Raw genomic sequence first — 72,089 nt, 5'->3', positions numbered from 1 at the left:
AGTCTAAACCTTTTAATTAGTAGTAGTAAAGAACAATGTTTCCCTATGGATTCGATCCTGACTTTGTTGTATACTTAGTTAGTGGACCTTAGGTTTATCTTTGATTAGGTGATACGACTTTAGCCTATCAACATAATATACCAAATTGTCTAGAATGTCTTATTAGGCTTGATAGAACAAATTAATTATGTGAACCGTTTATAAAGGGAGCTCAAAGGGGTAAATAATATAATTTCACATTGCAATATAATGTTAGAATTATATCGTGTTCTCAGAATCTTACCACTTGTCTATGCTAGATCTCCTTTTAGCCTTCGATGACCCAGTTGTTGACTGATAGATCCTAATTCTTGATACGATACCACCATAGTAACTTTACCAAATTCCTAAACGCCCCACACCAGATTTCAACCAAAGTAACGTCGTGGAGTTGTGTTTAAGGCCATGGGATAGGATAAGAACGAAATAATAAGTACAAATATCGAGACATGATTTAGACTAACGGAATCACATAATTGAATTAAAGAAAGGAATTCATCCCGAATAAAAGGGGTGCTAAGTATATGTATTGGTGATACTGGATGAATAAATGATTTTGAAGGTTTCGAAGGTTGTATTTATAGTGTAAACTGTTCTAGAAAATGTACTTAGAATAAGATTGGAAAATCGACTAAAACTGCATACATGAGCTAGTAATAATCTGGCGTGCGTAGGAAAAGTTGCAATAGAAAAAACTAGGGCATGACTACATGAAAACTTAACTCGTGAAAAGTTCAGGTTAGGAGGTCGAGTCAGATTTGGCAAAGGACATTTTCAAAGTTGCGCTAGAAAAGTTCTAACTCATGAAAACCTACGCTAGAATATTTCTAGCGCATGAAAACGTACGTTGGAATATTTCTAGGCATAAATGTGTCACTGGAAAATTGTTGCTCAATGGGGTTTATTTTCGCGGCCAACACAATTTTATCTTTTTTTTCGATTTTCTGTCTTTCTTCATTATTTACTTCGTATCAAAGACATATTGGAGTGTGATTTCGACTATTTACATGCTCTAGTTCATTTTGGATAATTTTCTATTTTTATTAATTACTATATTTAGCAGTTTCTGCTCCGGGTGATCAGTCTAGTCAATTAAGGGCAAATGTGTTACGTTGTTGACAAGTGGGTTATCATTTCATCATCGAACTTTCCAAAATGGGACAAAGATCAAACATAGGCGTCTACACAAACATATTACATATAGATAGTTGATCCACCCGATCATATCACATACAATTCAAAGGGCATGTCGAAACTTGCCTTATTTTACAATGATGACATAGAAAACAAAGCATACGAATATACGATGGATCATAGACTCATAGTACATATACTTTAAATATGGATTAATTTACTTGTCCTTGCTATGGTGATGGTCATCAACAATTGTGGCAAGTTTGAGCAATTCGTCCATCAAAGAAGAAGGCTCGGGAATCCCGAGATGTTTCTTCTCGTACACAAATGTCCATGTAACTAAGCAAACTTCCTCACCTTTAGGTATCACTTGATATGTGATAACAAAGTCGTTATAATCCTCCATCAAATTTCCTTCTAGCATTTTGAATCTGATCACTTTGTTTTCCTCGTCTACCACTTCAAGTACTTGTTTTGCAGATTGTTTCTTTCCATCTACGACATATATTATAAATATTATTATCGAGGCTTGGAGCGACTACGGTGTGTATTAAAGCAAATTAAACCACCCATTGAGAAAACATTGCGGCGTTGCGAAGTGTGCATGATGCGAATTACGGAGGTTGTCTAGGCAGCCGGTCATCAACGACAAAATCATCCATACCCAAGGGTAAAATGGTATTTTCACTCAATGCGTTGAAAAGTCAAACAAATTACAAAGTATGGATAAAAATGACAGTAATTAATACAACAATGACAGTATTTATGCAAACGATGATACTACTTATATAACACTCCGTAAACATATTTTTACCCATTCATTTAACATGTAACACTTTTACCCATTCATTTAAGTGGTCCCTTTACTTTTTCTATTTCATTTCATTTCATTTCCTTTTTGTTTGGTGATTGTGACAATATTTGAATAGAACAATGATAGTATATATACAACACTGACAATACTTATATTACCGTTGATAGTATCGGAGTAACAAGTTAGCAACACTACACATTTATTTGAGGGGCGACTATCTTTTCCTTTTTTTTTTTTTTTTTTTTTTTTTGGAGTGGGTATGGATGATTTTGTCGCTGATGACCAGCAGCCTAGACAACCTCGCGAATTAAGAACATGAACCGTACCATCTAGTGGCAACTTTACCGTATTCCATTATGTATATATTTTTTAAAATGTTTTTTTTTGGTAGAATTACTATCTCCGTTTTATAGCTAAGGCTATGTTTTTAAATTTCATTTGAAAAATTGATATATGGATGACGATTTATTTTGTAGTGTGCCAAATATCAATTCTAAGTCTATAATTGAACAAGATTTAATTCAATCTCAAAACTTTTCAATACATTGAAATTAAGACCTTCTCATGAAAGGTTGTATGAAATAGCGGTGTGAAAGAGAATATTCATTTTTGTCAGATCTAATCAACAACAAAAAGTAGTTTTATCGAATTAGAATTTAATGTGTTTGATCCATTTCGTATTTGCTAGTATTGATTTCTATTGTAAATGTCATATGACAGTTTTATTTATAAATTAATTTTAACTTAAGAAAAAGAAAGAGGGTGGAAAAAGTGGATGTACGGGTGTAAAAAATGGATCAAACAAGAGAAAATGAGTGAAAGTAGACCTGATCAAAATGCGGGTCGGGCCAGGTTCGAGCTGGGCCGAGGACAAAAAATTCAACCCCCTATGTCGGGACGGGCCAAGCTTCGGGCCAATTTTTTTTGCCCAAAACCCGCTACTTCGGGCTAAAAGTAGCGGGCTTTTCGGGCTAATTTCGGATCGGGTCAAATTTATAACTAAATTTGTCGTTTTATGTTGCCCAAAGCTTGCATTTTTAAAAAATTCGGGTCATGCCCAAAACCCGGTATTTTTCGGGTCGGGCCCATGTTGATCGGCTCTAAGTGAAAGTGTGTAAATATTGTTGCTCATCTTCTCATGCAATGAATAGGATGCAACTATTAATTAAGAAACAGATTACAACGTAAAATTATTAAGAACATTATAAAACAAATGTAGTATATGACCAAATATTTCAAATGAAGACTATTAAAAAAATAAAGCGGGGTTACGTTGTATAAAAAATTACCTAGAGTATAATCCCAGCAGATTTTAGATCCAGGTTTACCAAAAGCACCATCATGCAAATCACAACCGTGCACGAATTCAGGATGTATATTAGCGAAGTGATGAGGCGTGTCTTGGAATATTTCATGGAAAACATCACCTCCAGCAACTCTTATCTCTATCTCACCTTCTAGTGTTCGTTTCAGACCAGCCATATTACTATATTAGTATAGCACTATATTATAGTAATACTGCCCACTGATTTATAATTCAGCCAAGTTACTATTTTAGATAAGTCTATTTGGTTATGAAATGTATGAGACCAAGTGACCCTTTTTATAGGAGATTCTAAAGTCTTCATATCATTTTTTATGAGGTTTGCCGAAAATAATACATCATTACTTACATCATGCATATCTCTCTCAATCATTTTTGTAAAAAATAAAATCTTATATTGAGATCTGGAAGATAAATATATTACGTATTCAGTGTCCTTATAAAAAAGGAAGATAATCATAATCTATATATAGAAAATGTAAATTATTTTTCCTAATTTGTACAATATTCTTTATATATAAGCAACTTGTACTATCTTTTAATTACTTAATCAAAGCTGATAAGGAAACTATTATTATTTTACGTACTGCACATCGATAGCTAGGTCCCATATATAATAAAGATTTATATTGTTCATGAATCGTGATGAAAAATAAAAACAAATAAAAGACTTTTGAACCAGATTTTACTAAATTACAATACAAAACTACAAAAGGTGTTGCGCGCACAAGGTGTACAATAAATTTATTGTACACCAAGATAACTTTTAACCAGTTTTTTATAACTTTAACATAGTTTTAATTAACTTATATTTTTTTATAAAAAAGTTGATAGATAAACCTTTTAAAGGGTTAAATTGTTAATTCTATACATTATTAGTGATTTTGACGAAATAAAATGAAAAATTTTATCATTAAAAAATACATAACTTTTACATACATAAGGGTAACTTTTAAGCATTTTGAGTTAACTTTTACTTAGATGTACAATATTTATTGTACACCACTTGTAAATAAGAATTTGTGATTACAATAAATAAATAACATATCATTATCAAGGTAAATTTGCCAAAAAAACATTTAATAGCCAAATTTTGCGAGAAATTATCTTATACTACGTATAATTTTTTTTTTGTAAAAACACACCATTTTTTTTATTTTTTTGCGAAAGACAACCAAGGGAAAGTTTCCGACATTGACTGCGCTTTTCCGGCCGATGACTTACACGTGAGCAACACGTGTGGCTTCATTTTACATGTTAACTTATGAAAACGAGAATGTTTAGTGGAAACGAAACAACTTCCCTTAAACACGGCACAATATATCAAAATTGAGCACAACCAAAATAAACATCACTTTAACGTACAATGCGTTTTGTTGAAAATGTAGCAAAATGAAGCCACACGTGCTTCTCATATGCAAGTTAATTGACGGAAAAACTCAGTCAATGTCGGAAGCTTCCCTTGGATTGTCTTACCCAAAAAAGATTTACATTATGGTGTGATTTCACAAAAAAAATTCATATAAGGTTATTTCTCGTAAAATTTGGGTTATAAAAAGTCTTTTCGACAAATTTGTCTATTATCCATACAATTATCAACTGAATGAGCTGTATAAAAGTTAATAAGGAAACTTTTAATTTTTGACTTCACATCGACAGCTAGTTCCCATAAATAATAAAGATTTATATTGTTCATGAATCATGATGAAAACTAAAACCAAATAAAAGACTTTTCGAACCAGATTGTACTAAATTACAATAAATAAAAACATATACTACAAGAAATTGTTCTATTAACGACGGGAAATCCCGTCGCAAAATTGTTGATTAACGACGGGATTTTCTGTCGGGGATCCGTCATAAAAGAGGGTCGTCGTTAATAGAAAATTCCGTCGTTAACCCGTCTTAAAAGACATTTACGACGGTTATTCCCGTCTTTGTTTGGTTGTTACCCCCGTCGCAAAAGGCTTTTACGATGGGGTTTTTGACCCGTTGTAATTAGGTTGTCGTTAAAGATACAAATTTTTGTAGTTGTACGGAGGAAACAAGGATTATCAATACAATTATCGACTGAATGAGCTATATAAGTTCTTTAATCAACCACCCGATAAATTGACCTTATGATAATTATGAGGAAGGGAAGACTAACGAAACAGCCATGAGCTTGTTATTGGAACAATCTTTGATTAATACTCGAATTTTCATTTGGGGTTAGACATGGTTTGCTTCTTTGTTATCGATAGGTCTTATGCATTCGGTGTACAATAAATTAATGGATTTTAAGTATATCTTGTGTATAATAAATTTATTGTACATCAGAATAAATTAAATCTATTTTTTGATCATTTTTAACATATTTTTTATATACTTTAATTTTGTATTGTGGAGTAATTTTTGATGGATAAACTTTTGAATGGGTTACAGGCTTACCTTTACACATTATTATGAGTGCTTTTGAAAAGATATTCTTTTATTAAAATGAATATATTTACTACTAATAAATATATAATTTTTATATTATATCGGCTAACTTTTAATCTTTTTTTTTATATATAATTTTATATCAACCCTACCATATTTATTATACACCAAATGTAATTAAGAATTTATGGTTTTCTATAAGAGTGGTCGTGGATTTCTAGAATCTTATGAGGGGTAATATTTTTTTTTTTTTTTGGTGTTAGCACCCGGTTCACCCTTAGGGCTAATCCGGATTCGGGGCGAGTGATCTGGGTGGATAGGTTCCAGTCCCCTCCCAATTGTTGTTGCGGGGGATCGAACACGAGTTCTCCCTACCAATTCAGCCCCAATCACCACTGAACCAACAGACAATTGGTTATGGGAGGTAATATTGGCAAATAAAAACTTCTCCTTGAACGAGCAAATGTTTAGAGTTTCTACTTCTGCACCCTTTACAAGTTATTTTTGGGTCATATGGGTTTCTGATCGAGAAAGTTGATTCTATTTGAGTTTGGCCAAACACTACCTAATTATCAAAAGCTAAACAAAAGGTAATGAATTGAACCCGATTATAACATAATATAATATGTTATTGACCCGACCTATGACTATCCGTCAGCCGATTTACCCCAACTTCTTGATAAGTGATAATTTAACTTGTCATTGACCAGGATAAATAGTAACTCCAAATTATATGGATTTGACCCGGTCCTTTTTTTTAACCAACTCAAAACAACTGAACGTGTATATATTTGTTGACTTGACTTGAAATTCATATTAACTTTATATATGTATTGATTTGAAATGAACACATGATCAATCGATAACCTAAACAATTTGAATAAAATTCATTTTGAAATAATTGAACATTAATTTTTATAATAGGTCAAGAACTTGACTTGACATTAGAGTTACCAGACCTGATCTTATTGACCCGTGTCCGGGAGTGAAGTCAACATAACTTTTAATCGCCCGATAATGATCATCCGATCCAAACTTGACACTAGCTCAAAATTACCTGTCACAAAACCGGCTTAAATCGAACTCGATAAAACATGAACTCGACCCAAACCCATGATTGAATCAGACCCGGATATTACTCAACCCATACCCATTCTGTAAATGGAAAAATAATCCGACCTAACTCGACCCGAACCCAGGTGATAATGTGACCAACACGACCTAACCGGATCATGACTACCCAAACCCAAGATGATCCGTTCCTAACCCAACTCGAGTAACCATTTTGACAACTCTAATCCAAGATATAATTAGTTTTATCTTACAGTGTTAACAATTTTTCCCTTACGCGTACGAGGTAAAATATCAAGTTGTGTTCAAGAGTCGATCAATAAAAAGATTTAACAACTATGGTGGGTCATTTTATTCCATTATTGTTGTATTGATATTATGGTTGTGGTTACATTTTCATCCTAAGTTATGTCGGGTCTTTGTGCATTAGTCTAGTTTTTCATCCTTATCAAAAAATTAATACTGTCTCATTGCACTTGACCTATTTGATATAAAAAAAACTTCCATAAAAATTGGTTAAATGGAGTAAGTAAAATGAAACTATACGTTAGAATTAGAATACAAAGTAATTAGAATGATACTAGTATAGTACCCGTGCGATGCACGGTTTATAATCTAAAAATAAATTTATATGAAATCTGGTAAATTATGGATGTTCCCCAAATTAAAATTGATGGTGGATAATTTGTTATTGCTCATGCCACGTCAAGAATAAAGTTATCGCTTTCACCTTTCACTTCGATAGTAAAACCCACTTAATACATACACGTTCCCCCATCAACCTCATTACCAGATCATTTAACACGTACCTACACCATTTACTTTATTCATTTAGAGATGACTTTAAGGCAGGGTGAGACCTGCACACCGTATCCGCCTTTAATTCTCATCCCCATCCACGCCGTTCACGATAGGTATGATACCCACCCCTCCCAATCCTTATTTTGATAGATACAAGATAAAATTCATCCTCACTTCTCATCCTCCATGTATCCACATCCGCCTCAAACTTAGCTCTAGACTCAACATTTTTTTTTGGCAAAGGAGCTTTGAATTTTAAAACTTTGATCTAGAGCCTTTGACAATTCGTTTGTTTAATTAGAATAATTAAGTAAACAAAACATTATAATATGCACTATTAAGTTAGTACCGAGTAGTATTTTTTTTCTATATATTCATAATGAATTATATGTATGATTAGCGGCACAGGCGAGTCCAATCTAAAATCCATCATCGCCCTATCACCCCACAACATATACATTTTTAAACCCCATCACCCACCAAACTTTCCTATATCCCCGTCCCTTAGGAAGGATGCACATGGGGATCCACAAAAAAACATGATCCACAGGCAATCTGACACCCCTATATTTGATAAATAATCCATTTTTGGCCTGCACATCCATACTCCTCTTACAATTCTCATCCCTATCCCCTCCATCCACGATAGTAATAATACTCACCCCTCCCAATCCCCGTTTCGAGAGGTACAAAATAAAGTGTATCCCCTATTCATGACCCCTCCCCATGTATTCACACCCGCCTCAAACCCACCTCTAGACTCAATTCTTTTGTTGGTAAGACAATTTTGAAATTTAAAACTCTATTATAGAGTGTTTGGCAATTTGTTTTTATGATTAGAATAACTAAGTAAATGGACAAAACATTATAATTATATGTAAGTTATTAGTAACACTTTTTTTTTATATTCATAATTAACGTGTTAGCACTTTTAGTAAGTGTCAGTTATGCATATTATATTTGGTAGAAATTAGTGAACCGTTTGATATTACGTTTATCAACCCTATATTTAGGAATTTGCATACTATTTGCTTCAGATCGATTATAGGACTATACTGTTGTAGTTTCTTTTTTAAGTTTAATTATTTATATTAAAAGAGAGATAGACAATCATAGAGTGACATTTGTCATCACCACGTTGTAAATCTTTTAGTATATTATATAGATAGATAGATAGATTACGATAGATTAGCCAAAATTTCAATCAACATGCCCTTAAGACTTCAATAATATAAGTGAATAAACTATTATCCGTGTTCTATATAAAAATATTACGATAATGAGATTGTGGAAAAAAATTATTTTTGACATTTAAGATTAAGTCTATGCTAAGACCCGTCATAAAAAAGTAGTATTTTTTTTTATATTCATAATCAACGTAGTAACATTTTTAGTAAGTGTCAGTACGTTATGCATATTATATTTCGTAAAAAGCAATTAACCTTTGATATTACGATTCTCAGCTCCTATATTTGAGAATCTTTATACTATTTGCGTGAAATTATAGAGTTGTACAATATTTGACGTTGTAATTTTTTATTTATTTTAATCAACATATTATACTAAAAGAGAGGAAATCAGTGTGGTGATGACAAATGTCACTCATTGACGAATCAATGAGTGACCTTTTTCATCACAACATTGATTTCCTCTCTGTTAGTACGTAGAATATATAGATAGATTACGATATATTAGTCAAAATTCCAATCAAAATGCTCTTAAGACTTCAATAATATGAGTGAATAATTATTATTCGTCATAAAAAGTAGTTTTTAGAATGTCGGTGGCTGTGGATGATATTGTAAATCTTGCATCGCACAGGTGGGTGATGAAGTGTGGATGAATTTTATTTTGTAGCCGACTTCTCAAGACGGGGATTGAGAGGGGTGGTTAGGCGTTAAGTGATCAAATAATGAGGTAAATGAGTACTAAGTGGTATGACTACCGAAGGAAGGGTGAATGAGATAACTTAATGCTTGACATGGGGTAAAAATAATTTTTCTATGTATCATTATTTGTTTACTTTTTTAATAAATAAGACACTGATAGGGGCAATAACAATTTATCCGTCATTGTTTCAATTAAGAGAATATCTATAAGTACTATTTTAATGATAATTATCTACCAGATTTTCATAAAAATTTATTTAGATTATAAGTCATGAATTGCACAGGTACTATACTACACAGTACGAATCACGAATAATAATTACCGTTAGACGTAATGTTAGGATCTTCCACCGTGATGGAAGAGGAGTTTGGGAGAGAGTAGAGATACAATATATGATTGTGCTTGATAATGATTATAAACGATTAACAGTTTTTCATTTTTGTATGGAAATTTACATAGATTTCATGGTGGTGAGCAGTGGAAGTTTGCAGAATTGCAATAACTCAATAAGGGATTAGGGAGGAGAGGAAAGAGACGGTAAAAATTTACCCAGTTAAACAAAAAAGTGCATGAATAAATTGAGTACTTTCATGATGTGGACTAATGCATGGTATTAAGTTGTACATAGTGGGATAAAAGAGTGGGATAGAGAATTGAACGCGTAAAGTATATGATGTTTTCATTTTTTTTAAGTTAAATTATTTATATTAAAGGAGAGACCAATCAGTGAATGACATTTATCATCACCACATTGATTTACTCTCCTTTCGTATAATACTCCCTCCGTCCCGAAATACTTGAAACTGTTTGACCGGCACGGAGTTTAATTCATTATAATTGACTTCTTATATAATTGAAAGGTAGTTAGTAGTGTTGTATTTTTTTTAATATAGATAGTGGGATGTGGTGGGGGATCATGAATTTTTTAATGTTTATTTGGGGTAGTAGGGTTGTTGGTGGGCCTTTAGGTAAGGTGAGAAAATAATAAAATATTATGTGAAGTTTCCATTTTTAGAAGCGTTTCAAGTAATTCGGGACGGCCCGATAAGGAAAGCGTTTCAAGTATTCCGGGACGGAGGGAGTATATAGATTATAAGATAATCAAATAAAATAACGACCCTTGTCATCACTATGTAATAAGATTTGTACGTAGTTTGAGGAAAAAATAACATATAAGAATATTAATTTAAAAATGTAAATCTTGGTAAGTTACATTTTTACGGTATATTTTTAGGATGTTATATTATCAACAGAATTTAAAGATTTATAATGACAATCAATAATATTTTCTTTGTGCATATTTTTCCTTAAATAAAACAAATAAATTTTGACTAATATTTTTAATTATTATTTTTATATATTAAAAGAAAGGCCAATCAATGAGTGACATTTGTCATCACCACATTGATTTCCCACCAAACTTTCCTCTATCCCCGTCCCTTAGGAAGGATGCACATGGGGATCCACAAAAAAACTTGATCCACAGGCAATCTGACACCCCTATATTTGATAAATAATCCATTTTTGGCCTGCACATCCATACTCCTCTTACAATTCTCATCCCTATCCCCTCCATCCACGATAGTAATATATGTATCCCCTCACCCCTCCCAATCCCCGTTTCGAGAGGTACAAAATAAAATGTATCCCCTATTCATGACCCCTCCCCATGTATTCACTCCCGCCTCAAACCCACCTCTAGACTCAATTCATTTGTTGGTAAGACAATTTTGAAATTTAAAACTCTATTATAGAGTGTTTGGCAATTTGTTTTTATGATTAGAATAACTAAGTAAATGGACAAAACATTATAATTATATGTAAGTTATTAGTAACATTTTTTTTATATTCATAATTAACGTGTTAGCACTTTTAGTAAGTGTCAGTTATGCATATTATATTTGGTGGAAATTAGTGAACCGTTTGATATTACGTTTCTCAACCCTATATTTAGGAATTTGCATACTATTTGCTTCAGATCGATTATAGGACTGTATTGTTGTACTTTCTTTTTTAAGTTTAATTATTTATATTAAAAGAGAGATAGACAATCATAGAGTGACATTTGTCATCACCACGTTGTAAATCTTTTAGTATATTATATAGATAGATAGATTACGATAGATTAGTCAAAATTTCAATCAACATGCCCTTAAGACTTCAATCATATAAGTGAATAAACTATTATCCGTGTTCTATATAAAAATATTACGATAATGAGATTGTGGAAAAAATTATTTTTGACATTTAAGATTAAGTCTAGGCTAAGACCCGTCATAAAAAAGTAGTATTTTTTTTATATTCATAATCAACGTAGTAACATTTTTAGTAAGTGTCAGTACGTTATGCATATTATATTTTGTAAAAAGCAATTAACCTTTGATATTACGATTCTCAGCCCCTATATTTGAGAATCTTTATACTATTTGCGTGAAATTATAGAGTTGTACAATATTTGACGTTGTAATTTTTTTATTTAGGTTAATCAACATAATATACTAAAAGAGAGGAAATCAGTGTGGTGATGACAAATGTCACTCATTGACGAATCAATGAGTGACCTTTTTCATCACAACATTGATTTCCTCTCTATTAGTACGTAGAATATATAGATAGATTACGATATATTAGTCAAAATTCCAATCAAAATGCTCTTAAGACTTCAATAATATGAGTGAATAATTATTATTCGTCATAAAAAAGTAGTTTTTAGAATGTAGGTGGCTGTGGATGATATTGTAAATCTTGCATCGCACAGGTGGGTGATGAAGTGTGGATGAATTTTATTTTGTAGCCGACTTCTCAAGACGGGGATTGAGAGGGGTGGGTAGGCGTTAAGTGATCAAATAATGAGGTAAATGAGTACTAAGTGGTATGACTACCGAAGGAAGGGTGAATGAGATAACTTAATGCTTGACATGGGGTAAAAATAATTTTTCTATGTATCATTATTTGTTTACTTTTTTAATAAATAAGACATTGATAGGGGCAATAACAATTTATCCGTCATTGTTTCAATTAAGAGAATATCTATAAGTACTATTTTAATGATAATTGTCTACCAGATTTTCATAAAAATTTATATTTAGATTATAAGTCATGAATTGCACCGGTACTATACTACACAGTACAAATCACGAATAATAATTACCTTAGACGTAGTGTTAGGATCTTCCACCGTGATGGCAGAGGAGTTTGGGAGAGAGTAGAGATACAATATATGATTGTGCTTGATAATGATTATAAACGATTAACAGTTTTTCATTTTTGTATGGAAATTTACATAGATTTCATGGTGGTGAGCAGTGGAAGTTTGCAGAATTGCAATAACTCAATAAGGGATTAGGGAGGAGAGGAAAGAGACGATAAAAATTTACCCAGTTAAACAAAAAAGTGCATGAATAAATTTAGTACTTTCATGATGTGGACTAATGCATGGTATTAAGTTGTACATAGTGGGATAAAAGAGTGGGATAGAGAATTGAACACGTAAAGTATATGATGTTTTCATTTTTTTAAGTTAAATTATTTATATTAAAGGAGAGACCAATCGGTGAATGACATTTGTCATCACCACATTGATTTACTCTCCTTTCGTATAATACTCCCTCCGTCCCGAAATACTTGAAACCGTTTGACCGGCACGGAGTTTAATTCATTATAATTGACTTCTTATTTAATTGAAAGGTACTTCCTCCGTTTCAAAAAGATCTTTACACTTACTATTTGCACGGACTCCGGTGCAATGTTTGACCGTTAATATATCCAATTTTGTATGGAAAAAAATTATAAAAAGTTAATATTCTCAAAATGAATAACGAGACCAATCTAACATGATCTTACATGTAACATTTTGATGTATATAATAGTGGGAATTTACGATCAAAGTTTTCATACTTTGGACACATTTACCAAAGCGTAAATAACTTTCTGAAACGGAGGTAGTAGTTAGTAGTGTGGTATTTTTTTAATATAGATAGTGGGATGTGGTGGGGGATCATGAATTTTTTAATGTTTATTTGGGGTAGTAGGGTTGTTGGTGGGCCCTTAGGTAAGGTGAGAAAATAATAAAATATTATGTGAAGTTTCCATTTTTAGAAGCGTTTCAAGTAATCCGGGACGACCCGATAAGGAAAGCGTTTCAAGTATTCCGGGACGGAGGGAGTATATAGATTATAAGATAATCAAATAAAATAACGACCCTTGTCATCACTATGTAATCAGATTTGTACGTAGTTTGAGGAAAAAATAACATATAAGAATATTAATTTAAAAATGTAAATCTTGGTAAGTTACATTTTTACGGTATATTTTTAGGATGTTATATTATCAACAGAATTTAAAGATTTATAATGACAATCAATAATATTTTCTTTGTGCATATTTTTCCTTAAATAAAACAAATAAATTTTGACTAATATTTTTAATTATTATTTTTATATATTAAAAGAAAGGCCAATCAATGAGTGATATTTGTCATCACCACATTGATTTCCTCTCTTTTAGTATATTATATAGATAGATTCTAATTCTAATTCCCTTAACAAAAACAAAGGACAAAATGAGCATTAAAAGGGGGGGGGGGGGGGGGAGAATGTACATCCAACCCTAATGATATACTACGTATATAAGAAACTAAAATTAGAACTAATAAACCTTAACTTTACAAATGTGTAATATAGCTAAATATGAAACAACAACTTATGGGGAGCATTCTTTTCAACTTATTGCGGTTGTTCTGCTGGACTTATTTTGACTCATTTCAGACAAAATAAGTTCAGATAAATTTAGATATATAAGTTCAGAAAAAATAAGTTTTTTTAAACATTTTCATACACAAATATGTTTATTTCAAATAAAATAAGTTCAGATAATAATATAAGTTCAAACGATATAAGTTGAATAGAACGAAGCTGTACAAATGAATTGAACTTATTGTACATGGTTAGACCTGATTGATCTAATAGGGCATGATTGAAAGTTACCTGACCAAACTCAATAGAGTAAACTTGATATACTAAACTTATAGGATATGATTGGAAGTAGTGTGGAACTCATAAGACCTGATTTGAACTTATAGACTTGATTCCAACTTATCTGAACTTATACAAATTTTTAGACCAGAAATTTATTTTTCAAGGTGAAGGAAGCGCACAAAATAATAACAGTATAACACTGATGATTGACGCGTGATTTTGTTAATCTTCCCTTCTTCGTAATCACATGGAATTCATGAACGAACCAGAAAATCACATGAATTATGTTAATGGAGACTTGTAGCATTCACTCATTCAGTGATCACGCACATGAAATATAATGCATCGCCAGATAATAAATTGGCATTAATTTCTATTAAGGCATTGATTAGCGAGTTTGCTGGATCTGCACACAACAATAATCGATCCCCATAAACTCCGTATACAATTATATATACAAATGTCGGAGTACCACATTTACAATTTTATTATCATCTTGCAGGCTTGCAGCAGACTTTATATTTATCTAAGCGTAACACAATCTTTTGGACCTATTTTCTTTTAAAAGTCTTCCCTCTACAATAACTTGCTAAAATAGGTAAGATGCTATAACATTTTTTAATCTTCTTATTAATTATATAAAGAAAAAATGTTTAATTTGTGAGGTTGGTTTTCATATTACCTATTGTAACAAGTCATTACGAGGCTAGCCCTTTAGAATAAGACAGGTATAAAAAGTTGTGTTTGTAATACCTCATATTTTCTGAATTTATAAACATATTTTAATGTATTTATAAAGTATTTTTACGAATTTTAGAATTTTAATTGCATTTAATAAAGATTTAAATGTATTTTTATTTAAATAAAATAATTATTATTTTTATTCAACCCGAAACGAATTAAATGAATTTAATATTTAATTCGGGAATTTATTGGGCCGTATTTTAAATAGTTTGAATTAATTCAATTCAAAGCCCGATTCATTCAGTTGGTGTACCCAACAAAGATTTTAAACATTAAATTCCAATGCAAACCCAATGGTGCAAAGCCCAATGTCAAATCCTTAAACCTAAGCCCATTAGGAACCTATAAATACAACTCAACTCATTAATGATCCCCACTTATTTCAGAATTTTCTCTCTCCTCACTTCCTTGCCCTCTCTTTGTTTCGGCTCTCTCTCTTTGTGCCCGTTCCTCTTGCCGCACAGCGATCGAGCACTTGCTCGCTCGTTGCTTCGTACCTCGCTGTTGCACCGTCCCTCGAGCACTCGCCCACACTCCCTCCCTCTCGTGTCGTTGTTGCCTCTCGCACAACACACTCCCTCTCTCGCTCCCTCGTTCTCTCGCACAGCAACGCACCCGCGTGTTGTTGTTGTTGTTGTCGTTGGATGCTCGTCGCCCAGCCACACACACTCACACTCACCTCTCCTCTCTCGTTCTCGTGCGAGCATCGTGCCCTGCTTCCCCTGCTCGCCTTGGGTCGCACACCACACACAACACCCGCACATCAATCTTGTGTTGTGTGTGTATTGTTCGTGTTCCGATTAATTCCTTTTGCGCCCAATCACATTCAATTCGTGATTGTACCGTGCAATAGGTCGGTTTGGTATAATTCTCTTCTTCCTTGACTAATCTATTTCAATTCCGTATTTTAAAATTATATTATTATTACTGATTTTGGATTATTAAACTGCTGGGAACGGTTATGAACACCGTATTGTGATGTTTTATGTGTCTGGATTCATGAGAAATGTTTTAATTTAAAGAATCATAATTTTCAGATTTAATAAATTAACAAAGTGTTGATTTTTAATGTTTTAAAGTGATTTTTATGATTAATTAGGGTTAGGGTCACTTCAGGAGGTCACTTCAGGAAGTTGTATCTTTAATGACAACCTAATTACGACGGGTAAAAATTCCTTCGTAAAAAAGCCTTTTGTGACGGGGCTAACAACAAAAAAATGACGGGAACAACCGTCGTAAATGTCTTTTATGACGGGTTAACGACGGGAATTTCCATTTACGATGGCCCCCTTTTATGACGGGTTCACGACAGGAAATCCCGTCATTAATCAACGGTTACTGACCTTTCGCGACGGGATTTCATGTCGTTAATGGTACAATTTCTTGTAGTGGGTTTTATTCCCAATTTAACAGTCAATTGATTTACATAATTTAACGTTAGTTTCAATTATGCAAATCAAGTATAATTTTCAGATTTAACTCAAAGCATAAAGGTGTTGTTTTCTTTTTATGATTTTAAAGGCGAAATATTAATATTTTCGTACTAGGACTTTAATTTTTCAAGTTATACTACTATTTTAATTATGGGCAATCAATTTCTAACTAAATCAAAGGTTTTAGAATTTATAAAAGTTGCTGGAAATTTAGTAAGCATGAATAATAACTAAGTTTTATTATTTTAATCATAGGAGGTGATTTCTAGCCTTGAGTCGTGATTCGCAAAGTGGCACCCGTACTTAGATATTCGAGTTACGTACATGCCTAGGGTGACCACTAGTTACATGAGGACTATGTGATGTTATTATTTGTGAATCATGTGACTTGTATTATTATTAGAATCAGGTTTGATGTTATGAACAAGCATGTTATTGGATATTCACTAGAGGAAAAATTCTTATAAGTGGCTCATTAAAAGTTGCCCTTATACAACAAGAGCCACTTTTAAGAGAAAAAAAATTAATTATTATTTTTTTTAAAAACAAAAAATTTCCTAAAGTTTAACCAGCGCAGCCTTTAACGTAAATTAAACCCAAACTCTCATTTTGTCAGCTTCTGTGTTCAGCTCGGGCACGGGGCACCCCATTCTCATCGAGTCATCGCCCTCCTCCGTCTCCACCGGCGAGCACTCCCTCCTCCTTCTCCACCGGCGAGCACGCCACTTTCGGGATATGTCCCTCCTCCCCATAAATACCCCCTAAATCCTCCATAGATTTTCCAATAAACCAGAATTTAATCGAAGTTCGTTGCTGAATTCGTAAGCTTGGAAGTTTGTTCGGAAATTGCTCGATTTTTGTTGAAATCAGGTCAAATTCTAACTTACTGGTTCATTTTTGCTCTATTTCTCTCTTCTAAATTTTCGATTTCACATTCAAATTTCTTGAAATTTGGTCATAAACCCTAATTTAATGAAATTAGATCAAATTGATTTGCTTCTTTGTTTCGTTAGCTATATGTTTCATCAAAACCTACTGGTATCAATCATTAATTTCTCGAGAATTTCTCCAATCGCAATTACTGGTATCATTTATTTTGTTTGATTATTTCTAGTTCATCATTATTTGCTCGAATTCAATTTTATTTTTATTTTTTTGCGTTTCTTGCCTGATATTTGTTCGTATGTTTGATTCCTTCAAGATTTCTTCCATTGTCGTATGTTTGATTCCTTCAGAATATGATTCTTAATCCCTTCAGAATGTGATTCTTAATCCCTTCAATTTCTTCCACAGTCGTTGATTTGTATTTATCTAATGATTATTTGGTGGCAGAGGATTCTAGGTGCTTGAGACATATGGCTTATTTATTTGATGTAATGGTGTTACTATACGATACTTTCATGTCGACACTATATCTTGAAGTTAGATATGTCTTTATATTATATCTTTGCCTGGCTGGATGCAGATTTATTGCTATAATCTTGTTTGAGGCTGTGGTCTTTGCAATTCTTGTCTGTCATGAGTCAGTTAATGGCTCTGATTATGTGCATAACTACATATTTGTTAGTGACCTTTATAGACCAGAAAGTTGCTCGATTCCATATTGCAGATTTGCATAATTGAATCAAACCAGAAAGTTTTGAGGAATTGGACTGAGAGAACCATTTTGAAGTTTTGACTGATGGTGAATGGATTTTAGGCCTAGGTGAAAACATTTTAATGCATTAAATGCATATTTTGCACATGTTTAGTTTATCAGCTTCATTGCATCCTGTCTATGCTCCATTAGTTTAATGACTTATTAAAACAATTGAATTTCAGGCTATAATTTACCAGCAAAAAGCTTTGGACATCAATAAGAGGGAACTGGGACTCAATCACCCTGACACAATGAAAAGTTATGGAGATTTAGAGGGTTTCTATTACCGCCTTCAGCATACAGAGCTGGCTCTTAAGTATGTTTTTCTTATAATGTATAGATTTCTTTGGTTAAACTTTATAGTAATACTCATTATGTTTAGAGTCTGTGAGAAGACTTGCATTTTGTCATTGGAAATCATCATCATCATCTACTCAATAATGGACACGCTAAAAGATTGTCTTGGTGATTTGGTGAATTATTAATTTTAACAGTAAAACCAACAATCATGTTTTTGCATTAGTTTGATTTTCTCGGACGCAAAGACCTTATGAAAAGGTAATTCTTGTTTTGATACACAATGACTTTGTCACAACAATGCTAATTCCAATTTCAACTCCAATATGAAGCTCACGATGTTGTACAGGAAGTCTTGAGCATATTCTCTCACCTTATAATTTATTCTAAATAATACTATGTACAACATGAAACTATAAATCTCTTGATGTCACAAGTATTTTTCTACTTGCAGGTCTTCCACAACTTCTACTCATGATCGGCTTTTTTATGTTCGAGGAGAGAGAATAACTCCAACTTAGTTACTAGAGTCCCAGGTGTCTCCACGTATTATGGAGCATGATCTTGGGCCTGCAGTATCCTTGATCTGGATATTTTGGACCATCTAGGTACTAGATATTAGTAATCTCACTCTTGGACAACAGCAACATAAGGTACCCCATCTGCCATAGCCCCATAACAAGCACCTTCGAGGTTCTGCTGGTTCTGTTCTAGTCATATAGTTTGTGCAAATTGGTTAATAATTGTTTGTTTTATGTGCTTGATAATAAAATGGTAATTAAACTGTTGTATGGATGCCTTAGATTTTAGTGACACTAATATATCTTAATTACCTTTCTACAGATCTCGTTTCCTCTTGTTTACTTTGGAAGAGTGGATTAACTATAGTTTCTATGGCTTTTGATGCGGACTGGTACTATCTCTTACCTCTAATTTGGATGGTAACATGTTTCATGTTGGTCTGTGGGGTGCAAAAAAGCATTCCTAAATTCTTAAGGAATTAAGGATACATTGGTACTTTTGATCTTATGACTTTTGAGTCTAAGGATACATTGGTACGTATGTTTCAATCTGTGTACCTGACCTATTAAAAGGTTTTTACATCAGCATAAATGACAGTCCGTACTATTTGCATGAATCCTGGAGCTCATTTTTTATAAGTGACATGTTTATTTTGATATTCTTCTTAAAGTTGTTGGATTGGTTGCTGAAACCTTCCCGGTGGTATGATTTATTTAGTTTTATTTTTATTAGTCTTACTACTGCCTTGTTTTGCTGCTTTTAACTCATCTTGCATCTATGGAAAAGCTAAGCCTAGGTCATCCAATATTTCTTGTTTTGATATCGTTACCATATGAACCAACTTTACTATAAGTTTTTTTTTCAAAACTTGAACAGAATTATGATTTAAGAGTATACAGAACTTGTAAGTTTAAATATGCACCAAATTTTATTGGCTTTACGATACTTGCAATTTTGGACACTTACCCCCTTTGCATATAACCCGTGACTCCTAATTTCGAACTTACATGTATACACCATGAGTTTCAAAAGTAGACATCCTTGTACACGTGTGAGGATAAGGAATTATGTATTCTGTATTATAGTATCTAGAATATTTATATAACTAAGTGATATTGATTATATTAGGAAGTAAAAGGTGTAAAGCCAATTACTTGTCTTATAAGCAGACATTATCCACATAGCCTTATCTAGCCCAAAACCATATTCCTAAATCTGAGCTGCCTGAAATAAGTTTGATATGTGTAAGTAAATCGACCTCTCGAATGCTCTCTTCTCTGCCCCCTATTCTGTCTTATGGTTTATGCGGACATGAATAGCCTTTTTCGCTCCAAACTCTCAACTAATGAACCAAAATAGGAATTCTAAACCCTTTCCATGTTTAATACGCTTAGTATTAGGTTGTCAATCCTTATTCTCATCCACGTTGGTCAATTTATTCACATTTAAGGCTAGTTTGATCGTATATGTCATATTTTGACTAAAATAGTCGTTTTCGCTCCCAACTCTCAACTAATGAACCAAAATAAGAATTCTAAACCCTTTTCATGTTTAATACACTTAGTATTAGGTTGCCAATCCTCATTCTAATCTACTTTGGTCAATTTATGCACATCTAAGGCTCATTTTGGGCGTTATGGGACATATGTACCTATATGAGCCAAATGAGCTTTAGATGTGCATAAATAACTTGGAATGAATCTTAGTAACCTCCAACTAAGCATATGAAGCATAAAAAAGGTTTAGAAAGTGTCCTTAGGTTCATTTGTTGATATTTGGGATCGAAAATGCCATTTTTGGCTAAATATGACCTATATCGGGCCAAATGAGCCTTAGATGTGCATAAAGAACTTGAAATAAATCTTAGTATACTCAGAAAGTTCTAACTTATCATATCAAACATAAAAAAGATTTAGAAAGTGTCCTTAGGTTCATTTGTTGATATTTGGGATCGAAAATGCCATTTTTGACCATAAATGGCCTATATCGACCCAAATGAACCATAGGCGTGCATAACGAACTTGAAATGAGTCTTATAATCATATAACTAATCATATGAATCATGAAAAACGTTTAGAATATGAAAATAGGTTCGTTTGTTGGTAGTTGGGATCGAAAATGCCATTTTTGGCCATAAATGACCTATATCGACCCAAGTGACCCTTAGGCGTGCATAACGAACTTGAAATGAGTTTCATAAACATTTAACTAATCATATTAATCATTAAAAAGGTTTATAATTTGAATATAAGTTCGTTTGTTGGTAGTTGGGATCGAAAATGCCATTTTTGGCCATAAATTACCTATATCGACCCAAATGACCCTTAGGCGTGCATAACGAACTTGAAATTAGTCTTATAATCATATAACTAATCATATGAATCATGAAAAACGTATAGAATATGAAAATAGGTTCGTTTGTTGGTAGTTGGGATCGAAAATGCCATTTTTGGCCATAAATGACCTATATCGACCCAAATGACTCTTAGGCGTGCATAACGAACTTGAAATGAGTTTCATAAACATATAACTAATCATATTAATCATTAAAAAGGTTTATAATTTGAATATAAGTTCGTTTGTTGGTAGTTGGGATCGAAAATGCCATTTTTGACCATAAATGACCTATATCGACCCAAATGAAACATAGGCGTGCATAACGAACTTGAAACGAGTCTTATAATCATATAACTAATCATCTAAATCATGAAAAAGGTTTAGAATGTGGATATACGTTTGTTTGTTCGTAGTTGGGAACGAAAATGCCATTTTTGGCCATAAATGACCTATATCGATCCAAATGACCAATATGCGTGCATAACGAACTTGAAATGAGTCTTATAATCATCTGACTAATCTTATAAATCATGAAAAAGGGTTAGAATGTGGAAAGAGGTTCGTTTGTTGGTAGTTGGGTTCAAAAATGTCATTTTTGGCCAATATAATTGTTTTCGCGACCAATATAATTTTTGTTTTCGCATATGAAACTTAATTTAATTTATTGGTTTGCATGTACGGTGTTCTTTTAAAGGTTTTCAAAACTCCAAGGGAGGGGCCCTTTACCAAAAAGGAGTTGGATGAAGTTCGAGGCAAGTGGGCTACTTACTTCAACAATTGTGAACTACCCTCAGTGTAATAAATAGAGAAGACTTGTAGTTATTCGTGACTCTTACATTATTTTGTTATTTATCGATTTAATTAATTACATTTGAATTAATTCGGTAATATTATTGGAAATTTGAAATTTATATCATTTTTGAGAATGTCAAGCTGATGTTTGATGAAACAGAAATTATATTGCAGAATATTAGGAATTATATTGCAGATTTTTTTTAAAAAAAAAAAAAAAAAACTCAAAAGTTGCCCTTGTTTGCAACAAGAGCAACTTATGTGCAGCTTATAAGGTGCCCTTGTTTGCAACAAGGGCAACTTATAAGTTTCACATAAGGTTCCCTTGTTTGCAACAAGGGCACCTTATAATTTTCACACAAGGTACCCTTGTTTGCAACAAGGGCACCTTATAAGATTATAAGTTGCCCTTTTTAAGGGCAACTTTTGAAAATTTTACAAAAGTGACCCCCCCATTGGTGACACTTACGAAGGGCAACTTATAAGCCACTTTTAAGAGCAACTTATCAAGTTTTTTCCACTAGTGATTGTTGAATTATGAATCCTATGTGAACAATCCTGTTGTGATTTATGTATAATGGCTAATTGACCAAATGGGTATAAAAGTTAACACCCTTTTACCACTTGGGTATAAAATTTATCAACGGCGACATTTGGGTATAAAAGTTAACACACGGCGACGTTTTCACCTATTTTTTGGTCAAAACTCGCGCGTGTCATACATTGTCCCAAACTCACGCGTGTAATTCATTTTTCTCCCTTTTTAAATTATTTTACTTACTTTTTTTCCAATTCAATGACTTCTCTTATTTACAGAGTTTAGTTACTTTTTGTTATTTTTTCTCCCTTCATTTCTACTCTTTATTTCTCCGTTCTCACTATTTTGACTTATTAACAAAGATGATTAGGTTTGTACAACTTTTATGTCTTTTGGGTTATCTTTTGGGTTGTATTTTGTTTAATCAAATTAGCTTATTTATGTGTTATGATCAAGTCAATACTTAATGAGCGTGTACCGAATTTTATAGATAAATTACTTGAGCACAAGATCCCTTTTATGAATGTTTGGTATGCTAAACAATTGCTTGAGCATATGCAGTACTAACTTTATTTTGTTACATTTAATTTCATACAAACCAAATATTTGTTCAACTTCTCTTTAATAAAATAAACTCTAACGGATTTTTACCGGTGTAATTAATAATTAAATGGGTAGGAATAATAAAAGAAGGCATAAAACCATATTAGATGGGTTGAAATACTAAAAGCAAGCATTAAACCGAATGAAATGGGGCAGTGTATGACACGCGCAAGTTTCGACGAAAAAATAGGTGAAAACGTCGCCGTGGTTAACTTTTATACCCAAATGTCGCCGTTGCTAAATTTTATACCCAAGTGGCTAATGGATGTTAACTTTTATACCTATTTGGTCAATTGGCCATGTATAATCGTTGAATTATGTCAAGCATTGTAGGGGAATACAGTTAAAAACATATTAACGCAGCGGAATAATCCCCAAAGACAGGAACCATGTATAAAGTACAGATCAAGCAGACTTACGTTTATTGCACCCATTTTTATAGTCTTAATATTTTAATTCTCAGGTGTTGACTTTTACACTTTGTTAGACATGTCCAATGCTCTTTAAACAAAGTTCTTAATATATCATTTTATGTTGAACATTTGATTTAACTAGATGATCTCGCCAGAAGTTTCTAAAGTTCTCTAAGCATCAATTCGAATGTGTTTTAAACTCACTCGGGAATCAAATGGGGCAAAAGATATTGGTTATCAACCATTGATAAAATTGAGTTTTTGAACTCAATGCTTCATGATTCCAAAAATAAATTGTATTTTGAATGCATACGCACCACAAATTAGAAAGGTGTACCCCGTTGCATGTAGCTCTACATGCAACCGGGTTGAAGTCACATTGTTACGGTTTAAAAGCAAAAAAAAAAAATCAATTCAAAAACACATTTTTGCTTTTAAAAGCACAATTTTAGAATTTAAAAGCACATTTTTACAGTTTAAAAGCAAATGCATTTTTTCAGAAAAGTTGTTTTTTATTTTAGTGATTGTGTTGTACTTAACAATATGTGCTTTTGGATAATATTTTCTGTTTGTAAAAATGTGCTTTTAATCGGTAAATATGTGCTTTTAAACACTAAACATATGCTTTTAGAAGGATTTAAAAATACAAAATGACATGGTTACATTTAGAGCTACATGCAACCGGGTGTATCTTCTACTAATTGCGCACACACTAACTGATTTTCCATTCGACTACATTAGTCGAAAACAACCATAAAATTCTCTATACAAAACGTACGTTTTAAATTGCTCATTTTTCTCTAAAATTGTTCTTGAATTAACCAATAGAGGATATTGACATAAGTTTAATTTTTTTTTATTAACTATAAGAATGAAAGAAATAATTATTATAACTTACACTACGGATGTGTTCTCTTCATCTTAAAAAAAGTTACAAGTTCATATACTATCTCATTTTTATTGTGTTACCAATAACCCATTTTGTTACCCACCACATTTTTTTTACCCGCGCTATTCAAGTTTATTCTCTTGAAATGAGTTCTGATCAAATCCAATAAATTTTAATTATTTTGTCATGTTAGGTTTAATCATGTCCAAGTCCAATAAGTTCAAATAAGTTCAAATAAATTCGGATAAGTTTACCTAAAATAAGGTAAAGAGAATGCACCCTACTCCATTTTTCTTAGTTCCATTCTCTTATAAACATTGTATTTTGAATGAATCGCCACCAAATAGTTTGTAGTCCGTTTTGAAAGACTATATGACTCGGATTAGTCAAATTGATCGGAACCTAGCCTGTTTGTCAAAGAATTATCTTATTAGGCGTAATAGAACCTTATAGGTCTTTGAATTTAGCATTTGAAATGTGATAGCATAAACATACACCACAGTTGTGCATAGATTTTTTTGGTAGACAAAAACTGCTTTGATTCCTTGAATGTATCACATAGGAAAGTAAACTAATTTTAGTTTATTTCAAGCTTGCATTAAGCTTTAGTTTCTTGTTTTTGGTAGTACATTTTTATTTAATTAGCACATGAAAGTCATCTAAGCTTAGGATTTATATCTAAAATGAAGCGAATAAAATAGTGTGTATTATTACATACATAATTTCCTCTAAGAAAATTACTACATATTATCAGTAACAATTATACGATATTTATTTATAATTCTTATTTTTAAATGTGCATAGATATTCATAACTCCATTGTATAATGATGTAAGAATGTACCATAAGGTTGTACGGGGTATAAAGGATTACAAGCGTATGTATGTGTATTGTACGGGGTGTCCTACCGGCACCACTTGGTACCGGCAAAACTCCCCGTAGGTAAACTTAACCTGCAGGTAATCTGGTCATCTTAGGTAAACAGTACCTACCGGCAATATTTGCAAGACCCCTACCGGCGTTATCATGAGGACAACCAACCAAGGATCACTATCAACAGGTCGCTATCTAACCACAAGGGACCCACCTGATCGTACCTTTGGATTGGTCTATATGAGGAGAACCTCATTTATTGCTATGAGGTACACAAACACTTAAACACACTTCTTTCTTACTCACTGATTAGCTCTTAATCACTTCTTAATCCCTCAGTAATCTTACTTAAGCATCGGAGGGGGGATCCTCGAACCACCCCCGAGGGTAGTTAATCCATTCTGTTGTGCAAATATCAATCGGCACTCTCAACAGGAATCAAGTATCCCACAGTCAGCTGTTCTCATTCCACACCCGGAACAATTGGCGCTAGAAGGAGGGGACCTCATCCCTTGCAACGGTAGAACAGTCAGTATGGATCTCTCACAGAAAGATGGTAAAAAAATCAAAGAAAAGTCAGGAAAAAGCAGCAACTCCACAACCGGCGACAACCTCCAAATTCCAACCCTCACTTGTAAACCCAGCCCATCCATTACAAGCACAATCAATTCTAAACCCAGTAACAAAAAACACCTCGGTACCGACACAAAAAGAGTTCACAGTGGAGGACGATGATGAGTTAGAAATGGAAAGCCCTGCCAGAGAGCAACCAAAAACTCCGCTGGAGCAGACGCTGCAGGAGCGCCTGTCTCCCCTATCGGAAGTATTCACGGGAGAACAATTGAAAACAATGTCGGCGGTGATGGCCGCTTTGTCAGAGTTACCGGCCTCACAGCAGCCAGGCTCAGTCGGCAGTCTAAGAAAGACCAAGTCGGCGAATCCCCAGTTACCCGTTAGGGATCTCCTAACCGCCCTGAATCAAGAAAACACCCCGGAAAAAAGAAAGCGCTCGGATCCGACGGAAACAGAGTGGCCTGAAACAGAGCAAGTCCCCACCACTGAATATGAGCGAAGAGCGCCGATTCTACAGATAGCTAGACGGCAGACAATCCAGCCAAAAGATTCTCCTCTATGCCGAGAAATCCTAGAAGAAAGGATGGAAAAGATAAAAATCCCGACAGGGAGATACGATGGGACAACGGATCCGGAGGATCACTGCACCACATTCGAACAGCACATGATGTTGTACACAGATTCTGACGCCATGTGGTGCAAGGTATTCCCGTCCACACTCTTAGGAGTTGCAGCAAGTTGGTATAAGGGCATAGAGGCACACTCCATTTACAGTTTTCGACAGCTGCAGGCGTCATTTTTGTCACGATTTGTGAGCAAACAGAAGAGAAAGAAATCGTCGGGAGAGTTAATGTCGTTCGCTCAAAGAGATAGAGAGCCATTAAGAGATTACCTCACCCGCTTTAACAACGAATCAATCACTATTCCCAACCTACAGCAGGAGGTTGCGGTTCTGGCTCTGATGAGGGGAATGCAAGAGTGCGAATTCAAGAAGTACCTCAGCCGGAAATCATACACTAATTTGGGCGACGTCCTGCACAAGGCAAATGAGTATATCAGGGGGGATGAAATGATGAAGATCTCCAATGTGGTAGTGGCAACCGGCGGAAATGTCGGATACAATCCAAGCTATAACCCCCAGGCGGGAAAAGGAGGAAACAATTTTCACCAGAACAATAATCAGCAAGGGGCAAGCCAGAAAAACCAGAATAACAGAAATGCCAATCCACAGGGGCAGAGACCCCGACAAGACAGAAGGGAGTCCAGAGGACTCTTTGATAACTACACTCCGCTGAACACACCGCGGACGGCAATTTACAACATAAGCAACAAGATGGACGGTTGGAGAAGGCCGCCACCAATGCAGAGTAGGGAAAGAAATGTCAAAAAATTCTGTGACTTCCATAATGAGCACGGCCACCTCACAGAGGACTGCAGAGACCTCAAAGACAACATTGAGGATATGGTCACAAAGGGGTATTTTTCGCAGTATAGGGCGAGACAAGGAAATGGTAACAACAACTTGGTGGGGGGAAACTCTGCCAATTCATACCGGACACAACAGCAAAATCAACAACAATACCCTAGAATCGAACAGCCATATCAGCCACCTAGAATCGAGCAAAAACAGCCGAAAACCAGTGCCAGAGCAGAATAGAGGGATGGCGGGAAAAAACCACCCGTGTATGTAATTTCTGGCGGTCCAGTCCACGGAGGGACGATAAGCGACGCCAACAGAAGTTTGGAGGAACACAGGCACATGGTAAACTATCATAACACAAGAGTGTGGCCGAACCCACCCAACATACCAGTGATGACGTTCTCGGAATCGGATTGCAAAGGCATCATTTTCCCGCATGATGACCCGCTAGTTCTCACAATCGATATAGCAAATGCCGATATGAACAGAGTACTGGTAGACGGCGGCAGCTCAGCAAACATCATCTTCTGGGAAGCCTTCAAACAATTGCACATACCAGAGGACGAGCTTCAAAGGGTGAACTACCCAGTAATCGGTTTCTCAGGATCTACAGTGTACCCAGAGGGTAGCATACGGCTGCCGGTGAAAATCGGAGAGGGATCTGAAATGCGAGATCTCATGGTGGATTTCCTAATCATCAAAGTACCAGCGGCCTACAATGTGATCATCGGTCGCCCATTCATACATGACGCGCAGGCGGTAGTCTCCACCTATCACTTGACAATGATATACATGTCGAACCTGGAAAGGCCGACAAAGATAAGGGGAAGTCAGTTGGCGGCAAGATCCTGTTACTTGACTGCTTTGAGAACACCGGGAAGAATGGTCCCAAAAGTGAACTTGACTACTGAGCCGGCAAGGCAAGAAGTAAACTGGACTACTGAGCCGGCAAGGCAAGAACAAAGGCCAAAAAAGAAGAACGGCACGAAAAGAGGTCGAACTGACCTAGACATGGAACACTTTGATGAGAGACCGGTATCAGCACCAAGACCAATGCCAGATGGTCTGACAGAAAATATTGAGCTGGAGGTTGGAAATATGGAAAGAACGATCGTGATCGGTACAGAAATGGGGAGTGACATGAAGATCAACCTCATAAGCTTGCTAAGAGAGCACGCGGACATCTTTGCATTCTCAACGGATGAGATGCCTGGTATCGATCCAGAGATAATGGTCCACCGGTTAAACGCCGACAGAAATGTTAGGCCAGTACGGCAGAAAAAGCGTAATTTCTCCACGGAAAAAATGGCAGCAATACAAGAAGAGGTGGATAAACTGTTGGCGGCAGGTTTCATTGAGCCATGTGATTACCCTGAATGGTTGGCAAATGTAGTAATGGTAAAAAAGCCGAGTGGGTCATGGAGAATGTGTGTAGATTTCACCAACCTTAACAGAGCGTGTCCGAAAGATTTCTACCCACTACCAAGGATTGATAGGCTGGTAGACTCTACTAGCGGCCACACAATGCTCAGTTTCCTAGATGCTTTCTCAGGATATCACCAGGTCAGCCTGCATAAATCAGACAGGAAGAAGGCGTCTTTTATCACGGATGCAGGAGTTTTCTGTTACAAGGCAATGCCATTCGGGTTGAAAAATGCAGGGGCAACGTATCAAAGGCTGGTCGACAAGGTGTTTGCCGACCAAAAAGGCAGAAACGTGGAGGTCTATGTAGACGACTCTATCGTAAAAAGCCGGAAAGAGGAGCTGAGGATCATATTACCGATCTCCGAGAAACTTTCGAGACTTTGAGAAAGTACATGATGAAATTAAACCCGAAAAAATGCGTCTTCGGAGTAAGACCAGGAAAATTCTTGGGGTTCTTAGTCAGCGAGCGTGGCATAGACGCTAACCCTGAAAAAGTAGAAGCAATCATCAGTCTGCCGCAACCCAAAAGTGTAAAAGACATACAGCGGTTGACAGGAAAAATGGCCGCCTTGAACAGATTTGTGAGCAAGTCGGCAGACAAGCAAATGCCCTTCTTCACAACCTTGAGGCAAAACAAGAAATTCAAATGGGGGTCGGCAGAGCAAGAGGCTTTTGAATCTCTAAAAAGTCACCTGAAGAACCTACCAACAATGGCAAGGGCAAAGGAGGGCGGAAAATTACAGTTGTACATATCGGCGTCACCAAAACAGTCGCAGCAATACTGGTAGCCGAAACAGAAAACAAAGTGCAGCAACCAGTATATTTTGTGAGCCATGTGCTAAACGGCCCAGAAACAAGATACACGTTGGTGGAGAAAATGGCATATGCAGTCCTTATCGCGGCTAGAAAGCTAAGACCATACTTTGACGCGCATACAATCGAAGTGATGACAAACTACCCTCTCGAAAAAGCCATTAGCAAGCTAGATACATCAGGCAGGCTGCTAAAGTGGGCAATAGAGTTGTCCGAGTTTGACTTGGAATTCCGGCCAAGAACTGCAATCAAAGCCCAGGCATTGGCGGACTTCATAGTTGAAGCGTCATACCAAGAGGATGAAGTACAAGCTGAAGTATGGGAGGTGTCAGTGGATGGTTCAGCTGCGCAGACAGGCAGTGGGGCCGGAATAATCATGAAATCGCCAGGAGGAGACATCTTTGAGTGTGCTATAAAGTTTATGTTCAACGCGTCAAATAATGAGGCAGAATACGAGGCAGCAATCGCCGGCATCCAAATGTGCCTCGCAGCAGATGCCAAAAGAGTAACACTGACAACAGACTCCCAGCTAGTAGCAAGTCAATTCAGCGGAGAGTACGAGGCCAAAGAACCTTCAATGGTAAAATACCTGGAAAAGTTGAGGTCAGTGTCGGCTCAGCTAGAGAAATTCAGCATTAATCTGGTACCCCGAGCAGAAAATACGCTGGTAGATGCGCTATCAAAGTTAGCAAGTTCGAATATCGCCGACTTGAAAAGAACAGTCATGATGGAAGTCATGAATAAGCGAAGTACGGAGTCGGAAGAACTACGGGTCATGGCCATCACGATTACTTCAGAATGGTACGATAATATCCAAACATACATACAGACTGGAGCCCTACCAGCAGATTTGGCAGAAGCCAAAAAGACAAAAAGGGACGCGGTTTGGTACATCATCCTGTGGGGACGGTTGTACAAAAAGTCATTTAGCCTGCCATTCTTAAGGTGCCTGACAGCATTCGAGTCAGCAAGGCTGATCGAAGAAATGCACGAAGGGACATGTGGGAACCATGCCGGTGGAAAACCCCTTGCCATCATCTGCCAAAGATAAGGCTATTACTGGCCAACAATGTTAGAAGATTGTCGAGCATATGTAAAAAAGTGCGAGAAATGTCAAAAGTTTTCAGCTGTGATAAACTTGCCAGCTAATGATTTGATGCCCATTCTGAACCCAATCCCATTCGCGCAATGGGGAATGGATATTGTTGGACCATTCCCAATGGCGGCCGGAGGGCGCAAGTTCTTAATTGCTCATCATCAGACCAATAGGCTGCTTCTGGAACCTGCAAAGGAGGCAGGGTCCTCTGATTAGCATTACAGATCACCGCCTCGGGTAGCTCCTGAGGCTCAAAGCCGGTAGCAACCTTGTACAGCTCTTTTTCCTCATACCCATCCTCAAATTCTTGCCACCCATCCTCATCCAGCTTCTTCACATGGCAAACGACCCGATGCGCAGCACACCAACCGCCGTTATGGCGCAGAGTCAGAAGGTCATTAAACCAGTCAGACTGAAGAAGTTTGTCAACAACCCTCTTGGCGGCAGATTTCTTCACTCCTGGCAAGCCTTCATTAACATTCGTCAACTATTGATCCAAGCCGTTTGCCCTCTCAGTCTCAGACTGCAGCCTAGGCTCAATATCCTTGAGCCGTTTATTAGCCACCTCCAAATCAGAAGTCACAGTATCCAACTTCTTCTTGCTATCTTCCAACGAAGACTCCGCATCCTCAGCCCGCCTCCTTAAGTCGGCCATATCAATGTTGTTCTGGGTCAGCTGCAGCTGATTCCAACGGTAAACATAGTACAAGTCCATGCTGGACTGAACGGCCTGAACATAAAACAAGGAAGGGATTCAAAATGGCCCTCAACCAAATGGACATATTGCAAAAAAACAACAACAAGATAACATACCTTGTTGAGGTCATTAAAGTGTTGAGCAGCAGGGGCATCAATCTGACCTTGTGGCCTGTCAGCAGGCGTTATCAAGTCCTTAAAAGAACGGTAGCCTAAATCACCACCGTCCTTAGCTGAGTCGGTGGCCACCGACTCCCCACACAGCAAGTCAATAGTGGGGTAAAATTGATCGGTAGGTTCACCGCCAGGAGTCTCAAACCATGACTTCATTTGCGGCGGAATCTTGAAAGGAGTATCCTCGATCCAACCACCGGTACGCAAAGGTAGGTGGTAATTCAGCCTAGAATCCCCAGATTTGTTCTCGTTGCGACTAACAGGAGGCATACTAGAATTACCACCGGTAACAGCAGCAAAAGTAGCTTGACGGTGCAAATTGTCATCAAAACCGCCGCCAGGACCCTCGGTGTCCAAAATCTCAAGAGAAGCTTGAGGAGACGGGTGCACCTGAATGGTTGAATCAACAGTTTTCTTGGCGGCAGATTCCAAGACAGGCTCATTCGTCTCAAGATAGGCAAGAACATCATCCTCACCAGTGGCCTTTGTCCTCTTAGTCGGATTAGACCGACTGGTATTAAGAGACGACCTTTTCCGGCGGTTTCCACCTCGGCCTGTAGGATTGGATTGGATTGTAGATGATGGTGGAGCTTTAGAAACAGCAACAGAAGAAGATTTGGATTTGCAGGCGGCACTCACACGATTCTTCGCAACAGTGGTAGTAGAGCGACGGGAAGAAGCTCGTGTCGAATACGTTGATATCGTGTCGTATTTAGCTTTAGGTGGAGGAGGCTGCGTGCACACAGGTCTCCAATTCTCGTCAAAACCAAGAATATCTCTATCCAAGGTTTTCGTACCTGCAAAAGACGACAAAGCAATTAATACCGGAAAGACACTTGTACAAAACAAAAAACCTAACTAAGCAAAATAAATAAATAATATATAACAAAATAATAATAAAAGCTGACAAATCAACTAATGGCGTGTTTACCAAAACAATGAGTATTGCATAAGCCGACAGCAGACAACGGTTGGCTACCCAAAATATAATAGGCGTTAGGAAGCCAATTTTTATTTACAGCCTGCTTTTTGCTGAGGCCGACATCAAGAATGTCACACTCTAAATAATCAAATGCTTTTCTTTCCCGACGGCCCAAACCACGCTGGTTATACTGCTCCATTCGAGTCCTAGGTTTGGTAAAGGTCCGCTGAAGAGAAAAATCGTCAGGAACTTGAACAAAGTAAAAACGATCCTGCCAGTCTTTACAGCTCGACATAGGAGGATGCACAGTCTTCCTTTTTGTTGCACTATATGCCGACATCCATCCTGTCTCACCGTCCTTCTTTAACCACAACAACCGCTTGAATAAATCAACGTCAGCGGCCATTGCTTAAACAGACACAGCCAGACAAAAGAAATGACGGTTCTGATAGTAGTAGGTGTAACTTGGGCCAAACAGACATTCCAGGCTCGAAATATCTTCTCAACGAAAGGATGCAAAGGAAAGCGAAGCCCAAAATCAAAATGCTTCGCGTACACAGCAATATGGCCGGGAGGACAGTCAAAAATTGTAGCACCTTCAGGCGGCACTACCAATTTATATTCAGCCGGTAAGCCAAGAAAAATCCCCCCATGAACCACATGATTTTTCTTGATAATCAAATCACGCCATGTCGTCAAAATCTCGGTCGTACGAGGAAGACTGTCTAAAGGAGGAAGCTCTTCTTTCCTGTGAACATCCGTGGCGTCGTCGGTAAAATAAGGTTGCTCCTTAGCCTCATCCGCAAGAACGTCGGCCACTATAACGTCGGCAGGATCATCATCATCTGAGCCAATACCATTATCTCTGGCTTCCATACCATCCTTACCAGATACGCCGGTTTCATCACCACCACCACCCCTGTGTTCGTCAACACCATTACCGGCGGAATCCTCAAAAATGGAATCACCATCAGAGTATTCGCCAATAGCCATATCAACATCATCAGTTACAGGCTCTTTACCAGGGCGGCGGCCGCTAGTGCTAGCCGGTTGTTTCGGTGCCATCCTATCAGCCTGACCAAAAGAAACACCGAAGTTGCCAGTATTAGTTCCATACTGCCCGTGGCCACTACCGGCGGAATCCAAAAATTCCCGATAAGAGCGAATGTGATATCACACTGAAATAGGGGAAACATCTAAAACAGGCTCAGTAGCCGGAATAGGGCGCTCATGAGACCGCATTTCCCTTATCATTCGATCCCGCAGTTGATGTAGGGCAAAACAACGCTCTCTCTCAGCCTGACTCAAACCCTCGTCATATATCTCACGAATGGCAGTCCGTCTTAAATTAGATTGAGAGGACGACCTCTCCTGGGCCCAACTACAGTTACTCTCTCAAGGAACACTCCAACCAGAAAACCCAGAAGGTTGAGAAGAAGGATTGTCCCCACCCAAAGTTTTGGTCATTTTGAAGGCGGCGGGTAGTAAAAAGTTTAACACAGCAAAAAAGCAAAAAAAACTAAGAAAACAAAGAGGAGCAGAAAAGAAGGGGGGGTACCTACGAGTTTTCTGGAGTTTGAAATACAATGAAGCACGTGAAAGAGAAATACAGGAAAAACCTGCAAAAAACACAGAAACGAAGAAAAAATCAACCACAAAGACAAAAGAGGGGAAGGAAAACCCGAAATTCAGTAACAAAAGGAAAGGAGGCTAGTAACCTTGGCAAATTCAAACCACCACAACAGCAAAGGCTTGGTAAAACAACAGCGGAGTTCAGCGCAAAACCCCAAGGGAAGAGAGAGAAATCGAAAATTCAAGAGGAGTAAAAATGGTTGAAATGGCAAATTCTCGAAGAAGTTTTGGGTTTATAGGTCAAAGGGGCGTATGCGAAAGGTCATGTCCCTTAAGTCAAGCAGTTGAAAAGACAGTTACGATCGAAATCAACGGCCCAAAATAAGCGCAAGAAATGAGACACAGGATGAAGGCCACGTGGAAGAACGTGGCTAGCAATCTCCCGCCACTTGTAGGGTAAAAATTCAAAAAGTGGCTAGTCATCCGAAGTATTCTCAAGGTGGCTTGTCGTCAAAATCTTTTTCAAGGGGGCTAGCCGTCCAAATATTTTTCAAGGGGGCTAGTCGTCCAAATATTTTTCAAGGGGGCTAGTCGACCAGGTATTTCTCAAAAGGACTAGTCGTCCAAATATTTATCAAGGGGACTAGTCGTCAAAAATATTTCTCAAGGGGGCTAGTCGTCCAAATCTTTTTCAAAGGGGCTAGCCGTCCAAATATTTTTCAAGGCGGCTAGTCGTCCAAATATTTTTCAAGGGGGCTAGTCGACCAGGTATTTCTCAAAAGGACTAGTCGTCCAAATATTTCTCAAGGGGACTAGTCGTCAAAAATCTTTCTCAAGGGGGCTAGTCGTCCAAATCTTTTTCAAAGGGGCTAGTCGTCTAAATATTTTTCAAGGGGGCTAGTCGTCCAAATCTTTTTCAAGGGGGCTAGTCGTCCAAATATTTTTCAAAGGGGCTAGTTGTCTAAATATTTTTCAAGGGGGCTAGTCGTCCAAATATTTTTCAAGGGGGCTAGTCGTCCAAATATTTTTCAAGGGGGCTAGTCGTCCAAATTTTTGTATCAAGGGGGCTAGTCGTCCAAATTTTTGTATCAAGGGGGCTAGTTGTCCAATTTTTTTTTCCAAAGGACCTAGCAATCAAATTCTTCATTCAGAGCGAAGGCAGTCGGCAAACTGTTCGCGGCCTTTCCTCAAAAACACTCGCAACACAGTCAACGCCCGCACTTCACTCTGAGGGGGCTAGTTGTACCACCAGGTATCAAAATAGTACTTATTTTTTCCCATTTATTCAGAGCAAGCGCGGCAATTGTCATATATGCGCTTACTCTGAGGGGGCTAGTTGTACGGGGTGTCCTACCGGCACCACTTGGTACCGGCAGAACTCCCCGTAGGTAAACTTAACCTGCAGGTAATCTGGTCATCTTAGGTAAACAGCACCTACCGGCAATATTTGCAAGACCCCTACCGGCGTTATCATGAGGACAACCAACCAAGGATCACTATCAACAGGTCGCTATCTAACCACAAGGGACCCACCTGATCGTACCTTTGGATTGGTCTATATAAGGAGCACCTCATTTATTGCTATGAGGTACACAAACACTTAAACACACTTCTTTCTTACTCACTGATTAGCTCTTAATCACTTCTTAATCCCTCAGTAATCTTACTTAAGCATCGGAGGGGGGATCCTCGAACCACCCCCGAGGCTAGTTAATCCATTCTGTTGTGCAGATATCAACCGGCACTCTCAACAGGAATCAAGTATCCCACAGTCAGCTGTTCTCATTCCACACCCGGAACATGTATCACTCGTAATGTTGTCTTTTAATTATTATTATTTTTTTTATTTTTTTTGACATAGGAACTCTCCTAATGTTGTTAATGATATTATTGTGTATAAAAATATTGCACATAATTTCATTCGGTAATAAAATGTCCATGATATTATTATTTAAATAAAATATACTGTGATAGAATTATCTCATGTCCTTTAAAAAAAAGATTAGATAATATTCCGCATCATTAAGATACTAGGCGTGAGATTGCTTTTATAAAACATTGGCGTAATTAATGGAATTTTCCATATTAATAACTCATTTTTACCATGAAATTTTCTATATGAATAACTCATTGTTACCATGAAATGAAGTCAGTCTAATATGACAATAATGTATATATCACTTAATTTATGTGTATTTCATACTTGTTTTATATTATAAAATAAGCAAATAAAAGAGTGATACTTATCATCACCATGTAGTCACACTTGTTTGAGGGAAAATTAACAAATTACTCCGTAATTTATTTACACATAATTACATGAAACCTTAAGAAAGGAAATTTTGATATTCACATTTTAAAGTTAATTTTTAAGATGGTTTTTTTTTTTTTGCTAAGTAAGAAAGGATAATATTAATCACCAAAACAGATTACAAGCTAGGCTAACTCCAAAGGAAACGAACCAACTAGGTTGGACCCTTTCACAAAGGAGAAAGCAAAACAACTAAACAACTCTTAAAGAGTTAAAAACCATAAGCTATCCTTTCGACTTACTTTTCTAGGCATTACACTCCTAATTCGATCTCTCACAATCTGCTTGATTCTAGTAACAGTGCTATGCACAGTTGGGATACACTTATCCCATAAACTGCCATTCCTACTCCTCCATACAGAATACACAGTTGCTGCTAAAGCAGCATACCAGACTTGCCTTCGAAATTTGGTTTGATGACTATTACCAATTCTGCTAATGAGAATCTGAAGCCCACTGTGAGTAGTGTGAAAGCCAACCCAACTCTTGATCTCCTCAATACACCTCTTGCTATAGGGGCAAGCAAAAAACAGATGGTCATGGACCTCTTCTTGCTGATCACACAACAGACAGTTTGGGGAGGAGCAAACACCAATTCTGGCTAATCTTGCAGCTGTCTGTAACCTATCCTGAACAGCCATCCAACAAATGAACTTGTGCTTGGGTGTATTCAATCTATTCCAAACCATATGATCCCAGTGCACCAAGGGTTTTGGACCTGTAAGTTTTTGATACACATCTTTCACAGAATAACAGGACATACTACTAAATTCAGCAATAGTGTAGTATTGCTTCAGGACTTCTTTTGTTTCACAAATCTTTCTCCAGTACCAGCTTGCAGAATTGTTAGGCTGGTACTCCCACCATTCCCCATCCTTGACATATACAGAGCTTACCCATTTGATCCATATACTATCTTGCTTTGTGGCCACAGCCCACACATACTTACCAATAGCTGCAGTATTCCATGTCAGAATATCTCTGAAGCCAAGACCACCCTCTTTCTTCTCACAACAAGAACTTTTCCAGGAAATGTTACTTGGCTTGCTACTATAAGCTTGCCCACTCCACAGAAATGACCTACACACCATGGTGATCTCTTTCAGAACCTTCTTAGGCAAGACATAAATCTGAGCCCAATAACTATGCAAACTCAGCAAAACAGAATTAATCAGAAGAACTCTTGCTGTGTAGGAAAGGTTTCTAGAACTCCACACTTTGATTATGAGAATCATCTTATCCACTAACATTTCACATTGTGCAGCAGTAATCTTTTTAGCACAGATAGGTACACCCAGATACTTGAAAGGTAAGGTACTCCTAGTAAAACCAGAAGCTGACACTACTATCTTCACATCATCTTCAGCTATGCCATAACAATAAATAGATGATTTTTTCTTATTTGCCATTAAACCAGATGAATCAGAGAACAACTTGAAAGCTTGAAGTAGCAAATATATTGAAGGAAATTCACCTTTGCAGCACAGAATAAGATCATCAGCAAAACACAAGTGTGTCAGCTTTACCTCTCTGCATCTTGGATGAAACTGGAACATGGGAAGCTCACTCATTTGATGAAATATTCTGGAAAGATACTCCATACAGATTACAAACAACAGAGGGGACATGGGATCCCCTTGTCTCAGCCCCCTTTTAGATTTGAAAAAACCATGAAGAGAGCCATTAATAACCAGAGAAAACATGGGGGTAGTCACACATTCCATAATTAGATCAACAAACTTCTTAGGAAAACCTAACTGCTCCAACATTTGAAGCAGAAAGTTCCAATCCACTGTATCATATGCCTTCTGCAGATCAATCTTCATTAAGCAGCTAGGCTTCACATCTTTCCTACCATAATGTTTCACCAAATCTTGAACCACCATAATATTGTGTACAATATACCTCCCATGTACAAATCCCCCTTGATTCTCAAGAATTAAATCAGGAAGGATTTGCCTGAGTCTCCCACACAAGACTTTAGTTACACACTTGTAAAGTGTATTACAGCAAGAAATTGGCCTGAATTCACTCACATTCCTAGGGCACTTGGTCTTTGGAATAAGAGTAATGGCAGTATGATTGATTTCTTTTAACAGTTTCCCATGCTGCAACACATCTAGCACAGCAGAAATTACATCCTCTCCCACAATGTTCCATGTGTCTCTATAGAAGAAGGTCCCAAAGCCCGAGCCTTAATACCAGGAATTGAAAACAAAGCTTTCTTAACTTCATCATAAGTGTAAGGAGCATTCAAAATCTGCTTGTGTTGATCTGTAACCATTGGACCTGCTTGAACAATCTGACTGAGAACATCAGTTCTATTAGAATGAGTGCTACCCAACAAAGTGGAATAAAAATCCAAGAAGGCTTTAGAAACACCATCTGCAGTGTCAGTCCAAACCCCATTCATGTCATGTATGCTGTAAATCTGGTTATGAGTGTTTCTACTTCTGATACTCTGATGAAACAATGCTGTGTTTTCATCACCTGCTTTGAGCCATTCTAGTTTTGCTTTCTGCCTCAGAAATTCCAGATAAGCTTTGTGTTTTGTTCTGTACTCCTGCACAGCTTGTAATTCTGCATCAGCTAAAGCTTGATCAGTTGGATTTAAATGCATTGCATTCTGAGCTGCAATCATTTCATGGTGAGCTTTAAGATCAGCAGCATGAACATCACTAAATCCAGCTCTATTCAGCTCCTTCAAAGCTGCTTTTACTTTTTTCAGTTTTGTTACAACAGTGAACATCTTACTTCCTTGAATCTGGGTGTTCCATTGTTCTTGGACAATTGTATTAAAATCCAGAGCATTTCTCCACATTGTAAAATATTTGAAGGGTTTCTTCCCTCCTGAATTCCTAGGATACACTGTAAGGAGACCTGGAGAATGATCAAAAGAACCTTCATTCATGAAACAAGCTTCTGCAGACCCATACTCATTCTGCCAACCAGTATTAGCCATGATTCTGTCAATTTTTGAAAATACTCTAGCCATTCCTTGTTGCTTGTTGTTCCAAGTGTACAAATTGCCTACACTCTTAACATCCTCCATGCCACAATACTGCATACAATCACACATAGAAGTGATCTCACTAGTCCTCACTGGAGCACCAATTCTTTCATCCAAAGCCATGACACAGTTGAAATCCCCACATAGCACCCATGGATCATGAGTATTCAGGTGCCTCAAATCTCTCCACAACTCCTCTCTAGCATTATTTTCATTGAATGCATATATGAAAGTACATAAAAATTTAGTTGTACTTCCCACTGGAGTAACAGAACAGTGAACAAATTGACTGGTTACAACAATAATGGTCACTATGAAACTATTGGGATTCCATGCCACAATGATCCTCCCTCCATCATGGTAGCTAGCATTGCTTGTAAAACACCAAGTACTAAACATTCTCTGGTAAAGCTTACCTAGATTGGCAGTCTTTACCTTGTGCTCCAGAAGCCCAACCAATCCAACATGATACTTGTGAATGAGTTGCCTCACAATATCTTGTTTCTGGATTAGATTGAGACCTCTGACATTCCAAGAGAGGACTCTATCCATAAGAGGATGGAGGGTTCCCCCTCCCTACACTCCCCCCTATCTTTTCTCCAGAACCACCCACAACTACTACATTTTGCTCATTAGCATCATCTCCCCCTTGTTCAGTGTTCAAGAGTTGAAAAGTATTATTAAGCTGAGTAGGTTTAGGGTCATTAGACCTCACTCTAATTGGCCTAAGTGCTCTTTGAAAGCCTTCCTGATCCACCTCATTGGGGCTTCCATAGATGGCACCACCACCTGTTTCTGTACCCAAACTCTCTTGGAACCTGACCTACATTCATCAGTTCTATGTCCCATCTTCTTACATTTGCCACAAGTGGTAGGGTTCCACTCAAAAGTGAGTGCCACTTTGGTCAAAACTCCATGTTCATCCATGAAGTCAGTATGAGAAGGCAAGTCCTGTGTAAGAGGCATATCCACCAATACTCTAGCAAATTGCAATTTATCCCTATTTACTGTTGCAGCATCCCTCTTAATAGGCTTCCCAAACTGATGCACAATCTTGAACAAAGATTTCTCACCCCAATATTTAAAGTTCAACTGCATTTGAACCCATATTGGAACAGATTTGACTTCCTCTTTCTCAATATCCATCTCTACACTCCAAGGTTTAACAATAACTGGTTTGCTATCAAAAAAATGATGGCCAAGCAGAACCTTATCCCTCATGTCCATGGTGAGAAAACGAACTAGATAAATCCCTTTTTCACCATAATCACCTTGTCCACATTAAATTTTCTCCAAATACGCCTAACAAAACCATCCATGACATGAGTAGGTGGATTTGCCCCTATAATATAGCAAATCACAGATGAATTCCAGAATTCCACCTCCTCCTGAATATCATCCAATTCAATCTGAACAGGACTATCAGTTTGAACATTCAAATCCTTCGATTCATTATCAGAACTATCATGATCACTAGATTCATCATTATCCAAACTATCATGAACACTAGATTCATTGAATTGCTGTAAAATGGGAACAGAGACCATACCAATGTCTACATTTGCTCTGGTTTGAGGATTACGAACAACTGAGGCCGATTTGTGAATTTCCTGCATCCATTCATTGAATGAGTGCCTTACTTCCGATCGTAACTGCAGGTGTTTTAATCCAGATTTCGGCGTCAAAATTTCATTCTCCAATCCAAAATCCAATGCCTCCACTCCCAAAACTTCATCAATGGGACGAGTTCTGAGTGCTTGAGAATCGGACGAAGGGCCACGAGGTTTCTTCTTCGAATTTCCATGATTATTGCTTCGCAATTTACCTCCAGTTTTCTTCGCCATGGCTTCGGTGCACGATAGACCTCATGCGCCGAGAGAAAACTTGAGGAAAAAGAAAGCAATCTAATCCTAATTACTATTTTCGTTTTATTTTTAAGATGTTATTATCAACGTAATCTTTTGTTTTTTATGGTTGTTATCAACATAATCTTTAAGTTTTATAATGTCAACAATTAATATATTTTGGGTAATATTTTCCTTAAATACGGACAAGTAAATTTAGAAAATCAATTTTAATTATGTTTTCAAAAATTATAAGAAAGGCAAATCAGAAAGCAATATACGTCAGGCCGTCAGCTTCATATCAATTTGCCTCTCTTTTATTGTATTAAACTAGTGTGTTGCTCGAGCGATGCCTCGGATTGCTATTTTGAATAATATGAGTATATTCGACTTTTTCAAAAAGAAAATTATTATTATGCCGCAAATGGAAAAATAACCATTCAAAAACCACAAAATAAAGTTGCTAACTAATTTCTTTAACAAAATTTAAAATGTCTTATATTATTATTGCATCGTGATAAGAGTAGTAAAATTATCCACTTATCTTTTAACTGAAGTATATTTATATTAATAATGCACAACAATATTTGGCTAAGTTGGTAAAATTTTAATATTTCATATTTGTTGGTCACAAGTTCAAATCTTTGTATTAACACATTTTTATTGTCACAATACTTGCTAAATATGTGATGTGGCACATATACTTTCTCAGAAACGTTTTTTTAATATATTGTATGTTTCAATTCTACTTAATTATGACTTCGGTTTTCTAAGTACTTCGTATAAACCTGCAGTCTACCAATTGTTTGTTGGTTCAGTGGTAATTGGGGCTGAACTGAGTAGGGAGAACTCGTGTTCGGTCCCCCGCAACAACAATTGGGAGGGGACTGGAACCTATCCACCCAGAACTCGCCCCGAATCCGGATTAGCCCTAAGGGTGAACCATGTGCTAACACCCAAAAAAAATTCTGTTGAACTCAAAGGTGAAACTCACCACAAGTCCTGAATTTTAAGGAAATCCAATACGCTTCCTACATCAATCGATTTACAAATGCAACACTTCTTACTTCCTATCAAACAAACCATGAAACTGTATTCAAAAAAGAAAAGAAAAACCTACCACCTGTATGACTGTACATACGGGGCAGAATCAAGTGATCTACGCAAACGCCTCTGTCTGAGGAAATATTTGCTGTACAAGAGCTTGATATTTACATTGTATAAGCAATTAACCTCCATGAATATGATGAGAGTTACTACTGTTGGCCATAATTTCAGGTTGATTAGGAGTTACTTGTGTTAAGCTCTCTGTATCAGATGCTGGTGTAGACACTTCGTCCACAGAACTAGGTTGAAAATTTGAGCGAGTTTGCCATATACTCCTCCATCTCGAAACCTCATAGATAATGGAGCATCCACACATAGCCACTCCGAAACCAACAAAAGTAGCAATTATAACTGATACCACAGCTTGCAAGTTTAGCTGTACATAACATATACATTTTTAATTAGTGTTCCCTATGTATCAAATTAATATTAGTCATACAGACTTAGTTTGGTGAGGGAAAAACACAATTCCAAACTAATTTTCCTTTGTTTGGTTCCTTAAAGGAAATTAATAGAAAAAGGAAATGGAAATGGGATAGGAAGAAAATTGATGGGAAGAAGGAAGAGGGAGGTAAGGAAGAAAAGCGGAAAGGTGGTTTCCACTCCTTGCCAAACCAAATAATGTAAAATGATTGAAAGGGGAAAATCGTTTTTCATGAAAACGTTCTACACCAAACCAAACGGAGCCTTAAAAGTTTATAGACTACAAAAGGAATAGCGTACCAGAGCATACAAAATATGTGCAAAGGAAACCACCATAACAAATTGCGCAGCTGCATATACCCAAAGAAATTTTCTTCCAACTGCACACAAGGTAAAGGTAGCATTTGATTGGCATGATGTCCACAAGAGAAATCTAGAGATTTAAAAATGCCAGAAATGAACCACCACCATACCCATAGTTGTCGACGTCATTGATGCAAGCAGACCCAAAATGCATGAAAATGGAAGCGAAATGGCAATTGCACCCGAACCCATTTTCTTAACCTGTTCACAGATACAATATCACAATTAGATGGGCTTCGAAAAGAAATTGATACAAATTATGTGATCCTTGTTTCGTTGAACTTACCAAAAGCTGTTCAAGGAAACAAAAGTAAGCAAGCATGCTTACAATAACAAGTACAGGGACATCTTGCCAAACCCTGAAATGCAATAAAAACAATACTTCTTTGATCATCAGAAAAAAAATAATAAAAAAAAAATCTTGTTTGGAAAGAATATAGGCATTGCAGAAACTAGAGATCTTTAACTTGCCTGAAACCAGCCAAGTCAGCCTGCTGTCCATCACTTCCTTGTTGAGCCTGAGCATTCTGAATTCGCAAAAGTGTAACAGGTAGGTTTTTAACCTCTTGCTGGCATACATCACATATCTTGTTTCCTTTGATGCTAAACCATTTAACAGCACATTCTTGGTGAGCCAAAGCAAGTTCACCTTTGCAGCTACATTCCAACTTGAGCGTCTCTGAGCCTTCCCCCAGCTCCACAAAGCAAATTCTGCAAACAGCTTCTTCTTCAGGAATGTCTTCACCGTTATCATCAACTTCTGAACCATGAGATTTCAAATCATGTCATTCTCTCATTTAACAACACCACTTCAGGCGTTTCGTTCAAGAAAAAATCAAGCATAAAAGTCAAACAAGTATACCCTCAGCATCAGTTGCACTTGCACCTGACTCTATCAAGGGTCCATCTTTAACACGTGGAGTTGTTGGTATTACACGAAATATCCCTCCAAAAGAATCCACCTGCCTTACACTACCATCTTTGATAAGAACTGGAACAGAACGTGAACGGTGAATAGGTAATTGGAGCAGTCCTTTCTGTAAAGGGAGGAAATCTGTTAAGAATCAAATATAGAGGTGGATGAAAATTCTGTGGGAGGTAGCCTCTACAATTTCATAAACAACCTCTCCCCCCATCCCAAAGATAAAGAAAGCAGAAGATAAAACAGGGGAGGGGGCACGGGGCAGCATCTAATTATAAGTGCTATCCATAGTATGATCATGCAAGCATTGTTATTCACAGTAAACATGCTTAAGAGTAATAGGACATAAGACATGGGAAAATGAAACTAGGTATAGATGCACTGTAAAATTCATGCATGGTAATCCTTTCAGAAACCGAGAACTAGCATTTGCAGGACATATCTCTTCTGGTAGAATTGCTGCAACAAGACCTGATATGCATGAAAGAACTTCCAATTGTGTCAACTTTTCAATCTACTTAGATTAAACAAAGGCCAATCACTTATTTATGAAGCTCAGGGTCAGGATGTAACACAACTATGACTGGCCAAGATGAGGTAAAATACAGTGATATAATAACCTAAAATCAAAAACCAAATAAATATAAAGATCACAAGTAATTAGCAAACAAAGCAGTAATGCGGAACCAGAACTTGAAAATTGTATACAAAGCAACTGCTAAGCTACCAACTGACAATTGTCAAAAAGAAAACTACCATGAAACCATGTAAAGGGTAAAGTCTTCTAAGTATTCACTCACATTGCTTCCATGCGTGGACCCTGGATTAGAGCATGAAATGGGAGTAACGGGTAATGAATATGCTTTATTTCCTTTTGGTGTAAAAAGCTTTGAAAGAGAAAATGTCCGCATCATTGGTTTTCTCCCTCCTCCCACCGAAGATGGAGAACCGAGGGAAAGAATGGCGGCATTCTCAATCTCTGAAGAAGAATTCTTGAACTTGAAACTAAGTCTTGGGAGGAGGCTTTTAAATGATGATTTGTCCCTACGCATGGTGGAGCTTGAAGACCTATTTAATCCAGCAACGGCAGGGCTGTGCATTGGTGAAAAATTTACTTTTTTGGGTGTTGGAAGAATGCTTATTCTCACAGAATCCTCTGGGGAAAATTGAACACTTTCTGATGGTATATCTAGGACAAGATGTTGTGGGAGTGGCCTACTGCGCTGGCGTGTTGGATTTTCTTCAGTTATTTCAGTCGATTCTCCCATCTACAAGAGAAAAAATGCTTGATAAATATACAGGACGAGAAAAGCATACATATTTTAAAAGAAATTTATAGACTGCTGATTTTGGACTTTATTACATGTTCAAAGAGCATCATATAGTATTTGTTTGTGCTCAGAAAAATGTTCTACATATGACATTACCACTCAAAGTTTTACCTAATAAACTGAACTACACTATCCAATTAAAACCCCCCAAATGACAAAATTTCCAAGAAAAAGAAAAAGGCAGATGAAACGAAAGAATAATCAACAAAAAAGAACCAAATATAGAGACATACATAAACTATCACAGATCAACAAAAGAGAGATTATCAATTTGATCAAAAGTTTTATGCAGTGGAGTTCATCTCAAAGCAAGTAAATATAGGTCAATCTTTCATAGGTGAAACTTCACTGATCCAACTCAATCATGAAAATAATACAGTACTGAATCTCACTTGAACTCAAGAAATTCTTTTATATCCTCATCTTACTTTGTTATATGAATCAGTAGGTAGATCGTACACTAACTTAAGCAGGAAACAATTTCCTCAACAGGAGAAGAAACTTAGTTTCTCTTAGTTCCTCTGCTAGACAAAAGATACCCTCTGCTTCCTACATTGAAGATAACTTTTTAGGCTCATCTCACACTCTCCACCCTAGCTTTGAAACACTGATTCTCATAAGAAAAAATGATGTTGCTAATTAAATTTTAAAAAACAATTTGAGCTAAGCATCAGAGTCAGTAAGTCACAGGAAGAAGACAGGGAAACTTCGATCGAAATAATCTGTAATCACTGTGGAGAGCTGAATAATCAGAACCCACAAAGGAGTGATGATTAAGGTTTGCACAACCGATGTATTGTTACTTGTGCATAATGCATGAGGAAAGAAGAATAATGATGCTCATTAAATTATCGAACTGAATATAAAACAAAATACATCACATGCAAGTATAAAGAAAAACATAACTGATAAGGGAAAGAAATAAGAAATTGCCTTCAATTTTATGGTTTTATTGGTGCTAGAATAATAGTTGAGAGTTCCAGCCAGCAAACATATTGAAGAAACGCAAACAATTACTTAGTATTTGTTTAATATTCTTCTACTATTCGAAAAAAAGTGTCATCCAATAATTTCAATGCCAAATTATTCCGTATACCGAATATCCTGCTGTAGGCTTACACAAAATGTACTCGTACATACCCGTATAATCATACATTCTGAACTCCGATGTCTCATTATATTTATCTATCCAAGAATTAAAAACTAGAATGGCAGTATAATAATACATTCTCAACTCAGATGTCTCATTATATTTATCTGTCCAAGAATTAAAAACTAGAATGGCAGAATAATCATACATTCTCAACTCAGATGTCTCATTATATTTACCTATCCAAGAATTAAAAACTAGAATGGCAGAACATCGTATGCAATACGCTTAGTATTTTAAATATACACAGAATGATAAAATATATTTTCGAGAGGAGAAATGCCTTCCTAATTATCAGATGTGACATAAGTGATTAAAAAGTCATGTGATTAACATGAAGCATATTCATATAACTGAAGATAATCCAAAAGTTCCATACATGAAACTGGTACTACAATAAGTCCCAGTTTCATGCCCCTTTTCAATACGGAGTACTCAATTTTCTACATTGGCGGCCAGTGTGTCAAAAGCCATACAAAAGAAAAGTAAAGGGGTCAAATCTAGAATTAAGGACATCCACTAAAAGGCCTTGCCTTCTTCACTGGATAAAAGAATTTCTTAATCATAAAGATTTAGAACATATCCAATATCCATTTTTTTAATTTTTTTTACTATAGCCATGATGAATCAGATGCCCACTAAAACCCAAAAGTCAAATACAATTGAAATTAATTAAAGGATAAGATATTAAATGCTGCATCTCCTTCAAGTTAAACCTTGGTAGTTGGTAATGTTATGTGAAATCAATATCCAAATCTTAAAAGATAGGAAAATGATATACGCGTCACTAAGTGTTTAGTGCAAAAATTTGGTAATATTAATCCAATATTTGGCCTATTTTCTTTTATTAATCCCACTTACGACATATTTTTTTTTAATAATCCCACATTTACTACCCACCGACTTTATTGGTCTTATCACTTATGTGACGGGTAACCAGTAAAAAAGTTAACGAGATGGTGATAAATTGATGATGACGACTGAATATATTGAGGGAGAAGAGAGAGAGTACTGACAAATAGGGACATATTACCGCCTACAACATATTTATGACCTGTTGGGCTCAATAAAGGTCGTTGGGTAGTAAATGTATGATTATTAAACATTATGTCGTAGGTGGGCTTAATAGAAAATCGGCCAAATGTTGGATTAATATTACCAAATTTTCCTAAACTAAAAGTCGAAATATTAAACATTGGTAAAAACACTATCGACGCGTCATAGCACACCTGGTTCACCTGCTCCAACTAATCCGACTTGTGTCGCACACCTTGCTTTATGGTGGGTGAGCAAAGTAACAGTGATTGCAAATCATAAAAAAGCATTCTTCTTTAATCACTTCTTAGTTCTAAGTATTCAAATCAATTAGGTGATTTAGCATTTGCAAAATGAGAATTTAGAATATAGTAATAGCAGAAATTCCAAATTCCCCAGAAATATGACACATAACTAAACATGGAAATAGTACAGAAATCAGGAAAATGATATCAGACAGTAGACAACAGAGAATAAAACGAATATTACAGTTCAACTAACCTGCTCGCATCATGTGGTCTTCCAGCTAACCAGACTCAATATTCAATCATAACAATCATATAATTTCAGAATTAAATTTCCCAAGTGAATTTCCCAATTAAATTTCAAAAAAAATTCCCAAATTATTGGAAACATTTATAATAATTGTTTTTTTTTGGGGTTTTTGCAGTAAACTAAAATAAAATTAAGCTAAACCCAGAAAAGAAAACAAAAATAAATAAATAAATAATACCTGTTGATTATCATTTTGTTTGCGAGCTGGGTCTTTTTCAGTCTCCATGTTTAATCAATTGGAGCTTCTTCTCGCAGATCAAAATAAATGAAAATAATGGGATTAAATAAAAATTACGAAGTATGTATGAAAAGAGGAAAGGAAAAACAGGAAAAGCCCCCTCTTATTTCTTGTTAAACAAGGGAGATGACAACGAGAGAGAGGATGGAAGGAAGGGGGGGGGGGGTTTAGTGGAGGTTTTTTTTGGGGGGCACAACGTTTTTAGTAATGAGCGAAATAAAACCAATGATAGTAAACGTTTGACTAAATTCAGTCCAACTGAAAGCACGGAGAAGGCTTCCTTCTTACTCCCTCCATCCCATATATGGTGTCGGTTATGGAATTAAAGAATTTAGAAAATAATTTTTTTTTTTTTTTTTTAAGTTAAAAAGTTAATCCCTCCATCCCTTAATACTCGCACCGTTTTGACTGGACACGCTTGCCAATATACAACTTTGACCACCAATATCTTTAAATACATATTATAAAAACTTATAAAATATTAATATTTTGAAAATATATATCGAGATGAAGCCAATAATATATTATATGCTAACATTTGTTTTCATATACTATAAATAAAATAAGGTCAAAGCGAATTATGTGAATAGTGCAAAAAGTCAAAACGGTGCAAGTATTAAGGAACAGAGGGAGTAGTTCATTGATAAAATAGTCATACGACATCTAAAATAGAAATCAAAACTAACAAATACAAAACAATTTGGATCAAACAAAATTCTAATCCGGCAAAACCACGATCGTTGTAGATGAGATCTGACAATGATGAATACCCTCTTTCACATCGTTGTTTGATACAACCTTCAACGAGGGGGTCTTTCGATCTGTTGTAGCTTTGGTATTGAATTAAATCCGATTCAATTGATTGTAGACGTAAGAATGACCTCCGTTGTAATCCCGCACAAATCTTCATCAATAAATCAACTTTTCCTGTGAAATTAAAAACATGGCCCCAAAGTCTCATAAGGAGAGAGATAAAACCCAATAAATGGGTACAGATAACCCAATAAATGGGTAAAAAAGCTCTCCAATAGTGAGAGAATGGAGTTTTTATTCCGAACATGAAATCAAAATCTATGAAAAAAACAAGAAAAACCTAATGGTTGGTGATAGCCCCTACAAAATTAGGGTTTTGAAAGAGGAAGAGATAAAATGAATCTTTAATGGGTTGGTTAAATAACTATGATTAGAAAATAACATGCTTAATTATTAATGTTGTTGTAGTTTACTCATTCCCAGAATAGTACATAATTTATTTTATTTTTTAAATCAAAAGATAAAAGACACTTTCCTTGGGGTGAGATGACTATTATCCCTGAGGATTACACTTCTCTCACTGGCCTGTCCTTTATAGGCACTTCGATCTTCCTCCCTAGGGACAGTGAGTTGGCTTCGGAGAGCGTCATCACTGAGTGTATTGGTGCAGAGCTGGCCGTTGAGGTGAAGAAGTACGGAGGAAAGGGGATTCCTTACTCCTTGTTGGTGACAATATTGTTAGAGGGTCGCCCCTCTGGTGCTTCTTCGGAGTTATATGCCCGTATATTCTATCTGTTGTTCTTGAGACGATTTTGTCGAATCGTTCTGAGAGGGTCAACCCCTGACTGATTCCGTTAGTGCGAAATCTTTCTGAGATGGGTTCGTTTTAATGGGGCGAGCCAACTTATGCGAACTTGATCAACCACATGAGTGTAGTTGTGTGAGTTCTTAACATTCCTGATAGGAGGATGACTTCTATCTCTCTATGCGGTCTTCCGTAACTTATTGAGGTACGTGCCTCATTTATTCTTTTAGGGATGCTAAATAGATGGACGGTTCTATTCCGGCCTTTTCTTACTATCACTTTTTTCCTTTTGCAACTATTGGCCTTCGAGCGTTTGCCCTTTTCCGCTCCTCGGCTAGGCAGGCAGGATAGAGGTTACCATGTAGCCAACTGTTGGGGTGCTGCCGGGAAGCTGAAGAAGAGGCTTAACATGTCGAGGTTCAGAGATATAATTACGACCGCACATCCTGATTTGGTAAGTGTGGCTGATTTCCTTTTATACGGACTCGTTTCATGCGAGTACGTTTCCTGAGCTGTTTGTGTTTATTAACTCTTGCTAACAGGTGGGTACGTTGGTCCCGTTGGGAAAAGCTAGGTGACACAAAGGAGTTGGCGGAGGCTCGATGCTAGTCTCGATGTCGGATCCTATATCAGGGTCCAAAAGGTCCGGCCTAGTTCCTTGGGGAACGAGTGCTCTGACAAACGACGGGCCTTGTGCGGGTGCCTCAGCCGCCCCCGACTAGCATATTGCGCCCTATGGGTGTTCCTCCTAGTCGTCGTGCGGCGTTGCGGAAGAGTGTGCCTACGGGTCAGCTGGTGGTGATATCTGATGATTAGACAAGGGAAGTAGCTTATGCTGAGGAGTTGGTAATGCTGAAAATACTAGCAGACATTAAGGGTGAAGGTGGTCTGAATTTAGGGGATGACTTTGAAGGATACAACGTCCCAGACAGCTCTAGTGAATCATAGGATGAGGATTTTGTTGGTTATCTAATTGCACCACCACACCATGAGAGACTGTGTTTGTGTTTTGAGGCACTTAGGAACGGGTTTTTCGTTGGATGCATACCTTTCATTTCACTGGATGGCTATTTCTTAAAGGGACCATTTGGGGGTCAATTGTTAGTAACAGTTGGGAGGGATGGTAATAATCAAATGTTCCTTGTATCTTGGGAAGTTCGTGAGGTTGACTGACACATGGAGTTGGTTCTTCGAACTTTTAGCCACTGATTTAGGCACTAGTGAATGAGCTGGTACACATTCATGTCTGGCCAACAAAAGGGGTTATTTGCAAATATGTTTCCACAAGCTGAAACTAGGGTGTGTGTGCAAGGTATGTGTATTGTAACTTTAGGGGAGTTCTTGGTGGTGGTTTAGAGTACAGAAAACAGTTCTGGATTATTGCAAAAAGCATAACAATCCATCACTTCAAGGAAAACATTGAAGTAAAGAGGGGTATTTCTAATGAAGCTGTCGAAGATCTAATGAAAATGAACTACAAGAAATGGTGTAGGGCATTCTACACTCCACTATCTTGCAGTGACAGTGTAGAAAACAACATGAGTGAGGTGTAAAATACATATATCTTGAGTGCAAGGCACAAGCCTATTATTACCATGTTGGAAGATAACAGAGAGAGTTTGATGGAAAGGCTGCATTTGAAAAGAGATTTCATTGGAAAAAAGGATATAATGTTGTGTCCTAGGATACAAAATCAGTTAGAGAAACACAAGATATGGGCAAGGGGTTGGAATGCATACTAGGATGGGGGTTTTGATATGGAGTAGGGAAAGTGCAACACATGTTAAGTATGTAGTGAATCTGAATCGATATACTTGCAGTTGCAATGCATGGCGGGTGAGTGGAATTTCATGCAAACATGTAATTGTTGCTATATGGAATAAAGTAGACCACCCAGAGCAGTATGTGAATGGTTATTTCACCAAACATACATACATGAAGGCATGTGACTTTTTGTTGGAGCCTTTAAATGGTCCTCGAGAGTGGCCTACTTTTGATAGCATTGTTGTGGCTCCTAATGTGAAATGGTTTGTGGCATACCTAAAACAAAGAGGAGATATGACGTTATGTCATGACAAGAAGCTCACGTGGTTATGTCATGAAAAGAAGCTTACGTGGTGTGCCAGACCACAACATAAGGGGCTGCAAGAATGGCCTTAAGAAACCGCGACACAACAACACTCATGCTAACTCTTCCAATGCAGAACAAACCACAACAACAAAACAACACTCAACAACCAATTCTGCTATCCCAATGCACAATAGGGGTGTAGGTATTTATACCTACCCTAATGGGTTTCAAAGAATAGCAACTGTAAGTAATTTAATTCACTAAACATCTTTCTGATTTGTTGTTTTACATGCACTGTAAGTTAACTTGTTCCTAATTTGTTTCATATGCAACCTATAACCCAACATTTCCCAAACCAAAGAGACAAAGAGCTGTAGCTTTCTATTCTGGTCATGGGGGTGATCAAACCATCTACTCCATCTCTCCACAAGATTTTCCATTGTCACTGACAACATACAATAATCAAGCCAAGCATTGCAGGATCTTGCAATGGCTAGAACAGTGGAAAAGAGACCATGAGATATTATATTATTGAAATTAATTAAAGTCTTCATTACATTATTGCAAATCATTACATTACTTACCTATCTATTTAACTTAAAATAAACCAAATAAAAATAAACAGAACCACTCGGATAACAACCCATACTTCACATTTCACGCTAGCATGTCTTTTCATCTTGCTCATCACATAATCTGACTCCCTCTTCCTTGCATAGCAATTAGCTTGCCTAAGTTTATCCTAAAGCTATCAACTTCAGCAGCAAGACTTTAATTTGTTTATCTTGCATTAACCCTAATATGACCTTTGTTATCAAGATGTGGGTTCTTGTTCATCGATCCATGTAAAAAAATGAAACCCCTTCTGTTCATTTCAACATCATAATCTGGACAATCAACAAACCTCCTTCCAAGATTATCTTTTGTCCATGCCCTTTGGATAGACATTGTCAATCCACAGTTGCACCTCTTTAGGTGAGTATTTTCACCACTAGTGAACAAAAACATAGCCTTGTTCATCATACTGCAAATCAATTACTATTTTAGTTAGTTAACCCTAAGTATGTTTAAGTATTTTTTAAAATAAGCTAACTTAAATTGATTTTAAAAAATGCCAGAAAATTACTTTTTTCTTGGAGAGGGGTCAGCTATGATGAAGCAATCGAGAAGAAACATAGAGATGATGATGGGGAAGAAGGTTCTTTTTTATTTTATTTTTTTTAAATGTTGAATTATTTATGTGTACTCCTGTGTAAATGGACTGTTAAATTCTCCGAGAGCTCCAACGACTATTTTTAAGTAAAAAGCTAACTTTTATTAGTAAATGTTTACAAGTAAAAGTGATTGTTTTTTGTCGTTTTCTGCCTTTTTATATTAATTTGCCTTTAATTTTAATGCATTTAAACAGACATTAGTAATAAAAGCCAAAAAACAGCGGTTTTCATCCAAACACAAGGACTAAACCGACACTTTTCAAAGTTCCGGGACCAAACTGAACTTTTTCCAAAAGTTTAAGGACTGTCAGAAGTATTTGCTCGAGATAGAACTGTACTTTTGCTAGGGAAAAAAACAGAAATAACACTGAACTGTTACTCAATGTCGGGAATTGTTAAGAAGCAGCAAATAAAAGGGAAATGGTGCTCTATAATCAACAATATCCATATATACCCAACCCAAGTAATGGGCGAATGAATTGTTTGAAACTCAACCCTATTGCTTGTAGTTAAACAAATGTCTCCCCTACCATCAATCACATTATATACCCGACCCACTTATTACTCGATAAATAGTTACAAAACAGGCTAGAATTATCATACTTTCAGCTTCATATATCCAATTCTCCTTTCAAAAACGTGGGCGCAGAGAACTGTTCAAACTGGGATTCAACCAAAGCATAGGAAACAAAGCTTTCTGATACTCTATCCCTATTATAGCTTTTGCAGAAACCTGTTTAACTTGGTTCTGTTTGCATCAAACAATACTAAGCAGCTTTTTTATTGCTTATAACCAGATATACCATTTTTTGCCATCGTCACTTGCTTCTCTCTCAATCCGGCATTCAATATTGTTTCTGAATTTCCAGATTGGGAATCGACACACCCAGGTCTCATCCAGACTTTTATGTGTCCTTCTCGACAAGCAGTAAGAACAGAGTCTTGAGTAAATAACACACCTGAGAGAGGTTCAGTGTGAGCACGGTGAGCAACCGCAGGAGAAAGCTTTGGTACATCTCGCATGCTGGGTGAGGGCTGTAGTGTACCCGCAGCGCAGGCACTGTCCCAGTGAGGAGACTGGCTTGCAGTGCTATAAGTTGGAGATCCGATGCGAGGGGACCCACCAGGCGCTCGTCGAAGTGGCACTACAATCTCATTCATTTCCAAGTCCCAGAGTAGAAGTTGTGTGTCCTGCAAAAGACCTAATTCAACACAGCGTGCAAATGTAATCTCATAATGAACTTTCAAGCAATCAAGCTCTTCCGTAAACAAATGGACCTACTCTATGTCAAATTGTAGCACTAAGGAGTTGCTTTTAGTCCATGCACTCAGTCACTTCATAGAAGACATGTAAATTGACATTCCAAACACAATCACATTGCATAATGTAAATTGACATTCCAAACACAATCACATTGCATAATGTAAAATAAACCCACAAAACATCCCATTCCGTACTACTATAACCTCGAGAAGAGTGGTTATCTGTATAGGTTTCTACCACATGCAACAGAAGAGACAAGAGCATATATGAGACAATCAAAAAAGAGAAAGGAATGGATATACGAAGTATATACATATCGGTTGAGGATAACAGTAAGTTCAGATTTGGAACAATGCTAAACACATAATCTGAAAACAACAAAAGTAACTATAACTCCTGTCCAGGCAGCCCCTTCCAAAGGATTACATGTAATCATTAGAATTAAATACCAACCAAACAAAAAAACTGACAAAATTTTCTTTTCAGAACTTCATAAGTGTAAAAGACTACATTACCAATTCATGGGAGGGGTATTATATCTATGGACTCCACCAATCACATTGTTAGTACGAACAAGGATAAGGCTCAATCAAGTTCAAGCATTTTTTTTTATCTATCTGCATTTGGTGATGGAGCCATTGTGGTGGAGAGATACATTAACAGAAGCAAGACATTGAAGTCATCGGACTTGATTCCAATTCAACTATCTTCATCTTCCCAGCTTCAGCTTTCCCAGCTTCAGCTTTGTTACAATGACATAAAGAAGCCCCTTTGCAGGTGCACTATGGCATTTGATATGACAAACCGCTCAGACCAAAATTTCCAAAAGTCAACTATTCTGAACGCTCAAAACCCCAGGTGCTCTATAGCATTAACTTTCTACGTGGCCTGCCTAACTTGAAAATTCCACTCTTTTGCAAAGGCATGACAAAATAAAAGGGGAGACAGCATTCTTCAAGTATATAGTCCAAGCTCAAATTCTCTTTTCTTTGCCCCTTTTTCCTCCCCACTTTTCCAATTCAGTAATAGAATCAGAGTCAAGGGGTTCAGATACTATCCATAACTAATTAATGGCCCACTTCAACCCAAAAGAGTGGGCAACACACACTCTATGACCAAAATTTGGAAAATGTGGACTTCCTTATTCATTGAATCATCGAGCGATGAGAATATGAGATCAGAAGCCTCTATATATGCCTTCACATCAGCTCTGATACCCTCACGTCAGCTATAGTATTGTACAAACTTTTATATAAGGCGGTCTTACCCAAAAGACCACCTTGGTGTCATATAAGTTAGGCAATGAAATCAATTAGTTAAACATTGAATCTAATTAGTTAAGCACTGAAACTAACTAGTTATGCAATGAAACCAATTAGTTATGCAATGAAACTAATTAGTTATGCAATAGAACCAATTAGTTAAGCCATTAAAGTGGTCTTTTCGGTAAGGCAATCTTACACAAAAGTAGTCGATAATATTGTGAATGCCCAATTTGAGTATTTGACTCTTTCCACCATTCTGGCAATAGGTTCATTTTTTAAGAAAACATATACCTGAGGTTGAGTCTCAAGTAAAGTCAAATATGTCATTTTAGAAGTCTCTACTGTTTCATATAGAACCAGAAAGGACAGGAAGCAACTCAAATACCTAGCTCTTAAAAAGTAAGGTGAAGAGAAAATTAAATCGAACTCTCAACAAACTACAGGACATAGATGATCAACATGGCACTGTAAATATATCCACCGGTGAGATAAAATCACAGAGCTGCTGATACTTTGACTTTATATTTTTAAAGAAAGGACCACAATAAACAAACCCACTTTACCTGACCAACAGAGCCAAAACGGTACACAGTATTTTCTCCCGTGTCATCAGAATTTGGTGGTGACCAATAAGGGTCAAATGCTACTCCACTAACCTGCCATTAATGCGGAATAAACTACTTTTAAATCCAATACACCTTTAAACGATAGTAAGTAGATGGTAGCAAAATAAGAAGAAAAAAAGCACGCACCCTAAGTATAAGAAACAAACAATGGAATATTAAATGATAATAAGAAGATGGTAGTGATATAAGATAAGAGTGTGCAATTTCAAGCACAAAAGAGGTGTCTTACTAACAAAGATAAACTTACCCAAGAATTATGACCCTCTCCCCATGCTACAACTTTCCGGTCTTCCATACTCCACACTTGAACCAGGTCATCTTCACCTCCAGTCAAGATAAACTTTGCATCTCCACTGTCATGTCAATCAAAGATAGTAGTCAACCACATTGTATTTGTAAACATCTAACTACCAGGATGACATTGATAATGTTGAAGTGGATAGAAGGGCAAGATAACTCCATAGTCATTCATCATAACATTGTCAGCTAGTGTACTACAACAATATTTCTAAAGACCAATGCACGTATTAACTTTGCTTTGCTTTTATCTTGGTTGAGAAGAAGGAAAGTCTCCCCCCTACCCCACCCCACACAAAAAAAAAAGGAAAAAAAACCATTTTTAAGAAAAAACCAAGGTGGTTGGACAGAAGCCCTTCCAGCATGTCCTAATGGCTGAAAAAAAGTCCAGTACCCAATTCACTTCAGCCAAGATACTGTTGGTCACAGGTATTGGATACGGGCACGGATCTAATTATCCAAATCGGTAAGTCTGAGAATTTAGGATACCAGGACACAGTCGAAATTTTAGAAACGGGTACGGTATTTATAAAATAATGTAAAACAAAATCATATAGTTTCAATTCAAATTTCGGTCAACAGTAACTTCTTTAGTAGATATATTTTTTAGAGAGAACTAAATATCGTATGGGATACTTCTCGCTCTCTGACTTAACATTTATTTTTTACTTTGTAAAGATTTAAACAAAATGAGAGTTGAAGAGTCAAAACATTTTAAATTAGAACTCACCCATGTGATTTGAGATCACAAAAAAAAAAAAAAGCAATTGAGAGTTAGAAAAAGGAAAATGAAGTTGTAGTTGTAACCTACTTACTGTATCCCACGTGGGGTTAATACCTCTTTAATCGCAACCCATTTTTTATAGAAGGGAAAAGAAGAGGAAAAGGCAGATACACAGACTTATCAGTTTCCCCCGAACTTCTTCTCTCCTCTACCATCGTCGGGAGGTGTAGCTGGCAACCACATTATTGGAAGTAAACACCACAGCCCACGAAACAACCTCCCTAACATAAGCCCACCTTTCAATAATAAATTTCGAAAATTAAACATCTAATTAACATGTCTAATGTTTCATCCGTAAACCCTAGATCTAGACGTATCTGATTCCCATATCTGGCCCGTATTGCCGGGATTCATGATGGATCATATCGATACAGGTAGATATGTGTAATGATGTAAAGCTACTAACTGGCAAATGAATAAATAGGCATTCATGAAGTTGAGAACAAAAAAAAAGACTTCCTCCGTTTCACTTCAACTTTGGCTTGAATTTTTTTTACTAATATTTAACAATTAAATGTTATAAAAATGTCGTTGAATTAGTGACAATGCAAAATTTTCATAATAACTTTTTATAAATTTACAAATAGAAATCTAAAGATAAGTAATGGTCAAATTATGCATTAGCAAGTGTGCCGATCCAAGTGATGCATTTAAAAAAAATAGAGAGAGTAAACACTAGCTCCAGAATAATATTTAGAGAATGAAAACACACAGTACCTCCAAGCACAACAAAGAAGAGCTCCATAATAACTTTTTCCACCACATATAAGTTGTTCTTTCAAGTAATCAAATATGCGTAGATATCCTGCATTAAACATCAATTCGGGTTGACTAAGCTTCCAGCCATAACATCAATATTAAACAAAGAAGTTGCACACAACAATAAAAAGAAATAAATAGAGAACATATTCAAAGAGATACCATCTCTGCCAACAGTAGCCATGTATACGCCATCGTTTGAAAATGCAATGCTATTAATTGATCCTTGACATATATGCCATCTAGCAGTTGGGTTACTCTGCGCATCAGATGCATAAATAACAAGTGTCAGAAGTTTGACTTTTTTCCCAAGATATTTTAGGTTAACAAATAACAACTCAGTTTATGATTTAAATCATTAGTCACATATTCAAAAAAGTAGTATGCTGTCTTAGTCTGCACAGATATTAATCAAGTTTCAAAATATGGTTTAAAAAGAATTACAAATACATCATTACTGCACACATGAAATTGTTTTCCAATTGTTATTCCCTCCATTCCTAAAAGATTGCCCCAAATTCCTTTTCGGTTCGTCCCTTTGAGTTTGCCTCATACCATTTATAGTACGTGGTCCTCACATATCTCCTCTCATACAATATTATTTAATTTAGTAAAAAGACAAGACTGGTAACCACTTGCTTTTCTTTTGCCTTCTATCTTACTAAAGTGAAAAATGTGGTTTGGGGCAGTCTTTTAGGGATGGAGGAGTAATATAAAAACTATTGCAAACTCTGCTGCCAAATAGCTAAAATAATCATCTATGTTGCATAAACTCAGAAAACATATACAGGTATGGGTATGTACATGTGCGTCATACTTGCCTCTGCCCCGAAATTTAAGACGTCGAAGCTCTTTATGCTAATGTAGCATCATTCATTTATCATTTTGCATAAGCCACAGGGCAAAAGAAACGGAAAAAAAAACATTATCTCTGTTCCTCAACATTCTACTCAGTTTAGTAGATTCTTGTTTCTAAACAAGTTCGAAAAGGTGAGTGTACGAAATATGTGGATAAGAAAAGAGAGATGAAGTAAAAAGTGAGTGGGTGCAAGACAAAGGTGGATAAAGCAGGTGTGAATACTGTGGGGGTGAGGAGGATAAGATAGTAAAAATTGTTGGCCAAAGTAGAAATAAGTAGAAATTAGTAGAATAGTATGAAACACCCCAAAATGGTAAGTGTGTAGAATATTAAAGAACGGAGTAAGTACATAATTTCATTATTGTTATTAAAAACATAAATATACTGAAAACATTCCTCAAGCTGGAGTAACAAACAAAACAATAAATTACAATGTGTTATGTGGGGGTGTGGGGGTGTGGGGGCAAGATGTCACATAATAGAATTGTATACACTCTCTGGAGTCTGGCCCATATAAACAGACATCTATAGTCACATTCTATGGTTATTTGAGCTTATATTTGATCTTTTGTCGGCAAACTAATTTGCAGTTTACACAAGGAAACACTCATATTCAGGATAATCATTCATTCTACAAAATTATCACAATTATTGAGCTCGGACTAGAATGACAAATGTTTCTTGGTGTATGACAACCACATGGAAGCGCTAACCTAACTCAAAGAAACATAACCTCGAAGATCCTAACTTCGGTACCCTCTGGTCTCTGATGAATGGTAAACAAACAAGTTAAACCCTACAACAAACGGTAAACAAACAAGTCAAAACCCTACAACAAATGGTAAACACCAAGTTAAACCCTAAGAAACCTGAAACTATACTCCCACTTTCTTTTCAGAAGGCTGGCCATGTTGCTCATCTTCCTCCTCTCCCTAACTTCATATAGGTCTGTCACTTAAAAGTAAGCTATTGTATCTCTCCTATTTTTTGGTTAATCACATCGATGGGTTTGTCATTTCACAGCTTTCCTTAATAAAATAGCCAAAGAGACATGGTAAGTGCTAAAAAAAGGAAGTATCTATTCCATTCAACAAACAAAAGCACTTAGGGGGCGTTTGGTACGGGATGTCCAGGAAAGGGAAAGGGAATGAGCAGGGTTTATCCCTTTTGTTGTCGTTTGTTTTACCATTTTAGTCATTCCCTTTATCCTCCTCATTACCACCATCTCCGCCCTACCCCCACTGCATATTAAATCAACCACCACGAAACCACCCCTCCCAACAACCGAAAACCACCTCTCCACCAAAACAACCCTCCATCCATCCGGAACCATTTTCGAGCAGCCCAAAACCACCCCGTACGCCCAGAACCACTCCTCCATCGCCGGAAACTACTCCCACCCACCGGAAAAAACCTCACAGCCTTGAAAACACACCTTTATACTAGAAAACAACACCACCTTTATATGCACCTTTATATACAGAAAATTCCAAAACCACAAAATAAAAATAAAAAAAATTAAAGAGAAAGAACGGAAGTACCTCTCTTATCATTAATAATGAATTTAGATAGTCAAATTCAGACATCATGGTTGAATTTGACCCGTAAAACCTCAAACTTGAATTTAATGGTGATGGTGAGACATAGAGAAGAAGAGAGAAAAGGGAACAACGGTGGAGAAATTGGAGAGTGGGAGCCGGGAGGCGGCAGAATCGGATAGGGAGCGGCACTGAAGTGGCGGCCGTGGCAACGGAAAATGGGTGGGAGAGACGACGTTTGTGGTGTAGCATAGGAGAAAGGAAAAAGAGAGGCGGAAAATCTAATGTCACCCAAACAACACATTTTATCAAAGGGGTTTCCTTTCTCCCTCTCCCCCCCCCCCCCCCTGTTGATTCCATTCACTTTACCTCAATCGAACCAAACGGCCCCTAATGTTTCAGAAATTCTGATCAATTAATCTTCTAATGCATCGATTTCCCATCATCAAATGTAAATCCCAGATAACCAAACAAACAAATGGTCAGAAACATTTAGTTTATGTTTCACTAGGAAAAAACATCATTTAGAAACAGTTTTCCTATTATCCACCATTTGGCTTGTAGATAAAAATAACATTTTTCGAGAATGAAATTTGTATTCCCGAGGGCAAAAACTTGGAAAAAAATCATTTCTTAACGAAAAAGGTGCCATGCTTTCCTTCATATCCCCCACCTTTCTCTTTCGCTCCTCCCCTTCATTCCATCTCCTACATTTCCAATTTTCCCCCCTCTTTCCTTTTCTAGCATGGAACCAAATTCGAAGTTTGCAACCTAATATTTTTAGCAAACCAAATTTTGTTCCAAAAAATTTCTTTTGAACCAAACACATCTTTAAGAGAAATTTATTGAGTTTCATTTTGATTTAGTCACGCAAATATGTGCAAGAAATGCTTCTGGTGGTTTAGAAATGGTTCTGGAATAGAGAAATTGATCATGAAAGGTTTGCTCGATCCAATGTCCCAATGGAGCAAAATGCCAGCACCGAACATTAAATGCAACAAGGCAAGACATTACATAACAAAATCTTCAACAATTCAACTGAACATATAAGATATTGTCACGAGTATATTAGATGCTTTATGCTTTAGAAAATACTTTGCCGGAACAGAGAGAGTACCTTACTCGTCCGTGCATGGGCTACAAAAAATTGGGTCTGATCCTTGGTGGCAGGAAATGAAGAATCACCAGCACCATCTTTGCTCTACAAAACCAATATGAGACATGAGTAATTCAACAAACAATTCAAAATGCAAGATAGTGACTAGAAGAACGCAAGAGTTTTAGCAATACACTATTCATACCTTCTCATACACATACATATTACCATCTGAATGAGCAACAACAAAGGTGCCATCACCCTTGGATACCCAGGCCATACTAGCACAACGACTGCAGGATGAAAAAAAAAAACATCATGTTGACATTTTTATAACAATTATAGAGCACATAACCTAGTCCGAATCCAAAATATTATCAAATAAAGAATAAAGGTTTACTTTCAAATTAGAAAAGTTATCCAGAAAGTATATGGTATAACTTCAGGAAGTTTGTTAAGTCCTCGTTAAGAAGCTTCTAGAACTAAAATTAAAAAAGAAAACAAAATTTGCTGAGCAATAACTAGCTCTGGAAATAGCATTTAAGGTTGAAAATACCATTAAAAACTCCATAAAAACCACAATTTACAACAGAGATCACAACAAAGGTGATGGAGCAGTGTAAGCGACATTTTACCACTGCCTTCACAACAATACAAATTGGAAAGATCCCATTTCCTAATTGTAATATATGACTCTCAATTATATGATTTTCAATATTACATGATTTTCAATATTACTTAAAATATAGTTTTACCCTTTAGGTAAATTAAAAGCAAAATGTTCGGGTGTTCTGGTAGCATGGAGCTCATCAGATACCACGCACATTTCTAGCCTATAAAACAGGTTCTGAGGAAACTTATAGTGAAATATGAGAACCAAAACTAGAGGAAAACTGTCATCTTTGTCAATAAAATAAAAACCCTTGCCAGCTCTGTATTTAGAAATTTCAGTAGCCAACTAGCCACCACCAGTCCACCATTGCCAACAACTTTTGTACCTCATATGTAGTTTCAAATCACGGGCAAGCTTTTTGTGCTGACAATAGAGACTACTTTACAAACTAAGAGCCAAATCGCAAAACCTTGCATAAATCATTTTAAAGCACCTTTTCAACTCAGCACTAAGAGGTTCAGCTTTTTTTATGATTAAGACACATCCAAAAACAATCAAAAAATTACCAAGGTTCTTAGGAAACATGATTACCAACTTTTTAATTGATTGGACCAAATGCAAAGATGAACGACAATGAGAATGATAATTGAGATGGTTTTCAGACAGCATAGTTTGAAACATTAAAGAAAATATAGTGGCAGATTTCGGAAATGTGGCATAATACAGACAGAGTTGGGTGACCAAAGGGATTCCAGTACACATGTAAGACTTCATAATACTTTTCGTCCGTTTAATTGACATAAATGCAAATAATAGAGTAAAATCAAATGAGAACATGATACACCGGAAGAGTGAATTAATTGTTAGGATAGCCTAGCTGGTAAAACTATGGACTCAAAACCCTCATGCCGCCGGTGCAAAATATGGCACATGCAATTTTTTATGGATTGATGTACATATTCATTAGTAGCCATATTCCGACATACATAAGGTACTTCACTAGTTATATATGATACACCACATCTATTTACAGATTTGATTGGTAGAATGCTTATAAAATAGGTCATCACTCACCACCCACCCCAAAACTGCACCCTCAAGACCCCCAAAGTCTCCAACCCCAGCCCATCCACCCCATTATGTCTGGGGTTTTTAAACATGGACCTGCCAGATATGGAATACAACCACGTACGCCACTATGGTGTCTAGCTTAGGAAAGTTAGCTTATAGAGTATATGCAGCATAATCACATGCCTAATAGTGTCTAATACTACATCATGCAATCTTTACACTCCATAATCCAAAAGACAAAGCCTTGTCGATAATACGGGATGCTTAATAATATATGCAACAAACATACATTTGAGTTGGCTGGCTTCTATCAAGTATCAACACTTTTCCTTAATAGCTAAAAGAGCAACTAGAGCAACAAGCGTGAATCTTAACACTTACAAGGCATTTAAAGCCAAGAAGCAAGTGGCCACCCACTTGCATCTTCAAAAGAAATGTTATGTATTCGAAATTCAATTTGGATATTTTATGACCTGAATAGATGTATAAAGTGAAACATAGCCAATCCATTCATAAATTTCAACAGAAAGCTCTATCAGCTTATAACTTTTTCCTAAAATTATACTCCCTCCATCTCAAGTAGTAGGCCACAATTCTAATTTGGATTGTCCCCCAAAATAATAGTCCACTTTCTAAATTTAGTTTGGAAAACTTACATCCTGTCCATAATTCTCTTAAGATGACCTTAAGAAAAGTCTGTGTTGTGGCATGGTAAAGATACAAACACTACATGAATCAAATGACCTTTAATCAAATGTGACGGAGGGAGAATTCAACAACTATGTCAGCAAAGGTTGAACACCTCATAACACGTATTGCATTTATTATTTCTGCTTTCTGTCCCTCATTTGCTGGAATAAGAATACAATAGGAGAACAAATGAACTGACAGATTATCGTGTACCAAAGACCTAGCTAGTAAATCAGCTAATTTGCAATCCATACACAATCACATCCAACTTTCTTAGAGGGGATACAAGTCCTTTTCAACGGTGGTGTTCAAAAATATGTATCCAGAATTAACAACTTATGAGCTCAAAGTCAGAAGCTAAAGATCAAGTGCTTCCTGAGAACAAAAAACTGCTAGATTGAATTAAGATAAATATAAAACCATAATATAAAAAACCGTAAGAACTTTTCCTCTAGATGAAAATTAGAGAGTCGTTGATGTTCTATAATCATTTGATCTTAGCATCATGTTCTGGGAACACTTCACATATGTTATTTTATGAGTTATTGATAATTTCTCGAAATGTTGGAGACGGAGTATTCGTTTCTCATCATGGCTCCTTCAAGTTGTTAGGGAAGTTCATTGCAAGGCAACGCGGTGCAGCAAGCCAGCAAGGGCGTTGAGCACCACCGGGCAACATGGCACACCATCGGATAAAGGGTCGTGTGGGTCGTTGAGGCATCGGAGTGCATGGGCACCGAGGCAGCATCATGGGCCATAGAGGCGTGTCTGGCTAGCAGCAGCATGGAGCAACCCACCCCATACAGAGTTTTATTTTGAATCCCGCATGACAACATAATAATGGACTACTTGGTGGACTAGATGAAGTCCGTTGGGGAAAGAGACTTGGAAGTCCACCCTATTTTGGCCGAATGAAGATGATGGTTGGAGCAGATTTCCCGGATCAGGCCCGTTTTGCAATAGGCAGCCCGATGCTATGGTGATGTCTTGAGCATTTTAGCATTGGTTTCTCTTGAAGGTTCTGGATAGGATAAGTCTAGAACACTCTTGGATATATCTGAATGATGTATCTAGATTCTAAAAGCCTCCATGTATCTAGGAGTTCCTAAAGAGGTGGGAACAACCTAGAATGTAATAGGCATTTCTTGTAAAGAATTGTATAAAATATCTAGAGATAGGTGAAGGTGGCTTATAAATAGGGACCACAGCATTTATTCATACTCATAGAGTTTTCAATACAAGCAAAGCAACAACATTCCCAAGGCACTTAGAGTGTTAAGTGTGTGAACAGGCATACGAGTTGGGGACCAGTGTACGAATTGTTCTACGACCAAGGAGTGGTCCTGACTTTATAGCTAGACACTCAAGAAGTCGTGTTACGAGGTAAACTAAGGCACATGGAGTTGTGTCATCGTTGGGGAAAGCCAGACTCGTCTAAGCATGAATTGGAAAGTGGCACACGATGTGACTAGCCAAAGGGAATAGGTCAAACACTCAGGACGTGATAAAGAGTACTCTATAATTGACCTACCTAATACCCGTACACCAATATGCCTCGCAAAGTAACTAAAATGCTCCTCATCTTAAGGCCTAAAGAACCAAATTTAAAATGCAAATCGCTGATTAATCCTTCGATTAACAAAGAAAGAATGTCCATAACGACAAAAGATGTCACTAAGATTCAACAAGTTGGGACCGATTATATGACTTTAAATATTTAAACAAAAACATTGGCAGTATATGATTATTCACAACTGCAAAAGGGGAAAAAGTTATATTCACTTGATAAGCAAAAAAAAAACGTTTAAAATAACTTCGAACATCCGTACATCCGTAAACAATTGATAAGAAGAACGTGCCATATGGCAGGAAGCAATTGTACACACGTTTACTTTCCTTTTCTTTGATTAAATTATTAACCCAACTTTCTTTTATTATATTTCTTTATTGTCCACTACCTCAATATTAGAAGTGATAGAGATTGACGAAGTCAATCACAATATATCATCTTATGAATATTTGTATTTATCTTTAGCTAGAATATTTATCTTTTTGTTAATAGTTTGTTAATGACTTAGTCAATACTTATCTCTTAGGTTTAGTTTATACTAGGATTCCTCATGTTAACCTAGCCGCTTGTATGAAGCCTATATAAAGGCAATTACTATTAATGAAATACTCAAGCTTTCCGATTCTCTACGTGGTATCATGAGCTATAGATCTTTCTTTTTGCTTCTGCTATCCCATCTCCTATCTCTCTTCCAACCCTTTGCCGACACCGATAAATGATGGTGACCATATTAAGTCTCTTATTCTTCATATGTTTCTTCTTCCCCGATCTCCTTAAATGGTAACAATGGAAACTCTCTATGCTCAACCTCTCTTCTCCTCTTCAACCGGGAAAGCTTCAAACCAACTCTAGCTTCCTCTCAACTCTTATGGCACCCTGTAGTTCGCCTACCATGTGTTGCCTAACAATTCATCTCCTTTCTCCAAACCCTAACGGAGAACCTACAAAACCTTTCTCAACTAATTTTGGCCGGCCACTACTACCGTCGACCTAGGATGCTCAGACTCGGGTACGGGTGTCCGACTCGAGTACGGGTCCAAGGGTCGGACTCGAACTTTTTTAAAATCAAGGACTCGGGGACACGTTTTAGAAGTGTCCAAAATTCAGATACGGAATCGGGGACATGGCAACCATTAAAAAATATTAATTTTATTTATTTAAATATTTATAATGACAGTATAAATATTAATAGATGAAGTTTTTTTTTTTAATTTACTCCATAAAAAGTAAATGCTTTGAAAGTTGAAAACTTGAAACTATAAACTAAAAATCACGTGATATATTTTCCCAAGATAAGAAAGTGAGTCAAAAGAATATCAAAAGCTAATTAAAATAAAAGTAAATAAATAAAAATACTGAAAGGTTGTCCCACTTGCTTACCTAGTTATCCCCAATATTTTAATTCATTTTCAGTTTAATATTTGCTTACCTAGTTATCCCCACGTTATTTAATTCATTTTCAGTTTGACAGTTGTCCCCCACCCTCCCCACCTTTCCCACACCTACGTACTTAAAAAAAAGAAAAAAAAAAGAGAGCATCGACTTTCATGGAGGTCGTCTTCCATGGAGGTCGTCTGCATTCAGCAACATGCAAGAGCATCAAACCAGCCGGAAAACATTCCCAGTGACTCGCATTTCTCAGGCGACCAGAAGCCCCAAGTTCTCGGCCTCCATATCCGTGATTTGAGGCCTCTATTTCAGATCTGGTTTTCAAAACCCTAAAAGACGAGTCCATTTCCCCCAAGGCGAGTCCAGTCCGGATTCCGTGTCCGCACCCGCGTCGTGTCGTGTCGACACCGGTACGACGGGGTGGTGGAGCGAGTCCGAGCATCATAGTCGTCGACTAATTGATGCCATGCATTTTCATTGTTTAATGGTCCAACCAAGTGTGCCGTCAAAATGCCTCATTCCCTCCTCCATTTTTCTATCAAAAATGGAATACCTCCTCCGAAAGTTTCTTCTTTCCCTCGTGCCTCTACGCAAAGTACTTCTTTCTTTCCTACCCAATATAAAACACATTCTATCACATCCTCTTTCAATGTCTCCCATAGTCCCATCTATCTCTAATCTCTTCCACACGACAGAGGAAATGAAACCATTTACTCTTCTCTCTCTAATATTTAAACACGTGCATGCATGGTGGCTACTCACCCAAATGCTAAACCCCAATATTTCGTAACTCCTCACTATTACAAAAATGTTATTTTTATTCCTTTTCATTTTAAAAAAAAATCCCCTTATTTTTTTTTTGGTGTTGAAACATGTGTTATCCTTAGGAAACCCCCCTCTGCCCCTAAGGTTATAAGGTTATGCTTTTCTCAACACTGCTCCTCCCTACATGGTCATGGTACGGGTCACCCTCACTGCTGGTCAACTGCTACTGTACATCACTGGCATTACTCAACTCCATGTTACCTTGACGTTGATTACGCGCTCTATTGTTCAAGATTGGTCTTTCCCTTCGGCCGTCCATCTTGCGGGGGCATGATAGAGATTGACGAAGTCAATCACAATATATCATCTTATGAATATTTGTATTTATCTTTAGCTAAAATATTTATCTTATTGTTAATAGTTTGTTAATGACTTAGTCAATACTTATCTCTTAGGTTTAGTTTATACTACGATTCTCATGTTAACCTAGCCGCTTGTCTCAAGCCTATATAAAGGCAATTACGATTAATGAAATACTCAAGCTTACCAATTCTCTACAAGGAGAAAATCAATTCATCTCCCTTAATTTCCGTGTCGGTCCAATTAATTTTACATGGTCTCCTTCCAAAACCAAGGAAACATCTGTAAAAATAATGAAATCTAAAAGACAACCACCAAAAAATGAAAAAAATATACATATATTTACTAAGGTCGCCAACACACTGTAAGTAAATTGTTTATAACTAAGCAATGAAGAGAATTTGATTTAAAAACTGAGTGGAAGCTCGTCTCTCTTTAATTCTGGTATAAAAGAAATATTGCAAGTGATATGTTTCAAACAGTGTAGCTACAACTATAGAACCAGTACCTGTTGTTCACAATACCATCTTTATTATAGTGATGTGCACCAACAAGCTTTTTCCCCGTATCTTGTAATTGCTGCCTTAGAGATACTGAATAGACTATCAAACAAATGCCACAACATAAATTATTTCCATACTTAAACCTTGAAAGTTTAAAAAAGAAACTACGATCAAAGAATGTACTTACCATCCCCTGAATTCAGCCCAATAAGCAAATCATGGCCATCCTTGGCATCTGGATCAAATGCATGGCAAAGAGGGTTCGAGTTACTAAAATGTATTGATTTAATTGGATCCTGCATTCAGAAGTGGATGAATAAACAAAACTACAAAACTTAGGAATGGTGATAACTGATATCCATAAGCACTATATGCCAAACAAAACTTACCTTATCCTGCGAATTTAAATCACTGATGAAGATGGTATCTCCAACATTAAAAATTAAGTACGTCCCCTTTCCATCGAAATTCGGGTTATTGTTGGAATTAATCAAGGTAGAAGCACCCATTGATCCATTTCTACTTGTAGCACTAGCATATTTACTCCCTCCATTTCCTCCAACAAAACTAAGCGCCCTACCATTACCAGCACCCAAAATTCTGGCTGCTGCTGATCTCACTCCACTTGCAACACCTACACCAGAAGTCGATGCTTGTATACTTTGAGTTGGCTTGTCTTTCAAGTGAGCAACGGTTACCTGAAAATGAACAACTCAATGCCTCTGAGTTAAAGAAGAAACAATATTGCCGTCCATCACAAAACAATAAGGCTACCCTTTCAAATACGAGTAAAATTCTCCCCGCATCACAATTCACAACAAAAACAATTACAAATAAGTTTAAAAAGTTGAATTCATTTCAGAAAGGACAACAAACACTACATAATGCTGCAACTCCCTGCTCGTTTTAATTCTACTATAACAGCACATCCAAATTTGCCAATTTCCGACCATAAATAATTCATCAAACTATAAAAAAACTTAAATTGCTAACCTGAATAAACTTTAAAAACGGTCAATTAGAAAATAGATGCAAAATCAACCAAACTCAACAACAAATTATCAATTAACAAAATATCAAAATTGTAAAATTGACTTAGAAAAACGATGAATGAATAAATTAAAGCATCAAAAAATCAACCTGAGAAACGGTCTTTCCATGAGAATAATGAAGAAGACCAGAAGGATGAGACTTCTCATACTGAAGCTTATAACGACCTTCAGGAGTTTTAAAATAAGTCTTCAATGAAGTAGCAGATTGCGCATTATTTGCTGCTCCAGAAGTTATTGTGGTTGTTGATGACGACGAAGGCGACATCATTCCGTTGCTAGTGTTCATCATCTTTTATGATTATCGACAAAAACGTGTTCATCGCATTTAGGAAAATTTATTTTAGGGTTTTGAAATTGACGAATTTTTGATCGAATTTTTCTTCAAATTTTTTTTATTTGCTTTATCTGGATAGAAATTTTCGTGTACCAAACAAATAGGAATCTCAGATATTTGAGAATCGAATCGTTTGTGATTATCTTGAATATTTGTGTCGCTATTTTCTGGCGTCGATTTTGGGAAGATTGTTGTCCAGGGAAAAGTGCAGAAGAGAAGAAGATGAACAACTGCGGCGTTGAGTGAGTTGAGTTTGATGGACTCGGGAAACTCGTTTAAAAGTTGACGAGTTGAGTTTCTATATTATCTGAATTCTTAAAGTGTCTTTTTGAAGTGGAACTAATCCATGTCATACATCAATTGAGACGATGACCAATGAAAAGTTTCTAAACACAAACGATTTTCGTGACTTTTTGTTTAAAATCGCCTTATAAAAAGACCATTTTGATATTAGTTTTGTGGCGCGTTTGCTGACGTCATCTTTTTTGTGTAAAAATAAAAAAAATCAATTTTTTTTGTTACTAACTAAACTAGTTATAACTAAAATTAATTAAATCATACCAAAATAGTTAAGGTATAAAGATAAATAGTTAAATTTACACAAATTCTTATTTACATGGGGTGTACAATAAATATTGTACACTGAAATTAAAGATGACGTAAAATGCTTAAAAGTTAACCTTATTTATGTAAAAGTTATCTACCTTTTAATAATAAAAAAAATTATTTTAATAAAAAATATTTCTTCAAATCACTAATAATGTATAAAATTAATCATTTAAGACTTTAAAATGTTTATCTATTAACTTATTTTTAATAATATAAAAGTTAGAAAAAACTGAGTAAAAGTTAGAGAAAAATGGGAAAAAGTTATATTGGTGCACAATAATTTATTGTACACCTTGTACATACAAGACCTTTTGTTAAATTTATGAGTCGGATAGTTACTCCCTCCTCTTGTTTATTAGTCCCCTTTTTCGTAGTGGGATGTTTTAGAATATTTCCTTATTTGTTCAACTATTATTCTCCTTTTACCCTTATATTACAATTGTAATTCCCTTTTTGTCCCCAATAAATATGCAAGTGGTCCCTTTATTTTTTAATTTAATAACACTAAACACTCCATCTACTCATATTTTCTTAGTTTTTTTCTCTATCCTACGGTAGGAGTCCTACCACATTGGTGAGATTCTTTAGAGATTCATATGCAATGTGTCCTTTTAGTGGATTGTATTTATAACAACCAAATTAAATACGTAGTAGGCATAAAATATTTATCCCTTAGTTTCAAAGAGATTGATATAGAGACCGGTTAATAAGCCAATTCAATCAAGAGAAACCATGTCGTATCCTTAGAATATACTTTAAGTAAGGTCAATTATGCTCATCTTAAAACAATGATTATAACATTAAACCACAATATCTGAGCATACAACAAATTCTAGAGCCCAAAAATAACAAGGAGATCAAACATTTGAGAATCTTTTGTACTACTACGTATAATATACAAATTCTTACACCCCATACAGCAACTCTTCATCTTCGAAACTCAAATTCATTGTCTGCAACTTGAACCCGACTTCTTGTATAGATTCCAGCAGACTTGGCGCCACTCCAGTTGCTTGAATTGTTGCCTGCGTCATAAGCTACAAAAGATCATAACCAATAGCATGATCGTTAGAATTAAAAGTTCCCCCTTTTATTTTTCTTTTGTGCTCGAGAACCAGGCTTAGAACAAGAAACAAACATAATATTCATTATAACTATCAATATATTGGCACAATCATCTTAATGAAAAATTAGGGAAAACCTTTTAAGCAATATCATGCGAACAAGTTGACAACATAAAATCTAGCAGGACAGAACACAAGAATATATTTG

At 36.6% G+C, this 72,089-nt stretch overlaps 5 protein-coding genes and 1 long non-coding RNA gene across 7 annotated transcripts; 1 reads left to right on the top strand and 5 right to left on the bottom strand.

Annotated features, from left to right (window-relative positions):
• Window positions 1-1,219: 1,219 nt before the first annotated feature.
• LOC110797195 (MLP-like protein 43) lies at window positions 1,220-3,573 on the bottom strand. The gene is made up of 2 exons (XM_022002291.2): window positions 3,277-3,573; window positions 1,220-1,668 (listed from the first exon to the last, which is right to left on the bottom strand). The coding sequence occupies exons 1-2, from the start codon at window positions 3,467-3,469 to the stop codon at window positions 1,391-1,393; spliced, it is 471 nt and encodes a 156-aa protein (XP_021857983.1). The 5' UTR covers window positions 3,470-3,573; the 3' UTR covers window positions 1,220-1,390.
• A 13,657-nt stretch (window positions 3,574-17,230) lies between these two features.
• LOC110797196 (uncharacterized) lies at window positions 17,231-22,358 on the top strand. The gene is made up of 5 exons (XR_002535776.2): window positions 17,231-17,517; window positions 18,469-18,602; window positions 19,038-19,236; window positions 19,427-19,496; window positions 22,137-22,358. It is a non-coding gene; the product is annotated as an uncharacterized lncRNA (long non-coding RNA).
• A 16,328-nt stretch (window positions 22,359-38,686) lies between these two features.
• LOC130461407 (uncharacterized) lies at window positions 38,687-40,114 on the bottom strand. The gene has a single exon (XM_056829501.1). The coding sequence runs from the start codon at window positions 40,112-40,114 to the stop codon at window positions 38,687-38,689; it is 1,428 nt and encodes a 475-aa protein (XP_056685479.1).
• Window positions 40,115-40,273: 159 nt separating this feature from the next.
• Window positions 40,274-40,789, bottom strand: LOC130461406 (uncharacterized). The gene has a single exon (XM_056829500.1). It carries the CDS (start codon window positions 40,787-40,789, stop codon window positions 40,274-40,276), a length of 516 nt encoding a protein of 171 aa, XP_056685478.1.
• A 1,601-nt stretch (window positions 40,790-42,390) lies between these two features.
• On the bottom strand, window positions 42,391-48,800 carry LOC110797197 (uncharacterized). Of its 2 annotated transcripts, none has more exons than XM_056828657.1 (8): window positions 48,471-48,800; window positions 45,022-45,489; window positions 44,162-44,336; window positions 43,771-44,059; window positions 43,586-43,658; window positions 43,410-43,500; window positions 43,237-43,316; window positions 42,391-42,889 (listed from the first exon to the last, which is right to left on the bottom strand). In XM_056828657.1, the coding sequence occupies exons 1-8, from the start codon at window positions 48,516-48,518 to the stop codon at window positions 42,635-42,637; spliced, it is 1,479 nt and encodes a 492-aa protein (XP_056684635.1). In that variant the 5' UTR covers window positions 48,519-48,800; the 3' UTR covers window positions 42,391-42,634. The 2 variants fall into 2 exon arrangements, with proteins under 2 accessions (XP_056684635.1, XP_056684636.1); XM_056828658.1 differs by having other exon boundaries at window positions 43,771-44,056; window positions 48,471-48,732.
• Window positions 48,801-53,726: 4,926 nt separating this feature from the next.
• Window positions 53,727-70,522, bottom strand: LOC110797198 (uncharacterized). Its single transcript, XM_022002295.2, has 11 exons — window positions 69,963-70,522; window positions 69,212-69,520; window positions 69,010-69,118; window positions 68,828-68,921; window positions 62,067-62,154; window positions 61,883-61,966; window positions 58,531-58,627; window positions 58,327-58,414; window positions 56,776-56,881; window positions 56,466-56,558; window positions 53,727-54,564 (listed from the first exon to the last, which is right to left on the bottom strand). Exons 1-11 carry the CDS (start codon window positions 70,161-70,163, stop codon window positions 54,154-54,156), a joined length of 1,680 nt encoding a protein of 559 aa, XP_021857987.1. The 5' UTR covers window positions 70,164-70,522; the 3' UTR covers window positions 53,727-54,153.
• Window positions 70,523-72,089: the final 1,567 nt, after the last annotated feature.

This window comes from Spinacia oleracea, chromosome 5, assembly GCF_020520425.1.
Source record: "Spinacia oleracea cultivar Varoflay chromosome 5, BTI_SOV_V1, whole genome shotgun sequence".
Taxonomy (NCBI): Eukaryota; Viridiplantae; Streptophyta; class Magnoliopsida; order Caryophyllales; family Amaranthaceae; genus Spinacia; species Spinacia oleracea.
This window is presented reverse-complemented; position numbering and strand designations above follow the sequence as displayed.

Coding starts and splice junctions, on each gene's coding strand:
- LOC110797197 (XM_056828657.1), bottom strand. CDS start 48,518: ATGGAGACTGAAAAAGACCCAGCTCGCAAACAAAATGATAATCAACAG. Junction 44,337..45,021: donor GGTCCACGCATGGAAGCAAT/GTGAGTGAATAC, acceptor CTCCCTTTACAG/AAAGGACTGCTCCAATTACC. Junction 43,501..43,585: donor GTTTCCTTGAACAGCTTTTG/GTAAGTTCAACG, acceptor ATCTGTGAACAG/GTTAAGAAAATGGGTTCGGG.
- LOC110797198 (XM_022002295.2), bottom strand. CDS start 70,163: ATGATGAACACTAGCAACGGAATGATGTCGCCTTCGTCGTCATCAACA. Junction 69,521..69,962: donor ATGGAAAGACCGTTTCTCAG/GTTGATTTTTTG, acceptor GTTCATTTTCAG/GTAACCGTTGCTCACTTGAA. Junction 68,922..69,009: donor TGGGCTGAATTCAGGGGATG/GTAAGTACATTC, acceptor TTTGTTTGATAG/TCTATTCAGTATCTCTAAGG.
- LOC130461407 (XM_056829501.1), bottom strand. CDS start 40,114: ATGGATAGAGTCCTCTCTTGGAATGTCAGAGGTCTCAATCTAATCCAG.
- LOC110797195 (XM_022002291.2), bottom strand. CDS start 3,469: ATGGCTGGTCTGAAACGAACACTAGAAGGTGAGATAGAGATAAGAGTT. Junction 1,669..3,276: donor CTGCTGGGATTATACTCTAG/GTAATTTTTTAT, acceptor TATATGTCGTAG/ATGGAAAGAAACAATCTGCA.
- LOC130461406 (XM_056829500.1), bottom strand. CDS start 40,789: ATGGACATGAGGGATAAGGTTCTGCTTGGCCATCATTTTTTTGATAGC.